The sequence below is a fragment of the Hemiscyllium ocellatum genome, chromosome 24 (genome assembly GCF_020745735.1).
Source record: "Hemiscyllium ocellatum isolate sHemOce1 chromosome 24, sHemOce1.pat.X.cur, whole genome shotgun sequence".
In the NCBI taxonomy this organism is placed as follows: Eukaryota; Metazoa; Chordata; class Chondrichthyes; order Orectolobiformes; family Hemiscylliidae; genus Hemiscyllium; species Hemiscyllium ocellatum.
In genome coordinates, this window is record NC_083424.1 from 44,325,747 (window position 1) to 44,397,835 (window position 72,089).

At 44.2% G+C, this 72,089-nt stretch overlaps 1 protein-coding gene across 1 annotated transcript; it reads right to left on the reverse strand.

Annotated features, from left to right (window-relative positions):
* Positions 1–9,368: 9,368 nt before the first annotated feature.
* cabp1a (calcium binding protein 1a) lies at positions 9,369–58,679 on the reverse strand. Its single transcript, XM_060844043.1, has 7 exons — positions 58,635–58,679; positions 57,867–58,061; positions 32,161–32,191; positions 27,366–27,509; positions 20,333–20,442; positions 17,600–17,747; positions 9,369–10,058 (listed from the first exon to the last, which is right to left on the reverse strand). Exons 1-7 carry the CDS (start codon positions 58,677–58,679, stop codon positions 10,033–10,035), a joined length of 699 nt encoding a protein of 232 aa, XP_060700026.1. The 3' UTR covers positions 9,369–10,032.
* Between the last annotated feature and the right edge of the window lie 13,410 nt (positions 58,680–72,089).

A 72,089-nucleotide genomic window follows, 5' to 3' on the forward strand; every position in this document is an offset into this window, starting at 1 on the left:
CTATAAATGTGTAAATGCAAAGAGTTATGAGAGGTGAACTGGCCACATTATGAACTTCCAAAATCTCCACCATATGGGGGACTAATAGTTAGATAAGAAACTCCCCTGAAGTTCTCTTCATCACCTGCAGTTCCTTTGGAGGGATTCAGGACAAATCATTGAATCCCTACAGTGTGGAAGTTGACCATTTGGCCCATCAAGTCCACACTGACCCTCCAAACAGCATCCCACCCAGATCTACCCCCCCTCCTCCCCGCTATCCTTGGAACCCTGTATTTCCCATGGCTAATCCACCTAACCTGCACATCTTTCGACTGTGGGAGGGCACCGGAGCACTCGGAGGAAATTCCACTTGAAGGTGGAATCGAACCCGGGTCCCTGGTGCTGAGAGACAGCAGTGCTAACTACTGAGCCACTATGCCACCCAGACACCCCAGAGATACAAAAGCACAAGATACAAAAGTAGACCATTCAGCCCATTGAATCTGTTCTACCTTACTATACAATACACAGCCAACCTTGAACCTTGGCTTTATTTTCCTGCTTATTCCCCTATCCCTCAAGTCCCTGAGAGACCAAACGTCCATCCCAGCCTTAAATATACTCAATGACGAAGCATCATTCTTCATCGCTGTGCTGTGGAGAATTCCAAACTTCACACCTCTTTGAGGAAATTTCTCACCTCACCTCAATTGTCTTCCCCTCACCCTGTTATTTTCATCTTGCTTCCCACTTCCAACAAGATTCCGTCCTACCTGGAGACTGGAAAACCACTCTGTCCAAGTTCACCATTACCCTCAGGCATTTACAGTCTAAGCTGTGGGGTTGGGACTCCTTGTGGCTGATAATGAGGCCTCATTGTGTGGTGTGTCAGGCATACAGTAATGCCCCCAGAGGCCTGAATAATGGGCAATTTGGACATGCTCCCCCGAAGGATCTCCAAGCCATTGCATGGTGACTAATGGTATTCTGTGGAAATGAGGCAGGTACGCACAGGGAAGGCAGCTCTGCTTTTAGGGAGCTGGGGTCATTTCAGGGACCCTTTGCTTCAAACTTCCTTCAAACTCCTTCCCTGCCCTCGGGTACCCTTCCAATCAAAAACTCTCTGCCAACTTGCACCCCACACTAAGGTTTGCTTTTGGTTTGGTCTGCTGTTCATCTCTCCTATAAAAGCACCTGAGGTACAGCAGCCACACCACAGCGATGTCTGAGTATAATTTGTTATCAGTGGTCTTCACGAAGAATAGGGGAAATGCTATCAAGCAATCCATGCTGTGATTAAACAAGGGCCAGTTCATGTGCTGTACTGTTGTAGGCTCTACCTTGGCTCCACTTTTCTCAGACCCAATCATTGCCACAATTTGCCAGCAGGGAAGTTGCAATGGCCACATTCCAAACAGTTTCTGCAGACAAACGCAATAACTGCTCCCTTGCACAAGTTTGAAAGAAGAGATGAACCCAGGATGATTTTTTTTTTCTTCTGTTGGGGAGCCATTTCTGGCCCTCACATCATGAACAAAAATGAAAAGCAGACTCAGGTGTTTACACTGGGCAGTGAATGTTCCACAGATTCCGATGGGTTTCCTGTAGGATTGCAAACCAGGACACATTTCCCTGTTAAAGGCAACTGATGCTTGAATTGGGCGGATGGTCCTGATGTGAGGGGGCTTTTCCAGTACAGATTATGTCCCAAAATTGCCCCCCCCTCCCCTCACATGCTAATTGTTTACTAGAAACAACAAGAAGTGACAGGGACGAAATTCTCCTCAAATTTATTACTGGATGGAGTCAGGCCATTTGGCCCATTAAGCACTACCCTTCACATCAATCACTTGCTTTAGCCCCACTCTGCTCCTGGCTCCCTATGACCGTCATCTTTTAGAATTATACAGCACAGAAACAGACCCTTTGATCCATCCAGTCCATGCCGACCATAATCCCACCTGCCTGCTCCTGGCCCACATATCTTCAAATCTTTCCTATTCATGGACTTATCCAAATGTCTTTTAAATGTAACCGTACCCACATCCGCCACTTCCTCAGGGAGTTCACTGCACACATGAACCACACTCTGTGTAAAAATGCTGCACATCCTGCCCTATTAAAATCTTTCTCCTCTCACCTTAAAAATTTGCCACCTAGTTTTGAGATCCCCCTCCCAAGGGAAAAGACACCTGCCATTCAACTTTTCTATACCCCTCATGATTTTATAAACCTCTATAAGGTCACCCCTCAACTTCCTGTGAAAGAATCCCCAGCCTATCCAGCCTCTCCTTCTAACTCAAACCCTCCATTCCCAGCAACATCCTGATAAATCTCTTCTGAACCCTCTCCAGCTTGATGATATCCTTCCTATAACTGGGCGACCAGAACTGGACACAGTATTCCAGAAGAGGCCTCACCAACATCCTGGACACCCTCAACATGACGTCTTAACTTCTTTAAAACCAAACTGGTCTGGACATAACTTTGAATCCAAGCAATCGTAAACCATGCCTTTGAAAGTCTAAACTTGTTGCTGTCTCACTAACCAGTGGATAACCCACCACATTTCCTTTACCTTTCATTGGTAAGGTTGAAAATCTCTCTCAGATCTACTGAAAATGTTCTAATCTTCCAGGCTCTTGTTGAAACTGTAGCCCCCCCCTCATCCCTGGTAATATCCTGGTGAGAAGGAACCATAGCGTCACATTGGTTAACTTTCCCTTCTGCAGTTTCCAAAGCTGTACACAAATCTGTGAGCGCCCATCGATTTCAGGCCAGGTACAATTTCCACATTGAGAAAGCACCTTTCAATGTACCCACAATGGTTCAAAGTGCTCACGTAGCCAGTGGATTATCGTAGAAGTGCAGTTGTTCTTTTAAACGCAGATGGAAAAGTGTTCGCTCATTCCATCTCATCATAATGTGGAGGTGCCGGTGTTGGACTGGGGTGGTCAAAGTTAAAAATCACACCACACCAGGTTATAGTCCAACAGGTTTATTTGGAAGTACAAGCTTTCGGAGTGCTGCTCCTTCAACAGGTAGTTAGTGGGGCTGGATGATTTGACACAGAATTTACAGTAAAAGATCAAAGTGTCTTACAACTGATACAATGTATTGAACAAACCTAGGTTGCTGTTAAGGCTTTAATCACTTAGAATGGGGATGCAGATTTCAATTCATTAATATGTAAATCCCAGAACTTCTTTCAAGTCACATTCCTGAGATAGCTTAAGTTATATAAAAAGAAGTGACATCTCAGCTCAGACAATGTGTTAAAGGTGTGAGGTCAGAGTCTGTCTGTATCCCAACCTTGAGTCAAACTGATTCTATTTCCAATGTAGGAATTTATAAATGTCACATGGACTGACTGCCTACTGATTGTCTGCTCGTTGAACAAAATAGAATGTACCAACAAATACAAATCTGCAAATGCAAATTTACCCCATGGACTTCTCTGTGAGTGTGTGTGTGTGGGCAAGTGTGAATGACAGGGTGAAGAGTGCGTCTGTGCATGAGGCAGTGGGGGGGGGGGGGGGGGGGGAGAGTGTGCGTGTGCTGGTGAGAGGGGGAGAGTGGTGTGCACGCACGAGAGAGTGAGTGTGTGCATGAGTGTATATACTTGATAGTGTGAGTGTTCAGGTGTGACGGAATATATATCTGTGACAGGGTATGCGCATGTGTGTGTGTGTCTGAGAGACAGCATGTGTGAGAGAGGACGTGTCTGTGTACGTGTGTGTGTGTCTGTCTTTGTGTATGTATCACACAGTGGGGTCACCTGTAGTGTGACATGAACCCAAGGTCCCGGTTGAGGCCATCCCCATGGGTACTTGAACATTGCTATCACCTTCTGCTCAGCCACTCTGCATTGTTACTTGTCCCGAAGTCCACCTTGGAGGAGGGTCACCTGAAGATCCGAGGCCAAATGACCCTGACCGCTGAAGTGTTCTCCAACTGGGAGGGAACATCCCTGTCTGGCAATTGTTGCGTGATGTCCATTCATCTGTTGCTGTAGCCTCTGTTTGGTCTCGCCAATGTACCATGCCTCAGGGCATCCTTGCCTGCAGCGTATGAGATAGACAACATTGGCCGGGTCACATGAGTACCTGCTGTGTACATGGTGGGAGGTGTCCCCATGTGTAATGGTGGTATCTGTGTCGACACTCTGACACGTCTTGCAGTGGTTGCCACGACAGGGTTGTACGGTGTTGTGGTCGATGTTGCCCTGAAGGCTGGGCAGTTTGCTGCGAACAATGATCTGTTTAAGATTTGGCGGTTATTTAAAGGTGAGAAATAGAGGCGTAGGGAAGGCCTTGGCGAGGTGCTCATCCTCATCAATAACGTGTTGCAGGCCACGAAGAACATGGCGCAGCTTCTCCGCTCCCAGGGAGTACTGGACAATGAAGGATACCCTATCAGTTACATCCTGTGCTGGTCTCCTGAGGAGGTCATTCCGGTTTCTCACTGTGGCACTTCAGAACCGGCAGTCAATGAGTTGAGTGTCATTCCCTGTTCTTATGAGGCGTCCTTCAGCACCTTCAGGTCTCCATCATGTTCCTCCTCACCTGAACAGATCCTGTGCATGCGTAGCTAGAAGTTCTGGGATTTACTTATTAATCAATCAAAATCTGCAATTTCATTCTAAATGATGAAAGACTTAACAGCGATCCAGGTTTGTTCAATACATCGCATCAGTTGTATGACACTTAGATCTTTTACCATAAGTTCTGTGCCCTATTATCTTGCCTCACTAGCTACCTGAAGGAGCAGCGGTCTGAAAGCTTATACTTCCAAACAAACCTGTTGGACTAGAATCTGTTTTCACTACTGGGTCCTTTACTTTTCATCATTTATATAAATGATTTGGATGTGAACTTACAAGGTATACTTAGTAAGTTTGCTGATGACATCAAAATTGGAGGTGTAGTGGACAGTGAAGAAGGTTACCTTAGATTACAACGGGATCTTGATCAGATGGGCCAATGGGCTGAGAGGTGGCATATGGAGTTTAATTTAGAGAAATGCGAAGTGCTGCATTTTCAGAAAGCTAATCTTAGCAGGACTTATACACTTAATGGTAAGGTCCTAGGGAGTGTTGCTGAACAAAGAGACCTTGGAGTGCAGGTTCATAACTCCTTGAAAGTAGAGTTGCAGGTAGATAGGATAGTGAAGAATGCTTTCCTTTATTGGTCAAAGTATTGAGTACAAGAGTTGGGAGGTCATGTTGCGGCTGTACAGGACATTGGTTAGGCCACTGTTAGAATATTGCTGGCAACTCTGGTCTCCTTCCTATCGGAAAGATGTTGTGAAACTTGGAAGAGTTCAGAAAAGATTTACAAGGACGTTGCCAGAATTGGAGGATTTGACTAGAGGGAGAGGTCGAACAGGCTGGAGCTGTTTTCCCTGGAGCGTCGGAGGCTGAGGGGTGACCTTGTAGAGGTTGATTAAATCATGAGGGGCATGGATAGGATAAATAGAAAAGGTGTTTTCCCTGGGCTGGAGGAGTCCAGACCTAGAGGGCATAGGTTCAGGGTGAGAGGGGCAAGATATAAAAGAGACCTAAGGGGCAACTTTTTCACGCAGAGGGTGGTACGTGTATGGAATGAGCTGCCAGAAGAAGTGGTGGAGCTTGGTACAATTGCTACATTTAAAAGGCATCTGGATGGGTATATGAATAGGAAGGGTTTGGAGGGATGTGGGATGGGTGCTGGCAGGTGGGACTAGATTGGGTTGGGATAGCTGGTCGGCATGGACGGGTTGGACTGAAGGGTCTGTTTCCGTGCTGTACATTTCTATGACTCTATGGTGTTGTGTGATATTTAATGTAATCACCATAGGGACCGTAGCTCCTATAGAGTGGGGCCCACTCCAAAGTCCTGGGAAATTGGAAAGGTGCCAGGCACACCAAATCTGGATGATCACTGGGGAGTTTGCTTCTTTTAATTGCAAAGGACACAGGTTAGCATCTTATACGGTTTGGCCCCAGCTGTGCTTGTCACTGCCCTGAGTATCTCTGCAGGTTTTCTGGTGGAACCTACAGACAGGGGCACATCAGGTGGAACCCTGGGCCAGAGTAACACACAAACTCCCTCTGCCAGGATCTCCTGATGTGGAGACATAGTGAGGGAGAAGTACAGATGACCCTCTACCCCATCTTCTCTTTGGGAGGTGGAACCCCAGCCCACAGAACAGGCCCCTGTGATCACCTAACAATCCGAATGAGAATAACTGATCTATCATTTCCTGACCTCTGCCTGATAAATCAAAGTCTTTGATCCATGTAATTATGGCTCCGGCTACAAAAACAACAAGGAACGTCGCAATGGAAATGTTTGCAAACAGGAATCGAGGGTCAGAGGGACAAAAGCAGTAGAGTTGAGGACTGTTATATCTGCCACGATCTCACTAAGTGGCAGAGCAGACTCGATGGGCTGAATGGTCCATTTCTGCCTCTAGGTCTTATGATCCAACTCTATCCCATCATGCTCCGCTGCAGTGATATGGCAAGTGCTCAGCCAGAGGAGATGCACTGAAAACAACAAATGTTGGAGATCACAACAGGTCAGACAGCATCCATGCAGAGAGAGCAAACTAATGTATACCTAACAATATAGCACAGGTCTAGCGAATCACATGCAAGCAACTGCAGATATTTATTTACAAATAAACTTGTTAAATCTCCAATTAATTATTCCACAATCTGGTCCCAGTGGAGAATAATTACACCAAATAAATACTTAAAAGTCCTTTGGAAATGACATTGAGCATTATCTCCATACAATCTGATAGTCTTTGAGGCATACAGGATGAAACTGAATTGCTCACTGCACTTATTCCATTATGTCATGATACCATTTTAGGGTGACTCAGTGGTTAGCATTGCAGCCTCACATCACCAGGGACCCAGGTTCAATTCCTGCCTTGGGCGACTGTGTGGAGTTTGCACATTGCGTGGGTTTCCTCCCACAATCCAAAGATGTACAGATTAGGTGCACTGGCCAGGGGTAAATGTAGAGTAATAGGGTAGGACTCTTTAGAGTTGGTGTGGAGTTGTTGGGCCAAATGGCCTGTTTCCACACAGTAGGAACTCTACAAGATACTCATTGCTATTTGACAGAACGTCTTTCAAATTTCTTCTCTTGTGGCTGTTCCCTGGTTGGTTATCTCAGGTGATTTGAACCTGACTATCCAGAGAGAAGGTGCTATGATGGTGTTGGTTTCCTCCTCAGTTACTTGTCCTGGAGCCAGTTTCTCTTTTTCTCATCCCCAGCAGCAGCTTTGGTTACAGTCTCCAGTAACCAGTCATTTTGAGATTGCCTCTGAAGTGGCAGCATTCGAGGCCATTTTACCTTGAACTGCCTTGTGCAGTGTTGAGTAATATGGCCTGGGAAGATTGCAGTTGCATCTTTGGTCAGTGCTGATGACAGTCTGAGCTGGGGAAAGAGAGGGCAAGGTATTCCAGACCTGATTACTCTTCTCTAGCTGAAACAGTGCAATCTGTAAGAGATGCTTTCATTAATCAGTCAACTGGATCTCAAGGGGATGTCTATCAATGGAACACCCTACATTCCCAAACAAGGAGAGAAGCTTGAATGTGGGATAAGCTTGGTTCTAAGGGTCAGCCTTTCAGAATCAAAGGACTCCCTGGAATTCCTAAAGCCTCAGAGGTCTCCATCCAGGTCATGGTATCTGTGATTCCCAAGTTGTAGAACATGGTATGGCTTCATTACAAACTCAGCGTATTCCTTCTCCAATACATGTTCAAGGGAGACCACACAATTCATTTCAAAGGACATAAGGTCAATCTAATGGCCAGTTGATATTTATGGAGGGTGGAGTGAATCTGTGGCCAGGGATTTGCAGAGCGTTGGGTTCTTTGGTACCATCTCCCCTCTCCAGCCCACCTCACCAAACATCTGCTGGGGGGGCTCCCACAGCCACTCATCATTCGACAGACACTCAATGGTTTGGGGGGGGGGGGGGTGAAGACATCTGTTACCCCCGCCTCCAACCGCCACTATCTGAGGAGGAAGGCTTGAATTAGTGAGACCTTCTTAACAATCTGATTGGTTGGTAGAGCTGTAGTGCCAACAGGACTGGTTTTGATCAGTGGACTGCAGCAACACCCCTCAGGAAGCAGGATCTGGTGAAAGAGGGGTGAGTGGTCGGGGCCATGAGGTCAGATGCCCCGGTTAATGACCTTGTAGGTCCCAGCAGTGACCATGCCAGAGTATCATTCCCTCCTCAAACCTCATGCCTGACCCCAACCTGCCCAGTAAAGTATTAACCACGTGGCCTGTGTCTCCGATTCCCTCACCTCGAGTCTAAAACAGTGTTGTGGCGAAGGGAGGGGGGGGGGTCAGAATGGGACATGCCAGAGGAGGGAGGTCAATTCCTGCCCTACGTTCAATAGTCAACAGCACAGTCCCATCAGTCTGAAGAGAGTTGCTGTGTCTAACTCCCCCAACCTGTGCAGTCAACCTTTAGGACGGACAAGCCCCAGAGTAACTAACACCTGGGGCAGGGGGAGGGAGCGGCAAAAGGTATTCCGGAACATTCCAATTCCTATGCAGTACCTAGCCAGAGAGTGGGTTGATGTTAACACTAAATGGCTGAAATAGTGCAAATTAGTTCCAGTACTAATGTTTCTCACCCTAATGAGTATAAAAGAAAACAAAAATCAAGACATCATTGAGGAAATGAGGCCTTTCTGCCCATAATAGCAGTGTTGGATCTCCAAACTACTATCCAATCCTCAAGTTTGCTCACTCTCTTGCTCCTTCTCTGTAGCTGTAAACATTATATACTGCATTCTGTTCTATTACCCTGATGCACTTATGTAAGGTACGATTTGTCTGAATAGCACACAAAACAATACTTTTCACTGTATCTTGGTACACATGACAATCATAAATCAAATCAAATCACTGCCCTGCAAAGGTTCCACCTTCATCTTTATCCAATTCCCTTCCGGAATTAGAAATGAGTGCGCTACAAAGGACATTGGGAACGGAGAAACGGCAGAGACTGGCATGACTCATATTTCACCTCCCAGCCATGTCAGAGTGATGGCTGGCTGGGAATTAACCAAAGAAAGCCTGGCATTGAAAGTGGCCTTTTAAGAGTGGGACATCTCCTGGGCTGCAGCCAAAGAGATTGCGAAGGATTGGGGCTGGTGATGGAGTCTTGCTGCCCACTGCCCTGCACAAGCCTAGAGGAACTACGGTTTTGAAATCTACTACCGAATCTGCTCCCACCGCCCCTTCAGGCATTGCCTTCCAGATTACAACACGTTGCAGAGAGTTCAATCAAATTCAAGAAAGGGAGCAAGTCAGCTTATCCTCTATGACCGAAGATCGTTCAAACGCAGTGGAACGACTCTGCTGTGCTGAGGTACGGAATCCTGGATAAACTGAGGAAAATTGGGACGTTTCTGTTTCTTCTGTGAAGCGAGTAAAGCAGGCTCACACAAGAACGCATTACACTCCAGTTTCTGCCGAACGCATTACACTCCAGTTTCTGCCATTTCAATTCAATTGACAACCCATTCATTATAACGCTTTAATCAAAGTAGTGCAGAGGCAAATTTAATGTAAATCTGTCAGTCAGTGTGGGCAGTGCAGCCACACAGTAATGCTTCTCCCTGATATTCCAAATAATTGCTGAAGGCTATATCCTCCAAAGCCAGGTAAAAGACAGAGGACCTATAAACAGCTTGGTATGATGTTAAATTTCATCTGTTAATTACATTGGCGATTTGACTTTGAGCAATGCACACTGAAAGAGAGGCCACCTCACCACTGAGTGGGTATGGACAGTCCTTGGTGAGGATCAGCCCCTGAGCTGTGTAACTCAGGCAGCAGAGGAATATAAAGAGTTTCTGTTTCAGTTCGTTGCTCCAACGTGGAGGACTGGAAGCTTGGACAGAAGAGGTTTCGCTCCGTAACTCGGAGGAGCTGCTCAATACAGCCTCTAGAGCAGCATTAAGATATTGCGACGGTCTCTGTGAAGTTGGTGGCTCTTCATTCAGGGAGGGCCTGCTCTCCATCCTCAGCGTGACATCATCCGGACAAATTCTGCCAAGGGAACAGCAATGGTCAACACAGAGACCAACTACAGTCAAGGGCTCTGAAAGATTGTTAAAAACAATTCTTATACAACACAAAGCTTGGCAAATAAACCAGCCAGAATTCACTCTCTCTCCCTGACAGCCCAGGGTCAGAGCGCTCTCTCTCTCTTCCCACCCCCTCACCCCCAACAGCCCAGAGTCAGGGCTAGCTCTTTCTCCCCACACACCCCCACCCCTGACATCCCAGAGTCAGGGGTCTCTGTCTCTCTCCCTGGTATGGGTGAGTTATATAGTCAGAGATGTACCGCATGGAAACAGGCCCTTCAGTCCACCTTATCCATGCTGACCAGATATCCCAACCCAATCTAGTCCCACCTGCCAGCACCCGCCCCATATCCTTCCTAATCATATACCTATCCAGATGCCTTTTAAATGTTGCAATTGTACCAGCCTCCACCACTTCCTGCAGTCCATACACGTACCACCCTCTATGTGAAAATGTTGCCCCTTAGGTCTCTTTTATAAAAATATCACCCCTCTCACCCTGAACCTATGCCTTCTAGTTCTGGACTCCCCCACCTCAGGGAAGAGACTGTCTATTTATTCTATCCATGCCCCTCATGATTTTATAAACCTCTAAGGTCACTCCTCATCCTCCAATGCGCCATGGAAAACAGCCCCAGCCTATTCAACCTCTCCCTATAGTTCAAAACCTCCAACCCTGGCAATATCCTTTTAAATCTTTTCTGAACCCTTTCAAGTTTCACAACATCTTTCCAATAGGAAGGAGACCAAAATTGCACGCAATATTCCAACAGTGGCCTAACCAATGTCCTGTATGGCCACAACATGACCTCCCAACTCCTGTACTCAATACTCTGACCAATAAAGGAAAGCATACCAAACGCCTTCTTCACTACCCTATCTACCTGTGACTCCACTTTCAAGGAGCTATGAACCTGCACTCCAAGGTCTCTTTGTTCAGCAACACTCCCGAGGACCTTTCCATTAAGTATATAAGTCCTGCTAAGATTTGCTTTCCCAAAATGCAGCCCCTCGCATTTAGTGGAATTAAACTCCATCTGCCACTTCCCAGCCCATTGGCCCATCTCATCCAGATCCCATTGTATTCTGAGGTAATCTTCTTTGCTGACAACAACTGTCTGTTTCCGTGCTATGCATCACTATGACTATTACTCTATGTTCTTTTTCCTCCTAGATTGGAGAACTGCATATGAGAATCTGTGTCTGAATTTGCCTTTGTGCCAAGGGGTGTATTTATGGAATGTTACTATATTGGAACAGTTAATGAGTAATAGGTACTGTATCTATTATTCAGTTAAGTTTTCTAATAGTTAAGCCACTTTAAATGCCTTTTTCTTTTATTTGTATTTTAACCATAGTGTTTAAATAAATTGTGTTCTGTTTAATGTTGAGTAGTTTGACCAGTCATATTTCATTTGGAAAACAGACTTCCACATCTCCCAGTATCTTTAAAACAAGAAACAGTTAGGGTCTAGGCTACCTTCTTAAAGTATATTGAGGGTCCATAACAGCATTTCAGACTGCACCTACCCACATTACTCTGAGACTAGAGTCATAAGTCAGCCAGAACAGTGGAGAATGAGAGTTCATTTCCTGAAAGGACACCAGTGAACCAGATGGGTTTTACAACAATCAACGATGGGATGATAGTTACCCTCCCAATCTTTATGAATTGAGTTTAAATTCCTCCAGTTGCACGGTGGGAATTAAACCCATGGCCCAGAGCCTGGGTCTCTCTGTCTCTCTCAGGATTACCAGCACCAGTGACATCAGCATGAGGCCATATCGCCCACCTGAGGGGGCAGCTTCCTGGAAGCTACCGTTTCCTAATCTATCCATTCAGAGGTGATAGTACCCACCGCTGCAGCAGGTGGGACATGAATCCTGACCTCCTGGCTCAGGAGGTAGAGGCACTGCCACTGTACCCTACCAAAAGAAGGCTCTCTAGAGATCTGAAATCAGATTAGCTGGCTTCAGAGTCCAGAGTGCTTACCATCGCTCCCAGGTTAGAGCTGCTTCATCGAGATCGGTTTCTGTCGAGTTGAAAGGCAAGTCAGTCCTAGAACGATGGAACAGTTTGAGGGGCTGAATGGCCTACCCCTGCTGCTAGCTTAATGGAAGCTCAACAAAAACTTTACAATCCATCTAATTCACCTTCTACCTTCTAGTAGCCTCTTGATTGGAACAGAGTTATTGGCTGATCAATAGGAACAAATCCCTGTCAACAGGTCTAAGACAGATCCACGCACCTCCCAGTGACGGAGAACTTTGGGAATTTTGGCTGCGCCCATATCTCAGACTAAAGGTGTGGTTCCAGAAACAAAAATGGCGTCAACGATAGGCCCACCTTCCTGGAGCTGGTCGCAGCTTATTGGCTGAAGAGATTGGTAGAGATGTAGGGAGCATGTCCCAAACGTGTGCGGAAAAGGCCATGCCAGTCAGTGCACAACACTGACCTGAATGCAGCGCGGAAACAGACCCTTTGGTCCAACTAGTCCATGCTAACCATACTGGGAGAAAGGGAGGACTGAAGAGAACATTTCAGAGAACATCTCTGGGGCACATGCATTAAACAACCCCATCGCCCACTGACCGAACATTCCAACTCCCTCTCCCACTCTGCCAAGGACATACAAGTCCTGGACCTCCTCCATCGCCAACCCATGCTTGGAGGAAGAACACCTCATCTTCCACCTAGGGACCCTCCAAGTACACGGAATCATTGTGTATTTCACCAGTTTTCTCATTTCCCCTCCCCCCACCCTATTCCAGATCCAACCCTCCAACTCGGCACTACCTTCTTGACCTGTTCCTATCTGCCCATCTTCCTACCTGTCCATCTTCCTTCCCAGCTATTCGCTCCACCCTCCTCTCCGACCTATCACCATCACACCCCCACTCCCATTTTCATCTACCTATTGTATTCCCAGCTACCATCCCCCTAACCCTAGCCCCCTCGGGCCACTCCCTCATTCCTGGTGAAGGCCTTATGCTCAAAACGTTGACTCTCCTGCTCCTTGGATGCTGCCTGACTCACTGTGCTTTTCCAGTGGCACATGTTTTGATGTCAACCATAGTTCCAAACTAAGCTAGTTCCACCTGCCTGCTCTTGGCCCATATCCGTCCAAACATTTCTTATTCATGGAATTATCAAAACATCTTTTAAACATTATAACTGTACCCACATCCAACACTTCCTCTGGAAGTTCATTCTACACACCAACCATCCTCTTTTCAAAAAGGTTCCCCCTCATGTCCATTTTAAATTTTTCTCCTCTGACATTAAAGATGAACACCCTGGTTTTGAACTCCCCCAGCCTAAGGAAAAGACCTTTTCCTCATTTATTTTATCTATGCTCCTCATGATTTTATAAACCTCGGCAAGGTCACCCCTCAACATCAGAAGCTCCAGTGAAAAAAACACCTGGTCTTTTTAGCTTATTTTCGTATCTCAAGCCCTCCATTCCCGGCAACACCGTCAGTATGCCCGGTCTCAGCCTGAGGAAACTGCAGCAACATTCAGCAACAGGAGGGCTCCCTGTCAGAGTCACTTAATGGAACAGAAATGCAGAAACTGCACAGGGCGGACCCTTTGAACCCACTCTTCATGATCATGCCTGATCCTCCATCTCAGCACCTGCTCTCTTCACATACACCATGACACTGAAAATCACGGAGGCTGTGGGGTAAAGCAGAAGATAGGATTGTGCACCAATAATGGAGCTGGTAGTTACCAGTCAATGAAAGGAAGAGACGGAGTGCGTAAATGTCATATTGTATCAAGGAACCATGAAAGTGCAGGGACATTCAATAACAAAATAAGCTTAAAGGCTTTGTATCTTAATGCATGATGCATTTGGAACAATCATTGAATCACCACAGTACGGAAAGAGGCCATTTGGCCTATCGAGTATGCACCAGCTCTCCAAAGAGCATCCCACCTAAACCCAGCCGTCTACCCTATCCCCATAACCCAGTATTTCCCATGGCTAATCCACTTATCCACTTAGCCTGCACATCCCTGGAGTGTATGAACAGTTTATCATGGCCAATCTAGTTAATCTAGCATGTCTTCGGACTGGGTAGACAAATAAGGAGTGAATTGATAATGAGATTGAATGTAATCTTGTAGCTATTTTGAAAGCATGGCTCACAAGGAGATCAAAACTGAGAACTGAACATTCTGGAAGATTTGATTTTTCAGAAAAACTGGAGGGGTAGATAGTAGAGTCGCACTGTTAAGAAGAAATGAAATGAGAACAGTTGAGAGATAATGACCCAGGATCAGATGATGTCTACCTCCACCCAGTTGGATGCTACAATAGCAAGGGAAGGAATACGTTAGTAGGAGGAGTGTACAGACCCTCAGACTCCAGTAGCCATGCTGTGGGAAAGGCTATAAATTAATAAATAATTGGAACATGTAAAAAAAAGGAAATAATTATGGGTGACTTTCATCTTCATGTTCATGTTGATTAGATGAATCGAATTGGAAAGGGCAGCTACAACGACAAATTTAAAGTGAGTTAAAAGTTCAGTGTTGGAGGTGATATATTTGCATGGATAGAGAATGGGTTAATGGGCAGGAAACAGCGACTGGGGATAAAAGGGGTTATTTTTCAGGTAGACGACCTGTCACCAGTGGGGTGCCACAGAGACCAATACTCACCTGTTGACTTGGAGGAAGGCAGCAAGTGTACCGCAACCAAATTCACAGACACTACAACAGGGGGAAAGGCAGGTTATGGCAGGGATACTGACAGTTTAAGTAAATGGGCAAAAAGTTTGCAAATGGAGAACAAATGTGGAAAAATGTGTAGTTGTTCGTTTTGGAAGGGAGCACAACAGAACTAAGTATTAAAGGGAAAAAGAAACCTGCAGAAAGCTGTAGCACAAAGGGACGCAGGGACACTCATGGACGAAATATAGGTGCAGCAGGTAATCAGGAAGGCTAATGGAATGTTGGTCCTTATTCTCACAGAGGGATGGGAGTATAAGAGTAGGGAAGTCTTACTGCAACTGTATAAGGGGCTGGGGAGACCACATTTGGGATACAGTGAGCGGTTTTGGTTCCCTCACTTAAGGAAAATGATCATTTCATTGGAGGCAGTTCAGAGAAGGCTCACTAGGATGATCCCTGCTGTGGAGAGATTGTCTTATGACCAGAGGCTAAAGAGGTTGGGAGTCTACTCACTGGAGTTTAGAAGAATGAGAGGTGATCTCATGTGGAACAAACTGGATTCTTAATGGACTTGAGAGAGTAAATGCTGAGAGGGTGTTTGTTTCCCTTCAAGGGACAGTCTAGGACCAGAGGGCATAGTCTCAGAATAAAGGGGTGCCAATTAAGAGGGAGATGAGGAGGAATTTCTTCTCTCGGTGGTTGAGAGTCATTGAACATCCTTGCCTTATGTACATTTAGACAGACAGATTCTTGATCAGTTGGGAACCAAGTGTCTGAGTGGGTTTCCTCTGGGGTGCTCCGGTTTCCTCCCACAATCCAAAGATGTGCAGGTTAGATAAACTGGCCATGCTAAACTGCCCCATAGTGTTCAGGAAAGTTTAGGTTAGGTGCATTAGTCAGGGGTAAATGTAGAGTAGGGAAATGGGTCTGGGTAGGTTACTCTTTGGAGGGTCAGTGTGCACTTGTTGGGCCGAAGGGCCTGTTTCCACACTGTAGGGATTCTACGATTCTAAGGAGAACAAAACTGTACACAACTTTCTAGGGTCTCACCAAGCACGCGCACAGCTGCAGTCAGGTTCCCTTCTTCCTGTACTATTGCAATGAAAGGCTTTGGACCATTTGCCTTCTTAACTGCACCTGCATGCTTACTCCTGATGGACAAGGAACCTAGATCCCTTTGTACATCCACCTTTCCCAATCTATCACTATTTCCATAACACTCTGTCATTCTGGCTTTCCTAACAACATGGACAACTTCACATTTATCCACATTTGGAGTCTTTTTCAGGTTGGCAGCCAGTGACTAATGGAGTCCTGCAAGGTTCAGAATTGGGACCCCAACTATTCACATTATACAACAAGAATCTGGACAAAGGAGTGAGGGCATTGACGCTAAGTTAGCAGATGACATCAAGATAAGTGGAGGGACAGGTCATATTAAAGGAAGCAGGAAGGCTGTAGGAGGATTTGGAAAAGCTAGGAGAATGGGCAAAGAGGTGACAGATGGAATACATCATGGAAAGTGTGAGGTTATACACTCTGGTAGGAAGAATGGAGGCCTGGACCATTTTCTAAATGAGGAAATGCTCTGGAAATCTAAACGCAATGGATCATGCAGGTTAAGAAGGCAAATGCAATCTTAGTATTCATTTCAAGAGGGCATGAATGTAAGAGTAGGAAGTATTGCTGAGGCTGTGTAAGACTCTGGTCAAACCGCCTTTGGAATATTGTGAGCAGTTTCGTGCCCCGTAACTAAGGAAGAGCATGCTGGTGTTGGACTGCATCTAGAGGTGGTTCACAAGAATGATCCTGGGAATGAAGGGCTTGTCGTATGAAGAGCAGTTGAGGACCAAGTCTGTACTCGCTGGAGTTTCGAAAGAGGATGGTGGGATCCAATTGAAACTTACAGAATTCAGAGAGGATAGGGTAGAGAGGATAGAGTGAACACAGAGAAGATGTTTCCACTAGCAGGACAGACTGGGACCCAAGGGGTCAGCCTCAGGGGGAAGGGACAACTCATTAGAATGGAGTTACGGAGGAATTTCGTCAGGCAGAGGGTGGTTAATCTGTAGAACGCGTTGCCACAGAGGGTGGTGGATGCCAAGTCATTGAATGTATTCAAGATAGAGATGGATAGGTTCTTGATTAGGAGGGTCAAGGGTTACAGGGAGAAAGCAGGAGAATGGGGTTGAAAAACATATCAGCTGTGATCGAATGGAGGAGCAGATTCAATGGGCCAAATGGCCTAATTCTGCTTCGATATCTATGATCTTATGGTTACAGAGCATCTGCCAGGTATTTTCCCACTCATGACTTGCCTAAATTGTCTCGATGCCTCTTCATGTCCCTTCCCTACTCATACTTCCACCGAGAGTTGTATTGGCAACAAGCTTACAAACATTATGCTCACCAATGACTTTCAGGTGAGTGATGTTTTCCCTGTGTTAGCAAAAGGTTTTGATAGTTTGAACAGTTATTGAGGATCTTGGTTCTGACTTCAGGGGCTATGCTCTGATCAGTTATGTTGTCCAGATCCATGAGAATATTTATAGATCCATGGAGTTTGCAAGCTGCTGCTTCCAAACATACACAGGATTCACACATTGCTATCCTGGTTTCCGTTACAGAGGACTATCCAATTTTACCCTAGTCACCTGTCCTCTCAAACCTGTTATGTTTTGTTTTTGACCCCATTTCCACCCCTTTCTCTTCTGTACACTAACTGTGCTGGCCTTTGGACACAGGGCTGGACCTGTGAATATACTATAAAACCTTAGCTAATGAAACATGAACAAAGCTAATCCAACAATGTCAGCTCTTACCTTCAAAGTCAACACGCCCATCCCCATTCAGATCAACATCTTTCAGGATTTCCTCAATATCTCTGTGTCCAATTTGCTGGCCCAGTAATTTCTTCATAGCTTCACGCAGTTCAGTTGTGCTAATCTCTCCATCTCCGTTTGTGTCAAACTGTGTTTAATGAATACCGTGGTGTCTGAGTTTAGAACATCTATTAACAGGATTTGGCTGTTGCAAGTACTCCAACACATCAAGTCATTTTGAAATTCCCCATGCATATTCCCTTCAACTTTTAATTTTTATCTGACCAATCAGAAGCTGTAGTAGAAGGGGCAGCACCCTGACCAATCAGAAGCTGTGGTAGAAGGGGCAGCACCCAGACCAATCAGAAACTGTGGCGTAAAGGGGCAGCACCCTGACCAGTCAGAAGCTGTGGTAGAAGGGGCAGCACCCTGACCAATCAGAAACTGTGGCGCAAAGGGGCAGCACCCTGACCAATCACAACCTGTGGTACAAAGGGCAGCACCCTGACCAATCAGAAGCCGTGGCACAAAGGGGCAGCACCCTGACCAATCAGAAGCTGTGGTACAAGGGGCAGCACACTGACCAATCAGAAGATTATTGGATCTGGTCTCAGTCCCAGGACTTGAGTATATAATCTATAGCAGGTTAATACCTGTAATGAATACAGAGGCAGAAAGCACTGACAGAGCTCTGATCTTTCAGAGACCTTAATCTGAGCTGCAGTCTGCTCTCTCACCTGGATATCAAATATCCCACAAGGTGAATTTTATTGGTGATGGATTTCCTGCTCTGCCACCTAAAGAGTGAGTGCTGAATATTAAACACACTCCGAGGCATGATCATTGTCTGGGAGGCATTGCTTCTGTCCCTGATCCAGGAGGACACCCCACCTCAGAGAGAGCGAGCTGGCACGCTGGCTGAGCTCCCTGGGAGCAATGGCCGCTGCCGAAGCTGACATAGGAAGCTGGGGGGTGGTCAGTACTGGAGTACTCCTCGTCCTCTTACCATCTGAAGGGGATAATCTGCCAGCCCTTCCTCTTCCTGAATTCCTTCTACTAGTTGGAAAGTTGTGGCCATGTGGGGTGAAAGCTCCCTTTAGGGCTTTCATTGAAGTGGCAGTGGGCATTTGAGGAACCAGGAATGCCATCCCATTGCATTATTTCAAACAACAACGGGGGGGGGGGGGGGGGGGGGGGTGCACCCAGGGCCTGGCTAATATATTTATTCCTCAACTTGTGATGGAGGATCTGAACAAGCTGTGCGTGGGAGTTTCCTGTGCACACACTGGTATCTGCTTTTTCTCCTTTGTAATAGTTGACACACATCAAAAAATACTTTGCGGATTGTAACACACTTTTGGACATTCCAAAGGACACCATATAAATGCAGACCCCTCTTCTCTTCCTTTCCAGCTGTCGCTCGTGTTCTGGAGATGTGGCTCATTTCCAAGAAAAAGGGACAATTTTCTGTGAGTTGACCCTCACTTTGCAAGGGATGCTTAATCCCCAACTCAGCACCTCAAACCACAGCAGGACTTCACATGAAGTTGAAAGAGAAGCAGTCCCTGTATCAGAATCTGAGGAAACCCCACACTGCTTGTGATCTTTAAAGAGCAAGAATCCATTAGGTCCAAACCTCATTGTCACCCTCCATTGTTCCAGGTACCAGGAGGACTGGCAACATGGAATTAACAAACTGCAGAGTCTGACAGTACAAGACAGTGAGGGAGAGTTCAATCTCTCAAACTGAGAAGCTTTCACCGTGAAGTCATTGTTTTGTTTTGACCTCACTCCCAAGATGCAGTGAAGGCTGCACCAATAGCTACAGTTGGGGCAGCACAGTGGTTAGCACTGCTGCCTCACAGCGTGTTTGATTCCAGCCTTGGGCAACTGAATGTGGAGTTTGCACATTCTCCCCGTGTCTGCTCCGGGTTTCCTCCCACAGTCTAAAGCTGTGCAGGTTAGGTGGATTGGCCATGCTATATTGCCCATAGTGTTCAAGGATGCGCAGGTGAAGGGTGGAATAGTTGGAGGAAATAAGGGTGGAGGATTGGTGCAGACTCGAGGGGCTGAATGGCCTCTTTCAGCACTGTAGAGATTCAACGTCTCCAGGATGTTATCATTATTTGGACCTCTCGTGTGGAGGAACTGTAAACTCATCCCTGGAATAGCAAGAAGCAACCGTGTTAAAGTAGTTAGGCCCGTGAGAATGCTGGCACCTTACAGAAATTAGAGGAATGACTGATCCTATGCTTACCCATCTGCATGTACTTAATGGCGACCAGGAATGGGAGCGCTGACTGACCTTTCTCCTCCTGAACAGAAACAAACTCAACGGATGAATGTGGCGCTATCCTGTGCCAGTCTGTGTGACCGTCTTCCACACTTAGAAGTACACCTGCCCACTGGTGACACAACACTATGGTCCCAGAGATCCCCTCTGTGTAATACTCCCTCTTGGACTAAACAGAATGGGAGGGAGATGAGAAAAGGCCATATGGCCCTCTGAAATACAGGCACATCCAGTGTTTTCCACTGGCTTTCACATTCGAGAATGGCCTCAATTAATATAAACCCAAACCAATGCCTGAGTTTCTGCTGGTGACTTGTCCAATGAGCTTAATGGAAACAATGGAGAAATTGTATGAACGGACTTTGCCCTAAATTCTAAGGTAAGGAAGGAAGTTGGGCAAGTCCCAGTTCTGGCTATGGTATAATCTTTGAAACAGTCACCTCTTTGAAAGCGTCTCGAAGCTCTTTCACTCCAATCATGTCAGCCGTCTCCGCCAAAAGCTTCGGTCCCATCAGTTCCAAAAAGTCGTCAAAATCAACATGGCCGCCCACTGAAAATCAAGCACAAGGAAGCAAGAAGCCCAGTAAGCTCAGATTGCAACAACAGATTCAATACATTCATTATTGAAGAAACACCAGCACCACACTCCAGGAATGCTTGCTGCTGACTGTAGAGGACAAGGGCTCAGTAGCTCGGCATTGAATGACTTCAATGGAGGCTGTGTGCTGTTTAAATTAAACAGGATAGCAAACATGGTCAAAGAACAGACAAAGACACTGACTCCCCAACACCCCTGTCTGCAACACCCTCAGGTACTGGATTCTAACAGGGTATTGATCACCATGATGTACCATTGCACTGGTCTGTAATTGCGCATGACAAGCTGCTGCAGATGTTTGCTGTTGCCTTCTGGAAGTTGGCTGACCAGAAATCTCTCCTGCTCTTACTGCCGGCCATCGGGAAGGTGGGACAGATTTACAGGCTGAGACTGAACCTCATCGAACTCGTTACAAAGCATCCCGTGTGGCCATCCAGACCTGCAATGGGATTTGAACCTGGGGCTTCTGGCCCTGAGGTATTGACATTCCCACTCCACCACAAGAACCTCCCCTCCTCGAACGTCGCTCAGGGTAATTTCGAGGCAAGAGACGATTCTTCTTTTCATTCTCTTCACACTCAGAAAGACCCTCTGAAAATATTTCAATTGTTGTGGCAGGCTCTTGAGAGATCTTGTACCTTCAAACCCAGGCAAATCAGCACGGTGGTCATTTCATTGCCAATCCCTAACTGCTGTGATATGATGGTGCTGGTGAGGGGGTCGACCTCATCCTCTATAATGCTGGTGAGGATGGGTTAGGGGCAGCATGGGGGCAATCCCAGCACAGTGGCTTAACGTTGTAAATGAAGAGGTTGGAGAGCCCCTTGTGAAGGATGAGTTGTGTAAGGATCTCCAGTCCTAATGAAAAATGGTGCTATTTGTTTCAGTCAGTGGGTCAATCTTGTGTTTGTACGATTACATCAGATGGATTATAGTGAAGTACCGACCTGTTTTGCAGCCTCTCAATCTGATTATCGATCAAAATGAAAACTGGGATTGATGTATAGCAGGTTGCTGCCTCATTATCATGGTATCAGACTCAAGTACATCACACTCTAACTCTTAGTCGTAGACAGCATCAGACTTCATGGACTAATATCCAAGAGTTTACCGAATTCGCCTTTGTCTGTGCATCATACTGACAAAGCCCTAAATACCCTGTATGCGCCTCACCACACTCTGTCCACACATCACCTCCAGCCTGCAGACCCCAGCTGCTTGGCGTTTTAATCACCTCCTTCCTCTTTAAATCTTTCTCCCTAAACAGAACAAATTGCATCAGTGATCGTCATCCTGTTACTATTACGTATGTGCTTTGGTTAATTTAAGCTTTTTGGCTTTGTGTTAAAGAACTTCACGTTAACATCAACATCGAAAACGATTTCTGAACCTTGCTCTATCATTCTGGCAGCTTGCATCAGCATGATGTAAATTTACGTCAAATGCTTCATAGTGTTGCTAAAATGTCACTGCCCCTCTCTTCCCAAGATGGCCATTTGCTTTTACATGGGGTATTTTGATAAAAATTTGCCTTGTCACAATACAAGACTCTTGTGTGTCACAGTAAGTCTCTGCAATAAGTCAAACACATCACAAAAAGTCTGCAAAAGATCTTAAAAAGGTTCTTCATTAAAAATGATAATAAAAGGTGCTTTCGTGATTGAGAAGGTTGTAGGCCAGGGATCACACTCAGCCCTCCTGAAAGGGTATTTTCTTACTTCACTATCTACAAACCAGATTCACAATGAGTGTGATGAAACTCTATCTAGCTGTAGAGCCAGCAGAGATTCAATGAGGAATAGTGTGTCTGAAAGAGTCATTCATTGCACAGTTTCCTCAATTCTCAGAGCAGTCGATATAAAACTCTCCCCCCTTTCAATTTGTGCCACTCGCTACCTCTCTCCCTTGAGGGACTACTTCTTCCAGACACTCAATGTTTCAGATGAGTTTTGTCAACCCTATTTATGGAAGAGGTCTTTGTAACGCAGTGGTAGCATCCCTTGCTCTAAGCCAGGATGTTCAAGTCTCACCTGCTCCGGAGGTGTTTAATTATCATAAAATCCCTACAGTGTGGAAGTAGGCCATTCAGCCCATAAAGTACACTGACCCTCCAAACAGCATCCAACCCAGACTTACCACCACCTACCCTATCCCTGCATTTCCCATGGCTAACACACCTAGCCTGCACATTCCTGGGCAACATGGGCAATTTAACATGGCCAATCCACCTAACCTGCACATCTTTGGATTGTTGGAAGAAACTGGAGCACACGGAGGGAACCCACACAGACACAGGGGGAATGTGCAAACTCCACAAAGACATCTGTCAGTGGGTGGATTGAACCTGGATCCCTGGCACTGTGAGGCAGCAGTGCTAACCACTGAGCCACCGTGCCACCCATTGTTATCTCTGAGCAGGTTGATTCTGAAAATATTATTTTCAGGGCCAGGAGATTTGGTTTGACCATTTTCAGCTAGAGTGCAGCACTCACATAAACCACACAGACAGAGGGACCAATGACCCAGAGGCACCTTGCATCGAACAGTTCTGTAGACAAGTCGTATCGGGCTCAAAAATGTTAACTTTGTTTCTCTCTCCATGGATCTGCTGAGATCCTTCAGAACTTCTTGGGTTTGTTTCAGATTTCCAGCACTCACGTGTTTTATTTTGCTTTTATGTGAATTCTGTTTGCCTACTCAGACAGACTCCAGGTACAAGTGGCAGAGATAGGGAGTCCTGCTCAGCAGGAAGCCCACTGGTTCCTTCAAAGGCATCTCAATCACAGTGCGCTATGATTTGTCAGCGAACATCGAGACCTGGGTGAGTTGACATACAGCACGGTGGCCCAGTGGTTAGCACTGCTGCCTCACAGCGCCCGGGACCTGGGTTCGATTCCACCCTTGGGTGACTGTCTGCGTGGAGGTTGCACATTCTCCTTGTGTCTGTGAGGTTTCCTCCCACAGTCCAAAGATGTGCAGGTTAGGTGGATTGGCCATGTTGAATTGCCCATAGTGTCCAGGGTTATGTAAGCTAGGTGGGTTTGCCATGGGAAACTGAGTCTGGGTTGGATGCTCTTCAAAGGGTTGGTGTGCACTTGATGGGCCAAATGGCCTGTTTCTACACTGTAGGGATTCTATGTGCTGCCAATTCAAACTGGACACATTTCTAAAATAATGTCAATTAACTATCAAACAAAGGAAGAGGAAGATTCATTTTAAAAGAGGTTGCAAATTTCTCTGGAGCTCCTCTGGATTAGCACCCTGAAGCTTTTTCTTAATTCATCATGGGATGTGGGCATCACTGGCTCAGCCAGCATTCATTGGTCAGGCCTAACTGCCGAGAGTCAACCACGTTGCTGTGGGTCTGGAGTCACATGTAGTAGGCCAATGCAGCATCCTGCTGTAAAGGACACTAGTAAACCAGATGGGTTTTTGGACAATTGACGGTAGATTCATTGTTGGGATCTTAATTCCAGACTTTTTTTAAAAATGAATTCAAATTCCACCATCTGCCATGGCAGGATTGGAACCCTGATGCCAAAACATCATTTGGGTCTCTGGATTAATAGTCCTGTGATATAAGCACCATCCCTTGAGGCAGAGTGAGGAAATGAGTTTCTGCCGAGATTACGACAAGCCACGAGGAAAAGCACAGGAGTTTGGGTTAAAAACCCGTTTTTAATGACTGCCCAGTTGCCACAGAGCCTGCAGGAGAGTAATAATTACCCTGTTACTCTGGAGGCAGCTGGTTTCAAAATATAGAATACTCTGCCATTGGAACACAGCTGCCCATTTCATTCCAAACAGCAGCATCCTCGCACACTGATCCTGAGCTTTTCACAATGAAAGATCACAGTGGCATTGTACTAACCTAGTGCTGTTCGTAGGCCTCACGGTATAATTTCTTCCTCACAATTAACTGTTTATTTGCAGCAAACCCCTGTTCCTAAGCGTAGGAGGTTGAGAGGTGACCTTATAGAGATTTATATATTCAATGAGGAGTATAGATAAGGTGAATGGTAGGTGTCTCTTCCATCGGTGGGGATTTCAAGACACAGGCGGTATATTTTTAAAGTGAGAAATGAAAAATTTAAATAAAAACATGGTCTTTTTTTAAAAAAAAGAATGGTTGTGTGTGGAATGAACTTCCAGAGCAAGTGGTGGATGTGGGTAACATTTAAAAGACATTAAGATGAGTACATAAATAGGAAAAGTTTGGAGGGATTTGGGCCAAGCACAGGCAGGTGGGACTAGTTTAGTTTGGAATTATGGTCTGGTTGGACGTAAGGGTCTGTTTCCGTGCTGTATGACTCTACGGGATCCCCTGTGAGATTGTGGGATCTGTAATGCTAGGTATCAGCTTAATGAGACAAGTCACATATTAAACACCCACATAATAACTAGGCTGCTATGGAAGGACACTGTGTGTTCCCTGATGTAGTGGATTGAAATCTGAGACCTGTATCTTTAACAAAGTCCCAAATGCACTGTTTAATCAAATGTGATCTAACCTTTAAAAACAGAGCATTTAATCATTGGCTGGGATTACATCAATGAAACAGATCAATAACAAACTTTCCAGGGGGCAGCAGACTTAACAGTGAAATATCTGAACTGCAAAGGATTGTTTGAGGTGTCAGTTGTTAAGCTGAGTTAGTGCTGAATAAACTGTATGTGTCAGGGGTGACCTGGAATTGAAGTAACCTGCTCAACTGCAGTAGTCTTCTGCGTCTGGAAGAACACAGGCTGTAAGACCCAACACTTGATTCCGCTTAGCTGCAATGTTTATTTTCAGTCGTCATTTCATTAGAAATATTAAAAAAACAGAAAGATGGAAAACAGAAGCAGTCAGCCCTTCCAGCCAGCTCCTCCATTCAACATGACCATGGCCAATCATCCAACTAAGAACTTTATCCAATTCCTTCTATGTTTTGGCCCCAAAACATTTTCTGTGACAGAGAATTCCACAGGCTCCCATCTCTGTGGGCGAAGATATTTCTCACCTCAATCCTGAATGGCCCTCCCCCATATGTCATGATTCCTGGTTCTGGAGCATCAGAAACATCCTTGCTGTCTAATCCTGTTAGAATTTTATAGGTTTTTCTGAGACTTCCCCACTCCCCCACCAATTCTTCTAAACTCCAGTGAATACAGTCCTAAGCAATCCAATCTTTCTTCGTATGTTAGTTTGGCCACTCCATGGATCAATCTGGTAAACTTTCATTGAAATCCCCCCCATAGCCAGATCATCCTTCCTTGGTAAAACTGCGCTCAATTATTCCAGGTATTAAACTTCCCACTACATTCAGTGTAAATGTTCCTGCTTGAGGAGACTGGGGGACAGGCATATGGTGTTGTGCCGAACAACTTCCCACCCTCGGCCATTCAGTACAATCAGCTTGTACCTGTGCCATGATGTTAGAGGGCACCAGGACTTGGCATCATCGAGATATGTCAGATTAGGCGATGCCAGCCATGGAGAGAATACAATGTCAGTTGAAATCACTCTATGCTTACTGAGTCTTAAGTAGACAGGCAGGAGGCTGGAAGAACACAACAAGCCAGGCAGCACCAGGAGTTGGAGAAGTCAATGTTTCGGGTGTGACCCTTACAGGATGCTGCCTGGCTTGCTGTGTTCTTCCAGCCTCCTGCCTTTTGACTTTAGACGCTAGTAACTGCAGTTTTGTTTTTGTCTCTACTGAGTCTTAAGCGGGAATCGAACGGTTTTTGGTTTGCTCGTTCACAGGTTGGGGCTTGACAGGATTTGATGAGGCCTTGCTGCCTGTTATGCTATGTGATTCTCGGGTGTTGGAAACAGTCACGCTTTAGGCTCAGAAAGGTTAAGGTTCAAATGCCTTTAATCCAAATTCCCATGCTACCTGGTAGGAAGACTGCCTTAGAACACACATCCTGACTCCCCTGTGCAGCCATGAACATGATCCCCTGGAACACTTATGCATACAACTGGTTTGTGACTGCAGATATCCCCCCACTATCCAAAGGTAGAGTGTTCCCAGGAAACCTTTTGTAAGCTGCAAATGACGTAAAGCGAAGATGCATGACTTTTATGGCAAAAAATTTATTGATTATCATAAAAGCAAAAATCCTCTTTGGATTCGCGAAAATAAGTACCGATATGGGGACTTTTGTAAAAACGAAGTGGCGTTCAAAAAGTTGGGGGACACCTGTAATCAGTTCCTAGCTCTTTAAAGACAATCCATCAAAATATAACAGTAACCCAGTAATGCTTGATGTCCAATCTCTCACATTAAGTGATGGGGAGGATACCTTAGGGAGGCTGTTGAGAGGGAAAGACTGGACACAGTTCAGAAAAGCTGGTTTATGTTTAGAAGCATCTAACCATGGCATTGTTGGCATGGACAGGAAGTCCCCAGGTTACAAATGGGTTCCATTTTTTCTGCTGCTTGTAAGTTGTGTGTGTAAGTCGGAACAGATTCGGGCAAATTAGTCCAACCGTTCGTTAGGACAAAACATTGCAGGCAACTGAGATTCTTAAAAATAATTTTTAAAAATGAAAAGCCGGAGGTCGGTTCCCAAGGATGGAACATTGGTAATTCGGGCACTTCCTGTACCACAGTCACTTGTGTGACATGGATCTGTTCTCTAGCATGGCCAATACAGTGGACCAGAATCCCACAGCATTGCTCCATTACCAACATTAATGCCAAAAGCACTTCCCTTTGCTTTGTACCTGATCTACACAGATGCTGTTTCAACTCCATTACATTCATCTGGCCTTCAGATGGGATGAAATTTTCTCAAGTTGTACATCTGCTGTGCTTCAGATTTCAATGTTCGAAAGATAGCATAATTGCAACTAAGTCTACTTAGATCATCACAAAGTCTCAACTTACAGTTCATGTTGATTTGTTGGGAGAGTTCGATCAGCTCCATTTCTGTTGGCATGTAGCCCATCGTCCGCATACAGTTACCCAGGTCTTTACAGCCAATGAATCCATCCTTGTCCTTATCAAACTCTTTGAATGCGTCTCTCAGCTCTGCCAACAGACAGCAATTTGACCATAAAGAAATGTCCTTTGATAAAACAAATCAGGTCTCCCATGAGTATTAGATTAATGAGACCAACAACAACTTGCATTCAAATACCACCCACACTGTAGGATAATATCTCCAGGCACTTCACACTTAATCAGACAAGATCTACAATGAACCAAGGATCTAAAAGGTTAGTCCCATTGGTGGGAGTTGAGAACAGGAGGGTGGTGGAGATATTGAGCGAGAGAATTCCAGGTATTAGGGTCTGGAGATCTGTGGCTACAGTCATTGAGCTAACAGAGAGGGGGGAGTTACACAACAATCTTCTGCATTCCTGACACGCTGGGTCTGTTCTGTGAAGTTGGACCGTACAAATTAGGTTCAGCCCCCCCTCACTGAGGTTCTGCATATCCCAACACTTACACTGTACTGACAAGCCCCAGCTTATATATGTGCTCCCATATTCGAACGTTAGGTAGCCCATTGTTGAGGCATGTGCTCTTAGAACTGAAGAACTATTGAGCAAAGAGTCAGGGCAACGTACCAGGAGTTTGTGCAACTTTTGAAGGTGGGACTTGCATTGTGAACCATGTAGCTACATTCCAATTCATCCAGTGTGTCATATACACACCTGTAACAGACAGATTCAGTCAGGCGACAGGGAGTGTAACAGACAGGTGACAGGGACTGGAAGGTGTGAAAATGAGAAGCAGGACCCTGGAACACATGAATGAGCAGGAAAGCGAAATAAACAGATTACAGAAGGTATCTGACAATTATTTGTGGATCCTAGAACTCTGTGGGAAGCTAGAGAAGTGATTGCTGGGCCTCTTGCTGAGACATTTGTATGATCGATAGTCACAAGTGAGGTGCTGGAAGACTGGAGGTTGGCTAACATGGTGCCACTGTTTAAGAAGGGTGGTAAGGACAAGCCAGGGAACTATAGACCAGTGAGTCTGACCTCAGTGGTGGGCAAGTTGTTGGAGGGAATCCTGAGGGACAGGATGTACCTGTATTTGGAAAGGCAAGGACTGATTAGAGATAGTCAACATGGCTTTGTGCATGGGAAATCATGTCTCACAAACTTGATTGAGTTTTTTGAAGAAGTAATAAAGAGGATTGATGAGGTCAGAGTTGTAGATGTGATCTATATGGACATCAGTAAGACGTTCGACAGTCTCCCATGGGGAACCTTGATCAGCAAGGTTAGATCTCACAGAATACAGAGAGAACTAGCCATTTGGATACAGAACTGGCTCAAAGGTAGAAGACAGAGGGTGGTGGTGGAGGGTCGTTTTTCAGACTGGAGGCCTGTGACCAGTGGAGTGCCACAAGGATCGTTGCTGGGTCCACTACTTTTTGTCATTTATGTAACTTATTTGGATGTGAGCATAAGAGGTATCGTTAGTAAGTTTGTAGATGACACCAAAATTGGAGGTGTAGTGGACAGCTAAAAGGATTACCTCAGATTATAACAGGATCTTGATCAGATAGGCCAATGGACTGAGAAGTGGCAGAGGGAGTTTAATTCAGATAAATGAGAGGTGCTGCACTTTGGGAAAGCAAATCATAGCAGGACTTATACACAGGGAGTATTGCTGAACAAAGAGACCTTGGAGTGCAGGTTCATAGCTCCTTGAAAGTGAAGTCACAGGTAGATAGGATAGTGAAGAAGGCATTTAGACAAAGTCTTTTCCCTGGGGTGATGGAGTCCAGAACTAGAAGGCATAGATTTAGGGTGAGAGGGGAAAGGTATAAAGAAGACCTAAGGGGCAACTTTTTCACACAGAGAGTGGTACATGTTTGGAATGAGCTGCCAGAGGAAGTGGTGGAGTCTAATACAATTTCAACATTGAAGAGGCATTTGGATGTGTATATGAATAGGAAGGGTTTGGAGGGATATGGGCTGGGTGCTGGCAGGTGGGTCTAGATTGTGTTAGGATATCTGGTCGGCATGGACAGGTTGGACCGAAGGGCCTGTTTCCATGCTGTACATCTCTATGACTTTATTTAGAAAAGGGAGGTAGACAGAAAACTGAATCATAGACTGGGTTAGCCTGATAACAGCAGTGTGGAAAGTGCTAGAGGCCACCATCAACTTTTAATAACAGCACTGGAAAACACTGGCAGCTTAAGACTGAGTCCCCATGGATTTACGAAAATTAAACCGCGGAGGGTGCAGAAAAAGATTTACTGGGATGCTGCTGGGAATGGAGAGTTTGAGATAGAAAAATAGATTGAGACTTTTTTACACTGCAGCACTGGAGGCTGAGAGGTGATCTTGTCAAAGTTTATAAAATCATGAGGGATGTAGATAAGATGAATGACAAGGGTCTTCTCTCTAGGGTGGGAGATGGCTCAAAACTAGGGGCATATTTTAAGGTGAGAGGAGAAAGATTTAAAAAGGATATGAAGGGCAACATTTTTATTTAAAGAGAGTTGTGTGTGTGTGTGTGTGTGTGTGTGTGTGTGTGGGGTAGATGCAGGTACAGTTATAATGTTGAAAAGACATTTGGATAAGTTCACCAATAGCAAAGGTTTGGAAGGATAGGGGCCAGGCATAGGCAGGTGAGACTAGTTCAGTTTGGGAACATGGCTAGCATGGACTGGTTGGACCAAAGGGTCTGTTTTCACGCTGTATGACTATGAAAATGAAATCATGCTGGCCAAATCTACTGGACATTTTCGAAGAAGTAATTAGTAGAGTTGATCGGGGGAGCCAGTGGATGTGGTTTACTTGGACTTTAGGAAGACATATGATAAAAGTCCCACATACGAGATTAACATGTAAAATTAAAGTGCATGGGATTGGGAATGATGGACTGTCACGGCCAGAGAATTGGATGTCAGGAAACAAACAGTAGAAATAAACAGGTCTTTGTCTGATTGGCAACCAGCTGCTGTGAACTCTCACTATTCACAATATATATTAATGATTTCGCTGAGGGAATTAAATGTAATATCTCCAAGTCTGCAGTCTATACCAGGCTGGGTGGGAGGGTGAACTATACGGAGGATGCAGACTTGATGTGCAGATAAATGGGAGGCTATCCACTTTAGTAGCAAAAACAGGAAGGCAGATTATTATTCGAGTGTTGATATATTGGGTAAAGGCTAGGTGCAGTGAGACCTGGGTGTCCTTGTACAGCAGTCACATAAATTGAGCATTGCAGGTGCAGCAGGTGGTGAAGGCAGTAAATGGTGGGGTGGTCTTCATAGTGAGAGCCTTAATGTACAGGAACAGGGATATCTTGTTGCAATTGTACAGGGCCTTGACGAGGCCACACCTGAAATATTGTGTACAATTTTGAAAACAATAATTTACACCCACCCACTCAACCTGTCTATCTTCCCATGTAGATTCTTTGTACCATCCTTATTACTTGCCTTCCCAATTATTGTTATGTCATCTTCAAACTTGTCTATAGTTTGAAGACACCCAAGTTACTAATATATATTTAAGTAATGTGGCCCCAGCTCTGATCCCAGTGGAACTCCACTAGTTACAGTGCCAGCCTGAAAATGGCCCCTTTATCTCTGTCTTCTATTAGTTAGCCAATCCTCTGTCCAGGCTAATATACTAGCCCCAATACCATGTGCTCTTATTTGGGGAACATTATCAAATGTCTTTTGGAAAACCAAATGTATGACACCTACTGGGTCCCTTTTATCTATCCTGTTTATTGTCTCCTCAAAAAGACTCTAATACATTTGTCAGGCATGATTTCCACTTCAAGAAGCCACACTGATTCTGCTTGAATGTATTATATATTTCTAAATGCTCTGCTATTACATTCTTTATAATGAACATTAATATCACCACAATAACAGATGTAAAGCTAACAGGCCTATACAATTATAGAATCCCTACAGTGTGACAGAAGGCCATTTGGCCCTTTGAGACTTCACTGACCCTCTGAAGAGCACCCAATTTTCAAAAGGGAATCAACTAAACTCAAGAAATGGGAAACACTGCAGGGCAATGAGTGGAGAGCAGAGGGAGTAAGGATAGTGAAACAAATTATTTTAAGGAGACAGAATGGGCTGAATGGCCTCAATCAGTCATGTAAGGTTCTATGATATCAATTAGTAAATTTTAAAAAACGTGTTAAAATTATGCAGACAGTAACAATTTCTCCTCATAATGAAATATTGGAACAGTTAGCCAAAAGTGGGAGTGGTTCATACCACACTGCCATTTCCAGGTGCAGGTGTTCTGAACACTTTTCATAAAATCATACAGTACAGAAGAGGCCCTTCGGGAGAAAGTAAGGACTGCAGACGATGGAGATCAGAGTCGAAATGTGTGGCGCTGGAAAAATACAGCAAGTCAGGCAGCATCCAAGGAGCAGGAGCAAGAGGCCCTTCAGCCCATCAAATCTATACTGTCAAACTTGTTAGGCATGATTTCTAGTTTAACATCATTCCCTCACATGAAAACAGCTAATTCAGGGATATATGGTATCTGGGTTATAAAAACCACACCTTGTCCATGTGAAAGCTGAAAGATACCCTGTAAAGGGAAACCACCAAATATATCTGTGATGATCTGCAAAACACTTTCATTGTCTTTGGTTGTTAATGAAATATATAGTTTCCTGGAGAAAGATTCTTAGTCACGGCATAAGTTAATAAAAAAACTGAAATGTTTACCTTCAATTTCCTCTGCTCCCAGCTCTCTGTCCTATTGATAAAACAGTTTAGCATTAGATATCTCCCATGTACTTTAATGTGGGTTACACATTTACAATCGAAATATAATTAGTTCAAATAGCATTCAGTTATCTTCAATGAGAAGGTAATGTCACTGGCTCAATCCTGTTCATACTGGAACCTGTATTGTTTACTTTTTAGTTGAAATGTTAAAGAGACACTGAGTTACCCAGTGACATCAAACTGTCAAACGTGACCCCTTTTCAAAAAGACCATAAATGGTTGAAACCCAGATGAATGATGTTTTCGAATTAAATAATGTTCTTGGTAGCGCTCTGCACTATAGTCCCACCATCACAAAATTACCTCCTCACCGAATCAGTACATTTAAAAAAAACATGCTTCCATATAACATGCAGAATTCCCGACTGCTATCCAATGCTCCCAGTAGGGAGCAGCACTGGCAGGGAGCACGGCTCGAAAAACTGCCTGTGTTCCCTGGGACGTGTGGAGGAATGCTACTCCCTCCCTGCGAGAGCTGGATACTGGGATTCACTGTAAACAAACAGCAAGCCAAGGCCAACCACAAAGACTGGGGGTAATGAGAGGGTGGAAATTGCAACCAACTGAAGTATAGGGTCAGAGTGTAGAGTGCAGTTGGCAGCAGGGAACATTGTCAAAAACTACACAGGACACTGATAATGCTCAGCAATTCATGCAGCAGCTGCAGGGAATGAAAGAGTCAATATTTCAGGTCACTCGCTTATGTCTCCCTCCATAGCTAAGTAACCTCAGCATTCTCAGTCTGTACTGAAAATGTGTTGCTGGAAAAGCGCAGCAGGTCAGGCAGCATCCATGGAACAGGAGCTGTTTCTTGGATGCTGCCTGACCTGCTGCACTTTTCCAGCAACACATTTTCAGTTCTGATCTCCAGCATCTGCAGTCCTCACTTTCTCCTCCATTCTCAGTCTGTAAGTTTCTACAATATACCCTGTGGAGTGTGACATGAAATTTCAACTCTTTCTCTCTGTAAGGCCTTACCTGCTGCATATGTCCAGCATTTGCTGATTTCTGTATTTTGTGACAAACTTTATACCTTATGGGTTACATTTGTATTTGTGGGTGGAGAAGGGTGTGGGACTTCTATGAATGCAGACCTTTAAGTAAGGTTACCTAATACAAGGGGAAGTGGTCAAACCTGTGTGCAGATCCATACAATGGCCTTAGGTGTGGGGGAATGTGATTATGAGTGCATTTCTGTTCCCATGAAATGCAAGAATAATATAACTTTGAGGTTACAGAGACTCCTAAGACCTGAGGCTGTACAAGACTGTGTCTCCATTAGGGGTCACTGTTTTGTAGGTGCAGATGACTGCTGTCCAATTCAAAATAGTACAAAGAATATTGTCAGAATGACAGTGACCCTCACGTGAGGACAATGAAGCAGTTTGCATGGTCACTACTAAGATATAGGAAGCATAAACCAATTTGTGTCCGGCAGGGTCCCACAGTCAGCATTGAGAAAGTAGCCAGATATTCTTGGATTTAGTAATGAAGATTGAGGGATAACTATTTGCTGAGACACCAGAGAAAACTTCATTGCTGTTTTTCATAATACTGCCAAGGGATCCTCTGCATCCACCTTGATATGACACAGAGGCCAAAACGTGGCACCTCTGACAGTGCAGAGCTGCCTCCATACTGCCCTGGCCTGAAGGTGCACAAACTCAGCACACAAACATTAAGGCTACTAGACAGACAAAGAAAACACAGTCAAGGGAATGGCTTTGCCAAACACCTTGTAGGAACAACTTCCAAATGAAGCAAGGCTTCCCGTTCTCATTTCAATTGAGCATGCTGATAACAGGAGGCTGTTAAAACCTGCTACTGAAGATTACTTTCCCCCTCCTTTGCCAGCTGTCTATCCAGTAATATTGTCGCTTTTATGCATCAATGTTAGTCTAAGTGCAGAATAAATAGTTGCCTCTAGGTACACTGCTGTGTTTCCCACTTCTTGCAAAATGTGTCTGGAGAACAGGAGGGAATTACACACTGAGATGGCAAATTCTTCAATATTTAAAACCTCTGTGATAATTTTCTGTAAATGTGATGCAGTGCTAAGCCACTACAATTAAATGTGACCACTGGAAGTAGGGCCAGCAATGCAAGAAGAAACAATCGCTTTGTTTTCGAGGATTATTCATTAAGATCTATTAGCCACAAGAGAGCACTGCACTTTCACTCTCAGCTCATTCATTAAATTCAACTGACAACCACCAAGTAATGGACCTTAACATTTAGATCATTCATAACGTTCTGCTGACAACTGTTAAGAATGAGTGTTGCACTGGAATTAGGTTAGATTAGATTCGATTCTCTACAGTGTGGAAACAGGCCCTTCGGCCCAACAAGTCCACACCGACCCTCGAAGAGCAACCCACCCAGACCCATTCTCCTACATTTACCCCTTCATCTAACACTACGGGCAATCTAGCATGGCCAATTCATCTGACCTGCACATCTTTGGACTGTGGGAGGAAACCGGAGGAAACGAGGAGAAGTGCAAACTCTACACAGACAGTTGCCCGAGGCGGGAATTGAACCCGGGTCACTGGCGCTGTGAGGCAGCAGTGCTAACCACTGAGTCACCGTTGTGAGAAATCATTAAATCAGTATCTTTGTAGTTGAATTTGTACCTTCACTCTCCTTTCCTACCCCAGAACGCTATTGATTAAAGCCCAGATACATCTGTCTCCAGATACACAACTTCCCTGCAAATTCTCCCCTTCCATTTATAACTCCTCTTCTATCCTGAGTCTCTGTAGCTAACAGGAGGGGATTCAAGACAATTGATAATGGGTAAATGATTGCCGTTAGGCTAGCTTTTAACCCCATCATTTTTAAAAAATTGATTTCAAATTCCACCATCTGGCCAAGTGTTCTTGTAGTGCAGTGGTAATGTCCCTACCTTCTGGCCAGGAGATACATGTTCAAGTCCCACCTGTGCCTGACATCTCTAAACAGGTTAGTTAAAATATCTTCACCATTAAGCCATGCTGGGATTTTGAACCCACATACTCGGGGCTAACTGAGATTACTAAGCCAGTGACATTACCACCAGCTCACTGGAGTGAAGATACTGGTCAATCAACTGGGACAGAGTCACACTGAGAGACAGTTGTGCTATCAATGGATTAATAAACCAGGCCTTAAGGACATGGGCTCAAATCCAGGCATGTTTTAAATTAAATTAACAAGTCTGGATTTGAACTCCAAAATCTGCTCTGAGTGGTGTTCACTGGTGGGAAAGTTGGGAAAAATCAAATGAGATAGCCAGCAATGAACTTCTCAACATGGAACGCTACAGGCCCTTCGACCCACGATGTCGAGCAGAGCATTTATCTTCATCTAAGATCAATCTAATCTACACACTCCTCAATTTACTGCCTTCATGTTCTTAGCGTGCAGTCACTTAAATGCCCCTCATGTCTCTGACTCTATTACCACTGCTGGCAGTGCATTTCATGCAGGCACCACACTGTATAAAGAACCTGCCTCTATCATCTCCCCATTACCTTCCTCCAATCACCTTAAAATTATGACCCCCTTGTGACAGCCATTTCTGCCCTGGGGAAAAGTCTCTGGCTATCTACTCTATCTATGCCTCTCATTACCTTATACACCTCTATCAAGTCACCTCTCTTCCTTCTTCTCTCCCGTGTGAAAAGCCCAAGATCACTCAACCTCAGTTCATAAGACAAGCCGTCCAATCCAGGCAGCATCCTGTAAATCTCCTCTGCACCCTCTCTAAAGCATCTACATCCTTCCTTTAATGAGACGACCAGAACGGGACACACTATTTCAAAGGTGGTCTAACCAGGGTGTTACAGAACTGCAGCATAATCTCGTGTTTCTTAAACTCAATCCCAATGTTAATGAAAGCCAACATACCATGCGCCTTCTTAACAACTCTATCAAATTGGATGGCAACTTTGAGGGATCTATGTATGTGTACCCCAAGATCCTACTGTTCCTCCACACTGCCAAGAATCCCGACTTTAACCCTGTATTCAGCATTCAAATTCACCCAGTCAAAATGAATCACATTGCATTATCCAGGTTGAACTCTATTTACCAATTCTCAGCCCAGCTCTGCATCCTGTCAATACCTTGTGGCCTACAACAGCCCTCGACACGATCTACAACACCACTGACATTTGTCATTGATAAACTTACTGACCCACCCTTCCACTTCTTCATCCAAGTCATTTATAAAAATTATAGAGAGCAGAGACCCAAGAACAGATCCCTGCAGGAGACCTCTGGTCACCACCCTCTAGACAGAATACTTTCCATTCACTACCATTCACTGTCTTCTTTCAGCCAGCCATTTCCGTATCCAGACAGCCAAATTTCCCTCCTAATTTCCTGAACATCAAGGACAGAAATTCCATTTTCCAACCCGATCAGAGAAAATTTTCACTATTGAGCAGCAAGAAGCCAATTTGCATCAATTAGCTTGCATTAACATCTCCTTAACTCACCTGCTTAATATGCATCAATCCCAGCCTGCAAAGAAACTAGACAGCAATTCCCAACATGAAAGTCGATGCAATTATCCGGGGAATTCCAGCTCGCCGCTTGCTCTTCCCAACCATCATGGGCACCAAAACCAATATCTCAGGGCACACATCATGAACAGTAACTACTCACACCCTTATACATAGACCTTGGCATCCAAAACACTTCATGGCACACCCCCAAGGCAGTACGGTTCTCCATTTCAATGCTGCACCTTGGGGCACACTGGCACCTCTAACACCGCTGCCAGGGCATTCTGTCCTCAGGGGCAAGACAGCTACCTCATGGGTCAGACCAGACCAGACCACATCTCAGGAGTGCTCACTTTCTCTCTTAGAGCTCACTCACTTTGTGCTTATTACAAAACCTGGGTACACAGTGTACTATATATCCAGATCACTGTGCCCAAAACATTGATGTTTCTCTCTACAGATGCTGTCAGACCTGCTGAGTTTCTCCAGCAGTTCCTGTTTTTATTTTTGTTCACAATACCCTTGCCTTGCCTTTAGCCCAAATAGAAGGCCAGGCAGCTTGTTGTGTTTACCATCAGGTGATGTTACCTCACAGTGCCACTCTCACACCCACGCCATGTGCTTATGCAGCAAACACACTGTGTGCGCCTCAACCAAATGGCCAGGTTTCAAAGCCGGACGGTAGGTGTTTTCAGGCAGGTGAAGGGGTAACAGCCTGTGGGGATCCCACACAGTACATCAAGGACATCGTCTGATACCAGTCCAGGGACTTGGACACAACCACTCAATCATGTGGGCAGTCAGATTAAGGGGGTCCATCTCACTACCATCCGGGGAGTTGGCTACACTCAGTCCTGCGAGCTCAGTGCAGCCAGTCTGAGGAGTGACTGGAAGGTAGTCAGGTATCTACACAGAGGCTCACCTGAGTCTCATCTGTCAGCGTTCGGGGCTGGCTGTATCAGTCAGTCAGGGTGGCTGTATCAGCAACAGTCAGTTCTGGGGATCTTTCCACTAAAAGTTGAGGGGGGGGAGGGGGGGGGGGTGGGGGTTAGCAGGGGCCATTACTGTGAAAGAGGAACTGGGGGACACAATTGTGGGGATTGGAGGCAGAGTGCTTGGGTGGGAAGTGGCCAATGGATAGCGTGAATAGCCAAGGTCTTTTCCCTAAGTTAGGGGAATCCAAATCTAGAGGATATAGGTTTAGGATGAGAGGGGAAAGATGTAAAAGGGACCTAAGGGGCATCTGTTTCATGCAAGGGTGGTGCGTGTATGGAATGAGCTGTCAAAGGAAGTGGTGGAGGCTGGTACAATAACAGCATTTAAAAGGCATCTGGATGGGTATATGAATAGGTAGGGTTTAAAGGGATATGGGCCAAGTGCTACAAATGGGACTAGATTAGTTTAAGATATCTGGTCAGGATCGATGGGTTGGACTGAAAAGGTAAAAACAAGGACTGCAGATGCTGGAAACCAGAATCTAGAATAGAGTGGTGCTGGAAAAGCACAGCAGGTCAGGCAGCATCCGAGAAGCAGGAAAATCGACGTTTCGGGCAAAAGCCCTTCATCAGGAATGGAGGCAGGGTGCCTGCAGAGCTGTATGCTACTTTCTCCCCACCCCCACCCCCACCCCACTCCCATTTATCTCGCCACTCTGCAGGCACCCTGCCTCTATTCCTGATGAATGGCTTTTACCCGAAACGCGATTTTCCTACTCCTCGGATGCTGCCTGACCTGCTGTGCTTTTCCAGCATCACTCTAATCCAGGGTTGGGCTGAAAGGTCTGTTTCCGTGCTATACAGCTGTATGTCTCTAAGTTCAAAGCCAATGGAGTTGATTGGGAGAGCTCCTGAGACGGGAGTGTGTCAATTTGAGGCTTCACGGAGGGTAAGAGACTGAGACAGAGGCCCACTGTGTGAGGGGCGAAGGTTGTTTGCTTCCATCGTGCTGGAAGTGACAAGTGTGTGATGAGGCTGAAAATGGCCACCTGTGTTCCCAGGAGCAGGGACGGTATTTGCTTCGCTCTGTCAGGCAGAGGGCTGCATCTCTGGAGCGATGAGAGGCCCTTTAAAGGCCCTGAGGATTACCTGACAGCCAGACAGCCCAACTGAAGGCCACTGGCGGATACAAAATGCTGCCTGAACCTGCGGATATGGAGCACAAATCCAGGCCCCATTTCCTCACCACGTCATGCAGCAGGGATCACAGGTTGCTCTGATGCAGGAGCAATGTTGCTGCAGTCTTGGTTCTAACAAATTTGTTAGAATCTTCTTTGAGGTGTGTGGACGAGGGAAGTTCAGCTGACGTCACTTATATGGATTTTAGCAAAATGTTTGACAAAGTCCCAAATGGGAGACTGACTGAGAAGGTTAAAGCAGATGGAACTGAGGGAAACTTGGCGAGATAGATCAGCAGCTGGCTGAGAAAAAAGGTCATGGGAGAAGGTTGTTTGAGTGACTGGAGGTGCCTGTCCAGGGCTGTACCACAAGGATCAGTACTGGGACCTTTATTGTTTGTTATATACAGAACAGATTTAGATGAAATTCTGGAGGCAATGCTAAGCAAGTTTGTAAGCAACACCGAGATTGATAGATGGATTATTAGTGAAGAAGATGGTTGTACGCTTTAGGAAGATATAGATAGATTGGTCTGACCAGCAGACCAGTGGCAGATGGTATTTAACCCTAATAAGGGCGAGGTGATGCACTTTGGAAGAAGAATCAGGTGAGGGAGTATTCAATGAACGGTAGGACACTGGGCAGCTTCAAGGACAGAGGGTCCTTGGGGTAATTATTCACAGATCCCTGAAGTCAGCAGAGTATGTGAATAGGATAGGTAAGGCAGCATATAGGACACCTACTTTCATCATTCATGGCATAGAGAGAAAGGAGGTGATATTAGAGTTATACAGAGCTTTGGCCTGACCACAACTGGAGTAGTGTGTGCAGTTCTGGTCTCCTCTCTACAGGAAGGATGTGACAGCCCCGGAGGGAATACAGAGGATGTTCACCAGGACGTTGCCTGGGATGGAGAAACTGAGCTATAAGGAGAGACTAGGTAGGCTTGGATTGTTTTCTTTCGAACAGAGGGGGCTAAGGGGGGACACGATTGAGATGAATAAGATTATGAAGGGTATGGACAGGGTGAATAGCCAGCAGCTGTTGCCCTTTGTTGAGGGGTCAGTCACGAGAGGGCGCAACTTTAGGGTAAGGGCAGGAGATTCTGCGGATTTGGGAAATGGTGAGAAGTGATGGCAGATGGTGAGAATCTGGAATACACTGCCTGGGGAGGTAGTGGAGGCTAGAATACACTGCCTGGGGAGGTAGTGGAGGCTAGAATACACTGCCTGGGGAGGTAGTGGAGGCTAGAATACACTGCCTGGGGAGGTAGTGGAGGCTAGAATACACTGCCTGGGGAGGTAGTGGAGGCTAGAATACACTGCCTGGGGAGGTAGTGGAGGCTAGAATACACTGCCTGGGGAGGTAGTGGAAGGTAGAAACCTTACAACCTTTCAACAATATTTGGATGAACGCTTCAAACATTGAAGGATATGGGAGATGTGCAGGAAATTGGGATTAGTGCTAATGGTAGTTGCAGTAGTTTCAATGGTAGTTAAGTCGGTGCAGATTCAATGGGCTGAAGGGCCTCTGACCTGTTTGACTCTATAAGAGGGAAGAGCACTTACAGCAGCAGAAAACTGTGAAAGAAGGGATAATTCAGCAAATATTGGCAATGTCACAGCACACTTGTCACAAAAGCTCACTGTGTAGAAGTTTGAAAAGAGCAAGTAGCAGGCTTTACCTTGGTCTGAGTTCGTGTCAATTCCTTACAAGTGGTTCCGGCACATTTATACCTGAATAACCTTGAACCACACCCACTAAATGCCTTATAAATTACCAACTCGCATTTATATGGCAGCACAGTGCCAGGGCATCATGGGACAATGACGGAAATTTACAGCCACTGTCAGAATGCAATGGAGCTACTGCTCCTGTTCAGCTGCGATTGCATAGCAACCAGGAACGTCCTGGATAGCACAATGTTCTGGGACAAATACCACGTGTGTGCAGCCACATGATGAACTTCAAAAGGGATCACTAAATTTTCAAAGAGAGCACTGACTGCCAATTGGTGCAGAGTAAGCTCCCAAAATAAGCGTTGAGGTTCAGGACCAGCTAATGTGTTTGATCAATGTTGCCTGAAGGGTAAGTCCAGGCCAAGCCAACAGGACGAGCGTTTCTTTACAGTGCCTTATCAGGTTTGCTGATGCCCTTCTGAGAGAGCAAATGGCTCAATTTAACATCTCAGCCAGAAGGTGAGACCTCTGACACAGCAGCACATCCCTCAATGCTGCACTGGAGAGTCAGCCTGGACTATGCGCTCAGGTCTTCCGACTCAGATGTTAAGAGTGTCGTCTGCTAAGTCAAGACTGGGAACTGAAATGGCACCAAATGAGGGTCAAATTGTCCAGTCCCCAGCACGGTTTCATACCGTTGTACGAGCACACACCATGCAGAATGCTGAAAGCTGCTAGCAGTAACTGCAAACAAATCAATCAATGAAAATGACAAAGACTGCAAGCCCTTGATTGTACAATCCTTCCTCCTGTCTTTATAACCGCACCATTCCCGTCACAGATCACTGGAGTTAATTCTGTTTTCTGTCTGTAATTTAGTGCAGTGTTCACAAAGTACATTCTATATCACTGCACCCACATTTATTGGGTTATGTTACGTTTAGATGAATTGGTTTGTTCAGACAGACAATAAAAATCAAAATACTATAACTGATGTCCAGAAGAGATCAGAAGGGAATAAATTACAGAGAGAGGTCAAGATGACTTAATAAACACGAAGAACAAAGCCAGTTGACATCCATTGTATGAATTACCAGAGAACAGAATAGCCCTGAGGTTTCTGCATTGCATTTGTTTCTTTAACACAACTTTCACAGTGTTTTTCCTCAGGCTGCACTCCATGCCCCTGGGGATACATAGCAGGAGAAAATTACTTGGAGAGTGGAAAACTTCACCTCAATGGCTATTCTTTATCTGTGACCACTTGACAGCAAGTGTCAACAGGCTGTGGAGCATGACCTTCCCTCCAAAAGGGTCCACTTTACAATGCAGTTCACCCCTCAGCAATCAGTTCAGCACCCCATCCCTGTCACCTTGCCCGGATTCAGGTTTCTGTTTCTTGGTACTTAGGGCCATCAAAGCACTAACAATCTGAGCCGGGACCAACTTGCTCAGCACAGCACTGACACCGAAACCCTTCAGACCATTTGCCTTTCACACCAGGCTACCAATTTCCTCACTGACCCATCAGAAGAGTGGCCGAGAGAATGGCTTTGCTGTTTAGAGTCGGGGTATTCACAAAGAGAGGATGCAGTTCACAGTCCATATGTACACTAGTGTGGGCTAGCCTTCATAAAGGAGTACAATTCTGACACAGTCACCATAAGACACAGGAGCAGAATGAGGCCATTCTGCCCATCGAGTCTGTTCCGCCATTCAAACATGGCTAATATGTTTCTCAGCACCATTCTCCTGCCTGCTCCCCAATATCCTTGATCCCCTATCCATCTTCATCATAAACATGCCAATGAGTTCCACAGATTCACCACCCTCTGGCTGAAGAAATTCCTCCTCATCTCAGTTCTAAAGGGTTGTCCCTTCACTGAGGCTGTGCCCAAGGATCTCAGTCTCTCTGACTTGTGGAAACATCTTCTCTACATCCACAACCTCTGTCAGACTCAGAATACTCAACTGGTCCTCAAATAATAAGCCTTTCATCCCCAGGATCATTCTTGCAAACCTCCTCTGGACCCCCTCCAAGATCAGCACATCCTTCCTCAGATGCTAGGCCCAAAACTGCTCACAATATTCCCCAAATGCAGTCTGAGCAGAGCCTTACATTTCCTCAGCAGTCCATCTTTGCTGTTGCATTCTAGCCCTTTTGAAATGAATGTTAACATTGCATTTGCCTTCACATTACAAGTGAACTTCCATTTCAGCCTTAACAGAATTCTGAACTAGGACTCCCAAGCCCCTTTACACTTCAGATTTCTGAAACTTTTCCCCATTTAGAAAATAGTCAGTGCCTCTTACTCTTCCAAGCAAAGTGCATAACCTCACAATTTCCACATTGTATTGCATCAGCCACTTCTCTGCCCACTTTCCCACCCTGTCCAATTTCTTCTGCGTACTCCCTGCTTCCACAACACTGCCTGCCCCTCCACCTGTGTGTCATCTGCAAACGTAGGAACTGAGGGCATTGCTGCTTCATCCAGTTCATTCACATATCACATGGATGCACGGTCCTCTGTGGAACCTGACTCATCACCAGTTACCATCCTCAAAAAGACCCTCTTATCCCCACTCTCTGGCTTCTGCCAGTCAGCCAATCCTCCATCTACGCTAGTACCTTTCCCCCAACCCTATGAGCTCTTATCTTATTTAGCATCCTCCTGTGCAACACTTTGTCTTCTGGAAAACCCAATAAGTCACATCAACTGGCTCTCCTTTGTCTAACCTGCTCATTACCTCCTCAAAAAATTCTAATAGGTGTTCAGGCTTGACCTTCCTTTTTCAAGGTCATGTTGACTTAGCCCTACCTTACAATGCACTTCTAAGTACTCTGCAATCTCATTCTTAAAAAAGGACTCTGAAATCTTATCAACAGCATATATTTTCCTGTCTTCTACTTTCCTTTCTTCTTAAATGTGGGTGTTACATTAGCCATTCCCCAGTCCTTTTCCCCTAATGTTCACAGCTCTAGTTATGGTTGGACCCAACCAGAACTCTATCAACAAACACGTCAACTTGGATCCCATTTACCACCCGCTGAGAAAAAAAGGAAATGACATCATCATAGGACATGGCACCACCACAGGAAATGACATCACCAGCCCAAGGAAACCCAAACACATAAATACACCACCAACACTTCATCTGGAGACTCACTGAAGATGTTAACTAGCATGGTGACGAAATGTCTGAAAATGAACCTTCCAGCTCAGTGAGCAAACCAGCATCTGGAACCTCAACCTGAGCTACAAATCTCAAAACTTGGGTTAATATCAAAAGGATCCTTTACGTTAAGGATACTTTTTCCCAGTCCAACTGTATTTACATTTTTAAAGGAGCCAAATTAACTAGGGCTTCTTAATGTTAATAAAAAGGGTGAGCTTATGGAGTACAAAGTTAAAAATCACACTACACCAGGTTATAGTCAAACAGGTTTATTTGGAAGTAGAAACTTTCAGAGTACTGTTCCTTTATCAGGTAGCTAGTGGGGCAGGATCACAGGACACAAGAGTCTATAGTAAAAGAACAAAATGTCATACAACTGATACGATGTGTTGAACAAACCTGGATCGCTGTAAACCTGCTCCCCCATTCTAAGTGATTAAAGACACCAGCAATCTAGGTTTGTTCAATACATCACGTCAGTTGTATGACAGTTTGATTTTTTTCTATAGACACTGTGTCCTGTGAACCTGCCCCACTAAATACCTGATGAAGGAGCAGCGCTCCGAAAGTCTGTACTTCCAAATAAACCTGTTGGCGTGTGATTTTTAACTTTGTCCATCCCAGCCCAACACTGGCTCCTCCACATTATTGAGTACAAAACATGAGAAAAGATAATGAAACACCACAGAGTAAAAATGTGAATTGAGTAAAAAGATAACAGTTAAAAAGGCATACGAATGAGTCTGGGTTCAGTGAAGGGTGGATAATGGAACATTGCATCCACTAAGTTGGATACTAATAATGCTGGCACTGGCAGTGAAGCAGCTGATTTCAAGATTCTTGTCTCTGCAAGTTCATGACAGGTTACTGTCCTGCTCTCTTTTCAATGGTGACTTTGTGGCTGCTCTGATTTCCAGCACTCTGAGTTTGTGAGCATTTTTCTTTACCTGCAACACAGGATTGTCTAATGGTTGTCCTCAAACTGTGACCTTCACAGCCCCTGAGTCCACACTAGTACATCAATCCTCTTATACATTGAGACTAGGGCTACAGGGTGTTTTAATCCCAGACCTTGTGTGTTCCTGAAAAGGTAAAACACAAATATGCCTTTTACTCATATCCAAAGTCTGGGATATAACCCAGAGAATGACTTTCCTGTTGAGGGATAATCAGGTTTTGCGCTGCATCTTTTCATTTTAGCTCTCGGTTTACATTTCCCTGATGCTCAGCAGATGTGACATTTGTGGGTTCATATATGAACCTTTCCTCTATTTCGTTGCCTTTGTATCAATTTAGTATCAATAGCTCCTCTATTGTTCCTTAATTCTAACAAAGTAGACTTTATGACTTTAAAATAGACTCGATTAACTTTTGGGCAGAACTGCTGCCTCACAGCGCCCGGGATCCAGGTTCAATTCCACTCTTAGGCAACTGTCTGTGGAGTTTGCACATTCTCCCCGTGTCTGCATTGGTTTCCTCCCATAATCAAAAGATGTGCAGATTTGGTGAATTGGCCATGGGAAATTGACTGTAGTGTTCAGGGATGTGTAGGTCAGGTGCATTAATCAGGGGTAAATGTACAGTAACAGGAATGGATCTGGGTGGATTAATCTTCGGAGGGTCAGTGTGGACTTGTTGAGCTGAAGGTCCTGTTTCCATACTGTAGGAATTCTATAAAGTATATAATCCCTCTGCAATGCTACAATAGCTTTTTTAGTCAATACTGCAACTGGCCAACCTATTTGCCTTCCCTACCTTTCCTAAGAGCCTTGTAACCAGGAATATTAAGCTACCAATTGTCTACATCTTTATGCTAGGTCTTTGTTGTTGCTGTTAAATCATTTTAACATGTGTTGTTTCACCTTAAGTACCAAAAGATGCATGAATTCATCTAAGCTTCAAATCCAGAGAGAACTGCCTGACATTTACCAACCAACTAAGCGCTCCCATTTCTGAATTATTCTTCACTTTTGTACAATGACTGTCCAGTAGTCAGTGTACCTCGTTTGTCTTCAAATATGTTTCATCCTGGTGTCCATACTGCCAGTAAATTAGTTGACGCCCCACCTTCATCACTATGGTAGCTAACCTTCCCTGAGCAAGTCCCTTCCTACTGATTCAATACCTACCTGAACATCCACTGGATTAAAACAATTCTGACATTTAACAGATATAAGATCATTAACTGTTGTATTGAAATAGGTGCAGGGCAGACAGCACAGCATTTCAAATGCTCTGTATCAATAACAACTGGGGCAAAGTTCAATTGTGTATTAACACTCTCCATGGACAGTGCAGTGATACCAACCCAGAGGTGATAGCAAACTTCCCTAGAAGAGAAAGTGGTTGAAAGATATTTCAAGTAAAGCAGTGGTAGCTGTTTGGACTGCAAACTGAGCTTCAGATTCTTGCGTTTATGGTTGCAAGCTTGACTTATACAGTCTGGCAGCATCTGAGGACAGAAATCAGAGAGAACGTTTTGGGTCCAGTCAGGAAAGGTCACTCAACCCAAAATGTTAACTGATTTCTCTCCGCTGATGCTGCCAGACTTACTGAACTTTTCCAGCAATTTCCAGTTTTGTCTCGGATTTACAGCATCTGCAGTCTTTCAGCTCTGACTTATACACTCAGACATTTTGCACGGTCCAACCAGTCCATGCTAAATAGAATCCCAAACTAAACCAGTCCCAGCTGCCTGCTCCTGACCCATATCCCTCCAAACCTTTCCTACTCATGTACTTAGTTACGTGTCCCAAATCCATCACTTCCTCTAGAAGTTAATTCTACATGCGAACAACCATCTGTGTAAAATATTTGCCCCTCATGTCTTTTTTAAATCTTTCTCCTCTCACCTTAAAAATATGCATTGCAATCCTCAACCCTATGGAAAAAAAACACCTACCATTAACCCTATGTATATCTGTGGTGATTTTATAAACCTGATGATTCCTGATGAAGGGCTTATGCCCGAAACGTCGAATATCCTATTCCTTGGATGCTGCCTAACCTGCTGTGCTTTAACCAGCAACACATTTTCAGCTCACCAATGTCTTGGACAACCTCAACATGACTTTGCAATTCCTATACTCAAAGAACTGTGCAGTGAAGAGTCATAGAATCATATTAGATTAGACTAGATTAGACTTACAGTGTGGAAACAGGCCCTTCGGCCCAACAAGTCCACACCGACCCGCCGAAGCGCAACCCACCCATACCCCTACATTTACCCCTTACCTAACACCATGGGCAATTTAGCTTGGCCAATTCACCTGACCAGCACATCTTTGTGACTGTGGGAGGAAACCGGAGCACCCGGAGGAAACCCACGCAGACACAGGGAGAACGTGCAAACTCCACACAGTCAGTCGCCTGAGTCGGGAATTGAACCCGGGTCTACAGGCGCTGTTCATTCTTTGCTCAGATCCAAAGAGTAGACTTCCCACATTAACTAAATCAATGCACAATGCAGTGAGGAGGCTGCGAACAAACATTGCACCGATATTTTGACTAGTGCCTCTGACTTGTGTGTCATAAGCACTAATTTGATAAATCTATTCCACAGTGGCCAGGAGCTGTGCTGGGAGTCCAGAAGCAGAGGTTTAAGGTGAGAGGGAAAAGATGTAAAAGGGACCTAAGGGGCAATCTTTTCCACACAGAGGGTGGTGCATGTATGGAATGAGCTGCCAGAGGAAGTGGTGGAGGCTGGTACAATTACAACATTTAAAAGACATCTGGATGAGTATATGAATAGGAAGGGTTTAGAGGGATATGGGCCAAGTGCTGGGAAATGAGACTAGACAACTGGTCGGCATGGACTAGTTGGACTGAAGGGTCTGTTTTCATGCTGGTCATCTCTATGACTCTATGAACGGATGTTCTGAATCAATCAGGTTCAGCATCCTTTTGCAAACCCTGCATATATTATTACAAAGTTAAAAATCACACAACACTAGGTTATAGTCCAACAGGTTTATTTGGAAGCACTAGCTTTTGGAGTGCTGCTCCTTCATCAGGTAGCTGTGGGACATCATCATAAGACAAAACATGAAGCAAAAGATCACAGTATCATGCAACTTTATGATCATGTCCCACGGCTAACTGATTAAGGAGCAGCGCTCCAAAAACTCGTGCTTCCAAATAGAGTCATAGAGATGTACAGCATGGAAACAGACTCTTCAGTCCAACCCGTCCATGCCGACCAGATATCCCAACCAAATCTAGTCCCAGCTGCCAGCACCACCCAGCCCATATCCTCCAAACCCTTCCTATTCAGATACCCATCCAAGTGCCGCTTAAATGTTGCAATTGTACCAGCCTCCACCACATCCTCTGGCAGCTCACTGCATACACACACTACCCTCTGCGTGAAAGAGTTGCCCCTTAGGTCTCTTTTATATCTTTCCCCTCTCACCCTAAACCTATGCCCTCTAGTTCTGGACTCCCCGACACCAGGGAAAAGACTTTGCCTATTTATCCTATCCATGCCCCACATAATTTTGTAAACCTCTATAACATCACCCCTCAGCCTCCAACACTCCAGGAAAACAGCCCCAGCCTGTTCAGCCTCTCCCTGCAGCTCAGATGCTCCAACCTTGGCAACATCCTTGTAAATCTTTTCTGAACCCTTTCAAGTTTCACAACATCTTTCCGATAGGAAGGAGACCAGAGTTGTAAGCAATATTTCAACAGTGGCCTAACCAATGTCCTGTACAGCCGCAACATGACCTCCCAACTCCTGTACTCAATACTTTGACCAATAAATGAAAGCATACCAAACGCCTTCTTCACTATCCTATCTACCTGCGACTCCACTTTCAAGGAGCTATGAACCTGCACTCCAAGGTCTCTTTGTTCAACAAAGGTCTCTAGGACCTTACCATTAAGTGTATAAGTCTTGCTAAGTTATTCCATGAAATCTAACCTTGCTAACCAGTCTCCCAAGGGGAACCTTGTCGAATGCCTTACTGAAGTCCATATAGATCACATCTACCGTGCTGCCCTCTTCAATCCTCTTTGTTACTTGTTCAAAAAACTCAATCAAGTTTGTGAGACATGATTTCCCACGCACAAAGCCATGCTGACAATCCCTAATCAGTCCTTGCCTTTCCAAATACATGTACATCCCGTCCCTCAGGATTCCCTCCAACAACTTGCCCACCACCGACGTCAGGCCCGCTGGTCTATAGTTCCCTGGCTTGTCCTTACTACCCTTCTGAAACAGTGGAACCACGTTAGCCAACCTCCAGTCTTCCGGCACCTCACCTGTGAGTATCGATGATACAAATATCTCAGCAAGAGACCCAGCAATCACTTCTCTAGCTTCCCACAGAGTTCCAGGGTACACCTGATCAGGTGCTGGGGATTTATCCACCTTTATGCATTTCAAGACATCCAGCACTTCCTCCTGTGAAATATGGACATCTTACAAGGTGTCACCATCTATTTTCCCACATTCTATATCTTCCATATCCTTTACCACAGTAAATACTGATACAAAATACTCATTAGCATCTCCCCCATTTTATGCGGCTCCACACAAAGGCCGCCTTGCGGATCTTTGAGGGGCCCTATTCTCTCCCTAGTTACCCTTTTGTCCTTAATGTATTTGTAAGAACCCTTTGGATTCTCCTTAATTCTATAAACCTGGTGTTGTGTGATTTTTAACTTTGTCCACCCCAGTCCAACACCAGCATCTCAACATCAGATACTATTACAGTCTGTACACTTATATCCTTGCTCTGACTCAGTGGTGCTCAGACAACAAAACGATCTGCATCTATTGTTGACTTAAACATTTAGTCTGAAAATGTGCTCTTGAAAAAAGAAATTTTGATCAACTGAGGTCTTAATTCCCTCGTGGCCAAACAGTTACACCTCCCAGCATGGGGTTAAACAAAAATTATAAAACAGCAAACTCAGTACAACAGGGCAGTGTGAGAATCAGTTAAGGCTGCACTGGAAGCAGATTACAGCTCAAGACAGCTCAGGCGGACAGAAGGCAGAACAGAGAGACTGGTGAATGCTCCGAGCAGTACTTCAGCTGACCTGTTATTCCCCGTTTTCAGATTCAGGACATCACCAACTTGCACTGATAAAGCATCTTTAATGTGGTGAAACACCCCAAAGGCATCTTCAGGGGATGCTTGTCAAAGAAAATGTGGCAACAAGCCAAGTACTTAGCTATTAGCACGGTTGAGCAAAACGCTTGGTCAAAGAGTTCTGTTTTAAAGAGTACTTTAAAGAAATAAAGCAGTAGGCCATTCAGCCCCTCAAACTTGCTGCACTACTCATGAAGATCATGGCTGATCTTTTATCTCAATGCTATTTTCCTGCACTACCCCTTGATTGTTACTATCCATCAATCTCTCTTGTAAATATTCAATGACAGAGTTTCCACAGCCTTCTGGGGTAGAGAATTCCAAAGATTCAGCCTCATCTCCATCCTAAATCTCTTAATCTGACTGCTAGATCTTGGACTCCAGTCTTCCTTCCTGTATCTAGTCTATCAAGACCAGTAAAGGTTTTCTATGCTGTTGTAAGCAGATGAGGTAGGTGGACAGAGCGATTGAGAATGGAATTCCAGAGCTTACCTAGACAGCTTAAGTACTAACTGCTGAACACATCCTGGTTTCAATAATAAAGTCCTCTTTTCAATTTGCTTGACCCCTGACCAAGGGGATATTTTAGATACAATGCAGGTTTGGGAAGGGGCAGGCTGCTAGAGAGGAGGAGAAGGCAGGTCAGAACATTGCCTCCTTCTGACAAATGTGCCCAGATGGATGTCAGTCCAGTCTTCAGAAGGTACACAGACACAATCTTCTGTTCAATGGGTCAACACTGACCCGGAGACATTCAGCTCCCATCCTCACTTTCTTGTCAAAATAAAATAGGAAATGTTCTGTTTCCTGCATGTGTAAGCTTTAGATGCAAGTATTGCAGATAGCTTGTGTTATAAAAGGCTTGTATGCCACTTACTGACAGGGCCCCAAAATTGACTCAGCCCTGAATTCAAACCTCAGAAGTGATGCAGATGAAAGTTAACAAAATGATTTTGTCCAGACTAGATTCTCATAAACCACGGTGACTGGCAAATGGTGAACCAGATTGGTTCAATAAATGTTCACATGAACATACACACACAGACATTCGCAGGCAAATTGGTATCTTTGTTTGACCAAGATTTCTTTAAATTCAGGATCAGTTACCATTCCATTAAAGAATGCCACAAGGTAAAGACTTTACTCTGGGAGAAGCTTCATTAAGCTACTCATGTGCAACAACAATCTTAGGAAACAATCCATATGACAAAACCTGAACGTTGAGATGTTATAATACACTGCCATTTGTGTGAAATCTATAATGTGAATGGAAAATTAATGGAAATACACAGGAAGCCCTCACTTGACTACTAGTTGCCTGTGCCACACAGATTCTAATGTTATGGACGAGACCAAACGTCTCAAAGTGTATTAAAAAGATAGCCTCGGGGGATCTAAGATGGCGGCGATCTGAGAAGGTCACTCTGCAGAGCTTCGCAGCGCAGCAGGAGCAGGACGGTCCTTTAACCCGCCCAACCCAGGTCATCAGGATTTCTTGGGACATTGGAAAGATTGTGGAGCACCAAGAAACATTTAAAAATTGACTTACCTGTGTTTTCAGCTGTCCAGAAATGCCTAAAAATGGAGGAGGAGCATCTGAGGCCGGGCCTGCAGCTCAGCCTGCAGCAGCCTCAGAGCAGAATACTCTCCAGGACCTGGTGAACCAGCTCTCAAAATCTTGCGAGATGGTGGGGAAACAGATTGAAGAGAAGCTGGCTCCAGTCTCTCTCATGCTGCAGAAGCATGAGCAGCAGCCGGGAGACCTGGAGAAGAGGACGGATGAGGTGGAGCACAGGGTCACAGTGGTGGAATGTGATGCCAGTCATTCAAGGAAGAGATCCAAGCCCTGTAGACAAGAGAAGACTGAAGGAGCTTGGGATTCAGAACTCCCTGAGATATCCAGCAGTGCTTCGGATCACCTTAGATGGATCCATGCATCTCTTTGATACATCGGAGAAGGCAAAAGACTTTGTGGACAAACTAACCTAATTTAAACAATTGTAGTATGTATAAGTATCATTGCTTGGGTATGCGTTTATCATTCTGTAAAGGAAATGGAGGAAATATGGTTGGAGCTTTGTTTTTCCCCTTTTTTTTCCTCTATTGATAATAATTTGGTTCAAACTATGTCTGGCGGTGGTTAAGATGTACATTTTAAATTTCTAAGCTAGGACATATCAAAGGATGGGTGGGGTATTTATTCCCTTTTTTTAATAAAAGAATTTTTTTATTCATATTGATATTCTATGGGGTGTTTATTCTTTTTAGCTTGTGCTTGTGATGCGGCTCTAGCTGGGAGAAGTGAAGGTGGTTGAGATGGTTAGATACCTATTTATGGGCAGTTCGGGATGGGTAGTTGCCCCTCCGGGCAGGGGGTGAGTTCCCCTACTCAGCACTATTGGGGCTTTATATTGGGGTTTGTTTTCTGGTTTTTGTTGTTTTTATTTTTAATAGTTTTGTATGTTTGTTAAATGTAGTGGTTTTAGTTTATGTAGTTTTTATATTTGGTGGACCATGTGACACTAAGGCTCAGCAATTTGTGGTTCGGGTTCCTCCTCTCTAGAATTTAAATGTAATTTTAGAAGATTATGGCTAATGATTTGATTAAATGGTGTACCTGGAATATCAAGGGACTTCACTCACCAATTAAGAGGAAGAAGGTGCTTTTGAGTCTTAGAAATGAGAAGGTGGATATTGCTTTGTTACAGGAGACACATTTGGATGACAAGGAGCATCTGAAATTACAGCAGAATGGCTTTGACCGAGTTTATTTTTCATCATTTAATATCAGAAGTAGGGGAGTGGCTATATTGGTTAGGAAAAATCTCTCATTTAAATTTTTGGAATGTGTTAAAGATACATACAGGAGGTTTGTAATTCTTAAAGCCTTGATAAATGGGGGAGAATATGGCATTTTAAATGTTTATTGTCCCCCCAGCTCATCCTCTTAAATTCTTGGTAGATGCTTTTTTAAACTGATAAGTCTCAAGTCTCAGCACATCATTATAGGGGGAGATTTTAACTGCCTCATGGACCCCACGTAGACAGGTTGCCTAAAGGTTCCTCTATACTCTCTGCACAAACTAAATAGTTATTGGGTTTGTGTGGGGAATTAGGGCTGGTGGACGTCTGGAGGTGTCTCCACCCTACAGGTAGGGATTTCATGTTTTTCTCCAATCCGCATAGATGTCACACGATGATTGATTTTTGATTTTTTTCTGACCCCTGCGGCAACCCTGAATCTGGTGGCATCCTGTACGCTAGGTAATATTGCCATCTCTGATCATGCTCCAGTGTACCTCATGGTTAAGATTAAGGATGTTACAGTGGATTCATGGTACTGGCGAACGGACCCCTTTATTCTCATGGACAGTAAGTTTGTGGAGTATTTCTCTAGGGAATTTCGAGTATTCCTAGAAATCAACATAGGCTCAGTTGATAGCTCATCTCTTCTCTAGGAAACTTCCAAAGCTTATGCCGGGGGTTAGTTATTTCATATTCCACCAGTAGGAAGCGGCAGAAGAGTGAGCAGCAACATCTCCTTGAAGCACGGTTGAAGGCAGCCGAGAAGGGCTATTTTGACAGACCATCGTTGGTCAAATTACAGAGGATTACAGCACTGCGGTCTGCACTAAATTCCCTGTTCACGCAGACGGCAAAGAAAGAGCTGGCTTTTGCAAAGCATAAGTTATATGAGCATGGTGACAAGCCAGGCAAATACTTAGCATACCTTGCCAGAAAGAGAAGTGCCCCACAAACCATTACAGCAATTAGGGAAGGGTCTGGGAACCTAACATGTGATTCTAAAAAGATTAATGTGGCGTCCCAGAGATTCTACTCTAAGTTATATCAGTCTGAGAATTGTGAGGAGGGGCAGGCCAAAATGGAATCCTTTTTTAGAGATCGGAAGCTCCCGGGTGTGACTCCTGAACAACAGTCCTTTCTCAATGCCCCATTATCAGAGCAAGAAATGCAGGAAGCTGTGAGGCAGCTTCAGAGTGGAAAAGCGCCCGGTCCTGATGGACTTCCCAGTGAATTCTATCAGGAATTTATAAGTATACTGTCAGGCCCGATGCTGAATATGTTTAATGATTCATACAGTCATGTTTGTCTCCCACCATCTCTGAGAGAGGCCAATATTTCACTTATCCTTAAAAAAGGGAAGGATCCGGAAGACTGTGCTTCATACAGGCCCATCTTGCTCTTAAATGTGGACTTTAAGATCCTCTCTAAGGCTCTTGCATTAAGGCTGGAGACTGTGTTACCCTCTATGATTAAAGAGGATCAGACGGGCTTCATAAAGGGTCGCAGATCCTCCAATAATGTTAGGAGGCTGCTTATTGTAATTCAAGCATTCCAACAGCAGTCAGTACAGGGATTGGTGATTTCTTAGATGCAGAAAAGGCATTTGACCAAGTTGAGTGGCCGTACCTTTTCTATACTCTAGACCGGTTTGGTCTGGGTGAAGTTTTCATAAGATGGGTAAAGGTTCTCTACAGTGTACCTCTCGCTGCGGTCATTACCAATGGGATACGATCAAGCAATTTTAATATTTCTCGGGGCAGCCGGCAGGGCTGTCCCCTTTCACCATTACTTTTTACGTTGGTGATTGAACCGTTGGCAGAGGCCATTCTTGGGGATCTCAATTTATCAGCTCCAGAAGTGGGGTCAAAATTACATAAGATCTCGCTGTTTGCAGATGATGTTCTAATTTTCTTGACAAATCCAGCAGTCTCAGTGCCTTGCCTGATACAATGCATTCACGCGTTTGGCGCTTTTTCAAGGTATAAGATGAATTTTGCTAAATCAGAGGCTATGCCTATGGGTGGTCTTACTAAAGAGTTGGCCCTTGAGAGTGACTATAGATTCCCATTTAGGTGGTCACAGGGGGGTTTTGTGTATTTGGGCATATTCATTACCCCAGTTCTGGATTGGCTGTTCAAAGCCAATTTTACTTAATTATTTGAAAAAATTAAACAAGATCTCCAAAGATGGGAGGCACTTCCAGTCTCATGGTTTGGTCGGATAGTGCTAATTAAGATGAATATTCTCCCTTGTTTGCTATACCCTGTACGGATGCTCCCCCTGATTTTTAATAAACACACACTCAGGAGACTGAACAGTTGGTTCAGCTCCTTTATCTGGCACCGTAAACGGCCCCTCATTAAATTCGCCAAACCGCAGTTGCCTCACAGATTGGGGGGAGTAGACCTTCCAGACAATTAAGCTCGTTTTTGACCTACGTGAGTGATTGGGTTTGTGGGGATCCTCTTTCAATATGGCTAGATATCGAAGCCTCCCAGGCAAGGTGCCCCCTTACCAGTTTGCTGTTTTTGGACTAGGTGAGGACAGTTAGGGAATATTGCCATAACCCAATAGTCATCAATACTATTAAAGCATGGAGCGCAATTCGGCAGAGGGAAGGTAATATTGTTTACGCCTTTAGTGGGTATGCTGGGTTTTCAACTGGGTATGATAGATTCAGGATTTAAACGTTGGGCAGCTAGGGATATATCTTGCATGGGTGATTTATTTGAGGGAAATGTAATGATGTCCTTCGATCAGTTAGTATGGAAGTACGAGTTACCTAATAGAGTCATCTTTTGTTTTTTTCAAGTTAGAGATTTTATTCAAAAAAAACCACACTTTTGACTGATCCCTATAAATCTGACATAGAAAGAGGGATACTAAGGGCTAAGAGTATACTCTCTGTCAGTACTTTATATCACCAATTGGGGGGTGCCACCTCAGATGAGTCTGATCGACTCTGCAAGATGTGGGAAAGAGAGCTGGGTGTTGAAGTTTCTTCAGAGGCATGGGAGGATGTTTGGGAGAATGCAAGGAACATATCAATTTGCAATAGGACCCATGCTTTACAGTTGAAGATTCTCTACAGGGTCCACTTAGCCCCAGACCATTTGTCAAAATTTAAACCAGGGGTATCTTCAGCATGTCCCAAGTGTAAGGTCAGCACAGGTACTTTTACCCATTGGCTTTGGTCTTGTGACAGGCTTCAAACATATTGGAGCGGTGTGGTGGGTGCATTGGAGAGGATTTTAGGTGTAGGGGTGGAGAAGGACCTATTTTGCTCCTTTTGGGCCTACCCATTGTATTTCCTGTAGACTTGCATAAGAAAAAACTCTTCAATATTCTTATGTTCTGTGCAAGGAAGAATATCTTGCTAGGTTGGATATCAGAAAAACCCCCCAGGCCTGTCGGGTTGGCGGAAGATTGTTATGGAGCATATTCCCCTGGATTTTCTCACAAATATGGTACACCACAAAACTGAGAATTTTTACAAAACATGGCAACCCTTGTTGAAATACCTGGACACAGATTTATCTGCCACACTAACAAGGGCTTTTATATAGCCATAACGATTGTGTTTCGTGAGTCCAATATCCAGGGAAGAGGAACTGTGAATGTATGAGTGTTTTGTTTGGCTGAGCTGAGTTATTGCTATTTATTTGTTTGTTGTTCAGTATTTATTTATTTGGTTAAATAGCTAGTTTAGGTTTTTAAAAAATTTTATACTTCTCTATATATGTTTATACATTCATATAGGAGGGTGGGTTGGGGAATATTTTTATTATTTGGGTTTAGTTTTGTACTATTTTGAATTGCATTGTTTTGTATTTGTTGTAATATTTAAAAATCTATTTTTTCTTAATAAAAATATATTATTAAAAAAGATAGCCTTGACTCTAACTTTTTTTCATTTTAAAGATAAGTGTAAGGTGTACATTTCAAATGCCACTCCATTAGTTAAACTACTTGACTTTAAGCAAAACACATTTTAATTTTACACAACAGTTAAAATACAAAGAAATAAAAGAATGGCTTAACTCCAGTTGAAATGTTTAACAAAATTACATATATTAACTACTGCTAGTTAACTGTCCCAATATAGTAACATCCCCTAAACACACCCTTGGCAAAGGCAAATTCAGTAAAATAGATTGTCTCATAGCAATTCTAGCAGCAGGAAGAGAATCCCAAGAGAGGGAAATAAAATATTCTACATCCAGCTTTAAGACCCCAGCGATTGCTGAAAGCTCAAACTAAAAATCCTGGTTTTGAGAGTTTGGCCTCACCCACTCAGGCTGCTTCTATTGTTTAAACTTTATTGTTCACAAACTGTTCACTTTATTGGCTTTGAACACAATACTCTGCCTCTGTCTCTACCTCTTCATGTATTAAAAAAATGAGGACAAAATACACCTCTTAAAGCCATAATATCGTCACACTAAGGAATCTTTACCTCCCTCAACAAAATGAACCTGGATTTACTTTTAAAGATGCAGAAGATTTAGAGAAGGGCTAAAGTTCTCAAAGGATCAGTGAAGATTAAGCCTGAGCCAGTATTAGTAAATTAAAGCTCCCTGTGAGTGCTCTGAGCTGGGAGCTGCACCTCAATGAGATAGCAGATTGGAAGGTTGGCTAGTTGAACAAACAGGAACTTTGAGAGGGATACAATTGCCTGTTGACACAGTGTGTGAGTGTGTGTCTGTGGGGCGGGGGGAGGTGCCGTTGCAAAGCCAGCAGTTATGGCACTGAAATGGTATTGCATTTTTGCTGAGGTTCAGATTCAACATACTGAGAATGTTATTTCAGTCTGACTTGTTAATGACAATCATATGTTGCTTAATTTTCTTTTCGAACATTTGCTTAAAATTATAGTTTTGGTTAACAAGTCTCCTTAAATTGGAAATAGTGCATTTAAAACAAGTACAGGTTGTTTACAACAAATCAACCGGGACAGATGAGAATGAAGGCGAATTAAACAGAAGGAGACTTTAAGCTAAATCTGTAATACAAAAGAGAGAACTTGAATCATGTCAGTGTTTCTGCTTTTATTTATATAGAGTTGGTGTACAACTGTCTCACTTACAAACATGGGGTGAAAGGTGTGAGTTCCACCTACAAATACAGTATAACCACCATCGACAGACACAGTCCCAGACTGCTGATGAAGAGGAGGGGAGAGGGAATGACAGGGAGGGCGGCGGGGGGACGGAATGAGGTGGTGGGGAGACACACCTCCCGGTGGACGCGCACACAGTTTGCAGTCAAAGACTTACTTACAGCCTGCCTCTCTGCCAGTCCCTTCCTGAGGAAGATGCAGGCTGGCCCCAGGAGATTGTGCAGGAGTGCGCGGCTGTGAGCATGAAGGACCAAAGGCTCCTGGTTCTCACTCCCTCCAGAGGACGCTGCAGCCGCTCCCACGGCATCCTCGCACGTCCTGACTACTTTGTAGCTGTTTCTGTCTTCCTGTCGAATCTTTTACCCCAGTCGCCAGCACACACAAAACAGATTAGAGCCCAGCCGGCGGAGATATTCACTTAAATTTTCCTTTTAAAAACTCGCATGCTTTTTAAAATTTAAACTTCGAGTTAAATTCTACTTAAAAACTTCCCAACTTGCAATTCCCTTCCATCCTCAATGCATTTTTATTTGAACTAGTGCATGCAATGCAGGTCCTATATTTAAAACGCCGCAACGTTTAATCTTCAAAATGTATCTATTTGCAGGAACATGGATAGAAACTCGGCACATGCATTGCACAGAACCGATGAGTTATTCTATAAAGCAATACTTTCTCGGACCCAGTCACGATTTTTAAAAAAAAATACATGTATGTTGCAGAAAACGCGTACACTCCAATATTCCAACTCCAGATAGTTATCTTAAATCCGAGGGCAGTCTCTCTCAGCTCAATAGACTGGTTTCCAACATGCATGCTAATATTTGTCTTGTGTGCATTAGGAGAAACCTTTCGCCACTTGCTCCGTATTTTTTTTCCCAAAAAAAAGTAAAACAAAACGAAGGAAATTGCTTCAAATTGTACACTACCTTTTCAGAGAGATTTCGAAGCGGTGACTTAACACAGTTGCCCATGTTTACTCACAGGTGGTTTACACAACGCTGGATGCTTTATACAAACAAACACAGTCTGATCAAATACATTTCCTTCCCAGGAACCGTGCCATCCAGTCCACAGTGGGCTCGCTGTTGGGATGTGGATTCAGATCAGGGTTGACTGCCTCAGGAAAAGGCAGACTCATGAATTATTGTGGTGACGAAGATGGGAGTTTGAAGTGAGATTTAGAAACTGGACCTCCTCTTCCCCTCTTCCTGTGATTATAAGAGGTACTTAAAGCCATACCAGCGACCTTTCCAAGATCTAACTGGGCGTCAGTGACGATGCAGTACTTGATGCGAGGCGACCTGTGCTGTTTACTAATTCAATGTGAAACTTTCCAGCACCCTCTGCCTGGGCTCTACTCGCCCCTGCCATTCCCCCTCCCCAGGCAAACCTCACACCCACCCCCTGCCCGCTATGACTGGCTCCTGTTCTATATTCCGAGCCAGCCTTCAGCCTTGAGAGGAATTCAAAACTGCAACACATGCCTGACACCCCCCCCCCCCAGGTTGAGAGAATTACCTCCAGCACCAGGGCTAGCTTTTCAGACGTGCATTGGGAGCACCAGGTGAAGTCACTATCTCCCCTTTTCTTCAATGATTCAGAATTGCACCAATCAGCAAGTGACTGACTATCACAAATAACATGCAAGATGAGGATTTAGTGCTAAATGTGTGAATTATTTGAAATGTGGTTTTGAATTAAAGGGGGATAGATTATGCAATTCCAAAATCTGTTGGCACTTGCAAAATGCCCATTACCCACACATACTCAGGACCGAACCGTCCCTTTGATATTAAAAGGTAAAGCTGATCAGAATGTTTTGGTGCTGGGAATCCAGCTTCCTTCCCCTTACCATAAGCAAAACTATAGAAGCAATGCAGTATCTGTCCCTGATATAGTACAGTAACAAAGTGTAGTAGGTGTAGAACACAGTTTATACTGGGTGAACAATGCCATTGCAATGTCTTATAGATCAGGATTCTCCTAGTGAATTTGCTCTGTTACATACAACAAAGGCAACCTTGTAGTAAACAAGACATCCACAGTACTCACTGAGCATTACTGACATTTTAAACAGAGTGGGTGAACAGGGCAGACCTTCAAAACTCCTAGGATGTAAATATCTGTCAGTTGTTCCGTATAAACAATCCTCACCCCTTGTTGAAGACAACTTAATGCAGGCAATCCCAATATTTAAGCTGGGGAGTTGCATGCGTCCTTCCCAATTACCATTTCTGCCACTCCATTTCAGAGAGATGGAATTGGGAACATGCAGATGCCCCAAGGCAGCCATTTGGATGTGTGGTCGCTGCTCTAGTGTTTAAATGCACAGCTGGATCCCACAAATAGCAATGTGATAAATGGTCATACTGTCCCTTTACAATGCTGTTGATTTGTGAATACAGATTGGTCAGAGCACGGGGAAACTACGCCAAAAAAAATTTCCAGTGATCATATACATCCAGCCAAGTTAGCAAACAGAACTTTGGTTGACCAGCTCATTCAAGAGATGGCATCACCGACTGTGGCATGTCCCCAGTTGGTAGCTCTACAATACATGCCCAGAATGTCACAGCACCTCTGCTTTTGAAATAATCTACCCGCAGGTCAAAGAAATATTCTGAGTTTCAGTTACTTCCAGTAATGAATGTGTTACTATTTTGTTGTACATGGTTACTGGGTACATACCTAGAAATTCATCGTTGCACATTGATCACAGCTGGTCGATCACTTGAAAATATATTGTATGTGAGGTATTTCATATTGTACATATAGTCATGGAGTCATACAGCCCAGAAACAGGCCCTTGAGCCCAACTCACCTGTGCTGGCCAGGTTTCCTAAACTACATTTCCCATTTGTCTGCATTTGGCCCATAATCCCTCGAAACCTTGCCTCTCTATGTAGCTGTCCAAGTGTCTTTTAAATGTAGTAAGTGTGTACCTGCTTCAATGGTCATAGAGTCACAGAGATGTACAGCATGGAAGCAGACCCTTCAGTCCAACTCGTCCATGTTGAACAGATATCCCAACCAATCTAGTCCCACCTGCCAGGACCTGGTCCATGTCCCTCCAAACCCTTCCTATTCATATACCCATCCAGATGACTCTTAAATGTTGTAACTGTACCAACCTCCACCACTTCCTCTGGTAGCCCATTCCACACATCCTCTGTGTGAAAAGGTTGCCCCTTAGGTTTCTTTTATGTCTTTCCCCTCTCACCCTAAACCTATGCCCTCTACTTCTGGAGTCCCCAACCCCAGGGAAGAGACTTTGTCTGTTTATCTTTTCCATATCGAATGGTTAGCACTGTTGTCTCACAGTGTTCGATTCCAGCCTCGGGCAACTGTCTGTGTGGAGTTTGCACATTCTCCACGTGTCTGCGTGGGTTTCTTCTGGGTGATCTGATTTCTTCCCACAATCCAAAGATGTGCAGGTCAGGTGAATTGGCCATGCTAAATTGTCCACAGTGTTCAGGGATGTGTAGGTTGGGTGCATTAGTCAGGAATTAAATGTAGAGGAATGGGTCTGGGTGGGCTATTCTTCGCAGGGTCGGTGAGGTCTTGTTGGGCCGAAGATCCTGTTTCCACACTGTAGGAATTCTAATTCTAATTCTAATTCACCCCTCAGCCTCTGATGCTCCAGGGAACACAGTCCCAGCCTACTCAACCTCTCCCTATAGCTCAAATCCTCCAACACTGGCAACATCCTTGTAAATCTTTTCTGAACCCTTTCAAGTTTCACAACATCTTTCTGATAGGAAGGAGACCAGAATTGCACACAATATTCCAACAGTGGCCTAACCAATGTCCTGTACAGCCGCAACATGACCTCCCAACTCCTATACTCAATACTCTGACAAATAAAAGAAAGCATACCAAACGCCATCTTCACTATCCTCTCTACCTGTGACTCTACTTTAAAGGAGCTATGAACCTGCACTCCAAGGTGTCTTTGTTCAGCAACACTCCCTAGGATCATTAAGTGTATAAGTCCTGCTAAGATTTGCTTTCCCAAAATGCAGCACCTCGCATTTATCTAAATTAAACTCCATCTGCCATTCCTCAGCCCTTTGACCCATCTGGTCAAGATCCCATTGTAATCTTCTTTGCTGTCCACAACACCTCCAATTTTGGTGTCATCTGCAAATTTACTAATGATACCTCTTATGCTCACATCCAAATCATTTATATAAATGATAAAAAGTAGTGGACCCAGTACTGATCCTTGTGGCACTCCACTGGTCACAGGCCTCCAGTCTGAAAAACAACCCTCTACCACCACCCTCTGTCTTCTACCATTGAGCCAGTTCTGTATCCAAATGGCTAGTTCTCCCTGTATTCCATGAGATCTAACCTTGCTCACCAGTCTCCCATGGGGAACATTGTTGAAGTCCATATAGATCACCCTACGGTTCTGCCCTCTTCAATTCTCTTTGTTACTTCTTCAAAAAACTCAATCAAGTTTGTGAGACATGATTTCCCACACACAAAGCCTTTGTTGACTATCCCTAATCAGCCCTTGCCTTTCCAAATGCATGTACATACCGGTCTATAGTTCCCTGGCTTATCCTTACCACCTTTCTTAAACAGTGGCACCACGTTAGCCAACCTCCAGTCTTCCGGCACCTCACCTGTGACTATCGATGATACAAATATCTCAACAAGAGGCCTAGCGATCACTTCCCTAGCTTCCCATAGAGCTCTAGTGTACACCTGATCAGGTCCTGGGGATTTATCCATCTTTATGTGTTTCAAGACATCCTACACTTCCTCCTCTGTCATATGGACATTTTTCAAGATGTCACCATCTATATCTTGCTTTCCTTTTCCACAGTAAACACCGATGCTCAAAATACTCATTTAACCTCAATTTCTTTAGTCATCCAGTATTCCCTATATCTACCAGCCTTTCCTTTCACCCTAACAGGAATATACTGTCTCATTTCTGAAGGCTTCCCATTTTCCAGCCATCCCTTTACCTGCGAACATCTGCCCCGAACCAGCTTTTGAAAGTTCTTCCCAATACGTCAAAATTGGCTTTTCTTTAATTTAGAACTTCAACTTTTAGATCTGGTCTATCCTTTTCCGTCACTATTTTAAAACTAAAAGAATTTGATAGCTGGCCCCAAAGTGCTCCCCCACTGACACTTCAGTTATCTGGGTAAAAACAATGACTGCAGATGCTGGAAACCAGAGTCTAGATCAGAGTGGTGCTGGAAAAGCACAGCAGATCGGGCAGCATCCAAGAAGCAGTAAAATCGACGTTTCAGGCAAAAGCTCTTCATATTTCTGATGAAAGGCTTTTGCCCGAAACATCGATTTTCCTGCTCCTCAGATGCTGCCTGAACTGCTGTGCTTTTCCAGCACCACTCTAATCCAGACCTCAGTAACCTGCCCTGCCTTATTTTCCAAGTGTAGGTTAAGTTTTCAATGTCACTTTCTGCACAGTCTTTCACCTAAGGTCCTGTGACTGCCACATGTTGGTGAAATGTGATGCTGAAAACATATTCTTGTTCCTACATCTACCCATTTGTTGGGTTATGGTGCAATATCTTTCCCTTCTTTCTCCACTTTCAAACACTCTCCTTGGATATGGATCCATGGCTACCCAGTACCTGATCATTCATTTAGGGAGGCTGAAAGATGGACTGGGAGAGGTGCGGGGATGGCAAGAGATATAATGAGCTTTCTTACTCCTTGGGATTATATGACAGAACTGAAGTGACTACTATAAGCCCATCATTCCTCTTATCTCTGCACCATTCCATAAGATCACGAGTGATCTGTTTGCAGTCTCAATTCCACTTTTCCTTTGGTTTGCTTGGCAATCAAAAATCTATCCACCTCAGCCTTAAAATTATTCAATATCCCCATCTTTGCTGCTCTTTGGGAAACTGGGTTCCACAGATCATAGAATTTACAGCACATCATAGGAGTACCTTTATCCCTTGTTTCATCCTGACTTAATGACCCAGTCGCAAAATGTGTCAATCTTATAAAACCTCGCATTTGTAACACATTATTTACACTGGGATACCGCGAGTGTGTTAGTATGTGCAAGAGTGGGAAGTAATAAAGCAATACCTCTCAAAGTCAAGAGGATTGTGTGTAGTTCAGAGTCCTTCTCTGAAATAAATTGGAGTCCTAACTTTCAAATGCAATTGTCCTTTTCTCAATTTTGTCCATCTTCAGAGCTTGTTTCACCACATGAATGGACCATAGCTCACTAGATCGTCGCACGACTTCAAGAATTAAAACACAGGGTGCAGATTTTGTATTCACTGGCAAAGTGATAGTGTTCAAAGCCGACCCCAAGAAAAGCTGCCTTGAAATATCTCACAATCATTGGTCTGCACCTTTCCCACTGGTACTTTATTTCTGGCGTCAGCAATAAGGGATCTCTGACACCCATCAAGAGTGGAGTCAACAAAAAGACTAAACAGCCAACCAGACTGAAGAGTTCTCACATCAGGAGTTCAGGAAGTCAAACACACTACAGTTTAGGTGTTAATCATTTTATAGTGCAAGAAATAAAAATTGGGTTATACTCATGGAAGTACTATAGAAACTGAAATATCATAAACTATCAATTTTGTTACTTTATAAACCAATGGATTTTTTTTAAACCTCTATATGATATTCCATCAATATAACAGGGAAATTGTTTGACAGTAAACATGACCTGGTACACTGCCAAGAGTCCAGTTACTCTTCATTCAACAAAGTATTTTAAGACTCTTTATAGTGAAAACAATTGTATAAATAATGTATGCTCATGTCAAGTTAAGCAACTTCCAAGATTTCCAAATGCATGTGTGTCAACAGTAAGAGGTACGGTCAATCAATGAACGAGGAATTAAGAGGGCTAAAAGGGGTCATGAAATGTCTTTAGCAAACACGATTAAGGAAAATCTCAAGGCCTTTTACTCATATATAAGGAGCAAGAGTGTAACTCGAGAAAAAGTTGGCCCACTCAAGGGCAAAGGAGGAAAGTTATCTGTGGAGTCAGAGAAAATGGGTGAGAATTTTAATGAGTACTTTACATCAGTATTCACTGAGGAGAGGGACATGACGGATAGATGTTTGATTATTCTAGGGTAAGTCGGCATAAGGAGGGAGAAAGTGTTGGGTATTCTAAAAAGCATCAAGGTGGACAAGTCCCCAGGTCCAAATGGGATCTATCCCAGCTTATTGACGGAAACAAGAGAGGAAATAGCTGGAGTTTTAACAGATATTTTACAGCATCCTTGAACATGGGTGAGGTCCCAGAGGACTGGAGAATTGCTAAAGTTGTCCCCTTGTTTAAGAAAGGTAGCAGGGATCATTCAGGCAATTACAGACCGGTGAACCTGACATCAGTGGTAGGGAAGCTGCTGGAGAAGATACTGAGGGATAGGATCTATCTACATTTGGAAGAAAATGGACTTATCAGTGATAGGCAGCATGGTTTTGTGCGGGGAAGGTCACATAATAGAATTCTTTGAGGAAGGGACAAAGTTGATTGATGAGGGAAGGGCTGTTGATGTTATATACATGGACTTCAGTAAGGCATTTGATATGGTTCTCCATGATAGGCTGTTGGAAAAGGTGAAGTTGCATAGGGTCCAGGGTGTACTCGCTAGATGGATAGAGAACCAGCTGGGCAACTGGAGACAGAGAGTAGTAGTGGAAGGGAGTATCTCAAAATGGTGAACAGTGACCAGTGGTGTTCCACAGTGATCCGTGCTGTGTGATTAGCAAGTTTGCAGATGACTCTAAGTCTGGAGATTGAGGGGGGATCTGATTGAGGTCTACAAAATCATGATAAGCATAGACAGGGTGGATAGCAAGGAGCTTTTTCCCAGAGTGAGGGAACTCAATTACTAGGGGTCACGAGTTCAAGGTGAGAGGGGAAAAGTTTAAGGGAAATATGCATGGAAATTATGCAGAAGGTGATGGGTCCCTGGAACGCGTTGCTGGCAGAGGTGGTAGAGGCAGGCATGATAGTGTCATTTAAGATATAGCTAGACAGATACCTGAATGGGCAGGGAGCAGAAGGATACAGATCCTTAGAAAATAGGTGACAGGTTTAGATAGAGGATCTGGACTGGCGCAGGCTTGGAGGGCCGAAGGGCCTATTCCTTCTTTGTTCTTTGACAGCAACCTCTTGCTTCCTAGTCTAACTGTGTAAGCGAAGTTGCTGTAAACTTCACAACATATTGACTGTGCACACTGTTAATTTCATGGCCATTTCAACTGAAACATTCAGGGCATAATGACACAGGCTGCAGCAGAATCTCATTGAGTCTGATCTAACATTCAAAATGTGGCTTCAGTTTTGATTGATAAAAGACTAAATACATTACTCTAGTCTCATATCTTTTTTATTGCAGTGCTAATGGGTTTTCTTATGCCATTTTTATTATCGGCTGCTGTCTTTAGCTGACTGACACTTCAATTTAAATAAACAGTGTGTATGTAGTACCTGAGCTCTTGCTCTCCTTAATCACAGAAGCACAATATGTACCTTAAAACAGAAAGCCTCACTGCCAATATTCTCACCATCAGACTCTCTTTAAGAGCAGGCTGACCAACAGTGCACTGTGCCAGCACATGAGGTACAGGCAGATCCTGATTTCCCCCAAGAAATGCAGTCGGCGCGAAATACAAAATGTGTAAAAATTGAGTTGTTTAACCATCCATTGTTAAACTGGTCTCTGCTCTCGGCAAAGCCCATACAGAAACATAGAGAGCAGGAGTAGGCCTTTCGGGTCTTTGAGGCTGCTTCCCTATTGAAGGTGATCATGGCTGATCATCCAATTCAATACCCTGTTCTAATTTCCTCTCTGTACCCTTTGATCCTGCTAACCCTAAAATTATTCTGTAGTTTACTGGCCCAGTGATATTATAGCACCTCAGCTCCAATATAAAAGATTCTTAGCCCTGTTTGAAGAAAAACAGTCAACTAATGTGGTGAATATTTCTCCCCCTGATTATTTACATAAACAGAAACTGCTGGAGAAACTCAGCAGGTCTGGCAGCATCTGAGGAGAGAAAGCAGAGTTAATGTTTCGGGTCCAGTAACACTTCCCCTGATGATTTATCGCACTGCTCTTTATGAGTCCTTGCTGTGCACAAATGAGTCACAACATTGACTCTCCTTGCAATGTACTTCATTGGGTTTGAAACGTCCTGACATAAAAAGTGCTTTATAAATGCTCGGTCTCTATTCTTTTACGCACACTTAACTGACTAAAATCAAAACATTTTAACAATAGCTTCATTGAAATTGCACCTTCAAAGCAATGAACAATCCCAAAATGCTTCGCAGGAGCATTATGAAATAAAGTGTGGCACATAACCAGATAAAGAGAAATATTAGAACAGATGACCAAAAGTATGGCCAGGGGCATATCTTAAGGAGGAAAGTGAGGGGAGGGGTGTAGGGAGCATAGCCCGGAATTTTAGCTATTGGCAACTGAATACCTGGTCACCATTGGTGGAGCAATTAAAATTGAAGATGTTTAATGGGCTACAGTTTGTGAAATTGCAAGGGGATTACAAAGATACAAAAGGATTTGAAAATAAGAGATTTTCAAAATCGTGCTGCTTCACCAGGCAGGAAACTGGATGAGTGGGTACAGGGCTGATCGAGGAATGAGACCAACTGCACATTAATCCCCACAAAGGAGAATATCAGATGGTCTAATGTTTACATACTGTAGAATGTGAGACAGGCTAGCCAGAACTGCACTAGAGTGGTCAATACGGAAGGGAGCAAAAGCATGAATGAGGGTTTCTGCGATAGATGAACAGGGAAAGCATTGGGTGAGGATTTGGAGGCGAAAATAGTTGATTTTTGTCAGGTCAGAAACCCCTCTCGGGATCAAATGTGACACCGTGAGCAGACTGACCTAATCTGAAGATGATAGAACTGAAAACTAGGGAATGGAGTTTGGAGCAGGGACTGAAAACGATGGTTTCAGTCTTTCCCATAGTTAGTTGAAGGGAACTCTTGCTCATCCAGTACTGGATATCAGAGTCACAGTTTGATAATTTAGCAACAGTGGAGGGATCGAGAGAGGTGTTGGTGAGGCAAAGCCTGGTTTTATTCACGTAGCCATGGAATCTAATGCTGTGTCCTATGGACGGCAAGGGACAGCCTGGAGATGTGAAACAAGAGGGGGAAGGGAGGCAAGGATTGATCTGTGTGGGGAAGTGGGGTGGGGGTGGGGGGTGACATCAATGTTAAAAGTGGGGAAGCAAGAAGGGAAGCCATTGTAAGTGATTCCCTGGTTACAATGAGAAAATAGGGAAGGATTCAGAGGAGAGCAGTTCCACCAGCTGGACGACAGTGATGGAGGATAATGGTATTGTCACTGCGTCAAAAGCCATGTGAAAAAGCCACAGACTGAGAGAAGGTACCAGAGATCCAGGCATTAAACTTTCAGAATGTTAATATATTTTGTGTCTCAATCTCATGAAATTTACACTATCTCAGAATTTCTGGTTTTACAATAATTTGTTCAGTCATACAGCCAAGTAGCCTGGAGGTGCACTCCAGTACATGGTCCCCTTATTTATAATAGATTCCTACTGATGTGTATTTTCAGTGAACATTATAAAGCCAATTATCGTGTGAAGCTCGCCTCGTTTCTCCTGTAAAATCTTCAATTTTTGATTTTATTGTAAATATGTATCCTTTTACTAGTGAAGGTTGGAAAAATATAATAGCCTTTTCCTGCAAATCATTTCCTCTTCTGAGGATTTTGTGGTTGACTTGCTGCATCCAGACTTCCATAAATTAAAATTCATGAGCCATTGCTTGTAATATTGAGGGCAGTTCTTCCCTGCTATTCTACCATAATTGTTAAAGTCACAGATACAAATGTGTTAACGTACTTATCACTATTGTCCCCAAAACTTTGATGTATTGTATTCAAATCTTGCATCAATGAATTTTTTAACATAGTGTCTCCTCTATCCAATGTTATTTATAAATAGCAAGCAAACTCCTCAGGCTCTGTTCCCTCACCACAGACACCCTCTTCCCTCTGTTGCAGTTTGGTTTTGCTCTTTCTGCATAGATAATCCTCCCAGTTAATTTAATGTTAATCCCTGAGCCGGATTAATTCCAATAGAAGATGGTACATGAAAAATATTAACCTGCAAATGATCCATCAACTAATTCATGAAAGTCACATGATTCCAGTCATGACTGATTCACTGATGATCTTGTCTTCAGCATTGCTTAGCCCTCTCTTGCACACTTTGGCAAATCATCTATAATTGCCTCGGACATCTTCAGTTTTTGACCTGAGAAAGTGCTGTTCACTTCCGAACAAATTACCATCACACAGCCTCTTATTCCAGCTCGGTCATTTCCTTTCAAGTTATTCAGTTTGGGCTGTAAGTGATTTTCTTTGCACATTTCCTTAGGAACATTGGACCCAGAGAGGGTCATCCAACCCCACGGGCTTGCTCAGCCATTCAATAACTGGTGTTTTATTCCTCAACTCTAAATCCTGCCCATTTCATAGAATCATAAAATCCCCATACTGTGGAAGCTGGCCATTCAGCCCATTGAGTCCACACCAACCACTGAAGAGCATCCCACCAGATCAAAAAACCCCACCCCTTACCCTATCCTATCCCTGTAACCCTACATTTCCCACAGCTAACCCACATACCCTGGACACTATGGGCAATTTAGTATGGCCAATCCTCTTAACCTGCACAACTTTGGACTGTGTGAGAAAACATGAACATCTGAAGGAAACCCATGCAGACACGGGGAGAATGTGCAAACTCCACACAGACAGTCGCCTGAGGCTGGAATCGAACCTGGGTCTCTGGTGCAGTTAGGCAGCAGTGCTAACCACTGAGCCACTAAGGGAAACAAGGCTTCCCTGTCCATTTTATCCAAACTCTTCATCATTGTGTACACTCCAATTAAACCATCCCTCAGCCTCCTCTGTTCAAAGGTAAGTAACCCCAGTCTATGTTATCATTCCTCACAAGCCCTAGCAACATCCTTGTAGATCTCCTCTGTGTTCTCTCTAGAGAAATTATGTCATTCCTCTGGATGAACATACATGCAGCTGTCCATGACACAGTGTCAGTAGGAGTGACTTGTTACAGAGAATAAGTCCCACCTTCACGGTGAGGATACCCTCTAATCATGTTCTGTGCAGAGTTCAGTGATAACAACACAAGGTACAATATTCATAACCATTTGCAAACCTTTATTTACTGAAGCGGTCCATTTATAAATGCAGCACAGTCTGGACTGACAAGGAGCAAGTAACAATTGCACCCCACAAATGCCAAGCAATGACCATCTCCAACAAGAGAGAATCGAACCATCACACTTTGACATTCAATGGCATTAGCATCACTGAATCCCCTATTATCACCCTGAAGCTTAGCATTGATTAGAAACTGAACTGTATTTGCCATACAAATGCAATAGCTAAAAGAACACGTCAAGAGGCTAGGAATTCTGCAGTAAGACATTCACCTCCTGACTCTTCAAGGCACAAGTTGGGAGTGTGATGGAGTACTCCCGACTTGCCTGGATGGGTGCAGCTCCAACAACACTCAAGAAGCTTGACATAATTCAAGACAAAGCAGTGCGCTTGAGAGATTCCACAAACATAAACATCCACCACCAACAGTCAGTGGCAGCCCAGGTGCTATCTATAAGATGCACTGCAGAAATTCAGCAAGGTTCCTTAGACAATACCTTCCAAACCCATGACCTACCACCTTGAAGAACAGGAGCAACAGGTAAATGGGAACACCAACACTTGTAAGTTCCCCTCTAAGCGACTCACCATCCTGACTTGGAAATTTATCACATACCTCCACTGCCACTGGGTCAAGATCCTCAAACTCTCTTGCTAACAGCATTGTTGCTGTGCCTACACCAAATAGACGACAGCAATTCAAGATGGCAGCTCATCACTACTTTCTCAAGGGCAACTAGGGACGGGCAATAGATATTGGTCCAGACAGTGATTCCTACATCCCATGACTGAATAAAATAAGTGACCAGAACTGTACACAAAACTTCAGTTATAGTAACCAGTGACTTAGAGTTCCAGCATTGTGTTCGGAGTTCTGCAATCAATATCACACCCAATGATGGAAAGCACCCACGCTTGTCTTCTTTACCACCTTCTCTACCTGCCCTGCCACTTCCATGGTCCTCTTGTCATGCACCCCATGGCTTTATACTTCTTCTATCCCTCTCAATGTTGTGGATTCCCTAACTCTGTTTGCTCTCCCCATACATAACCACATGTCTTTGAGCTGAATTCCATTAGCCCCCTTCTGCCAAAATAACCAAATCCTGCAATCAACAGCCACCATCTTCACTGTCAACTACCTGCCCAATCTTTTTGATGTCTGCCAATTTTCTGATTATATCTCCCACATTTAAGTCCAAATTGTTAATCCACACCAAAAACAGCAAGGGACCAGATACTGAACTCTGTGGAATCCGCTTTCCAGTTGCAAAAACACCTTTTGACCATTATTCTTTGTTCCCTGTCACTGAGCCAGTATTGGATCCAACTCACCACATTCCCCTGTACTACTAGAACTTTAATTTTTCTGACCAGTCTTCCTTGTGCAACCTCATCAAATGCCTTACCACATCCATGTATACACCATCCACTGTGCTACCTTATCAATTCTTCTGTTATTTCCTCAAAAATTCAATCAAGTCAATAAGCTGTGATCCTTGATTTATTCCAGGCAGTATTGGAGGTTGGTGAGCTTAGTTGGCTGGACGGCTGAGGTGCCACTGACTCTACTTAGTCATAGAAATATACAGTATGGAAACAGGCCCTTTGGTTCAACTAGTCCATGTTGACCAGATACCCTAACCTAATCTAATCCCATTTGCCAGCCCTTGGTCCATATCCCTCGAAACCCTTGCTATTCATTTACCCCTCCAGATGCCTTTTAAATGTTGTAATTGTACCAGCCTCCACCACTTCCTCTGACAGCTCATTCCACACACATACCACCCTCTGTGTGAAAACATTGCCCCTTAGGTCTCTTTTATATCTTTCCCCTCTCACTCTAAACCTATGCCCTCTAGTTCTGGACTTCCCCACCCTGAGGAAAAGACCTTGTCGATTTCTTATATCCATGCCCTTCATGATTTTATAAATCTCTATAAGGTCACTCCTCCAATGCTCCAGGGAAAACAGCTCCAGCCTATTCAGCATCTCCCTACAGCTCAAATCCTCCAACTCTGGCAACATTCTTGTAAATCTTTTCTGAACCCTTTCAAGGTTTACAACATCCTTCGATAGGAAGGAGACCAGAATTGCACATAATATTTCACCAACTTCCTGCACAGTTGTAACACAACCTCCTAACTCTTATTC

Bases quoted from the DNA above. Each gene is read 5' to 3' on its own strand.
- cabp1a (XM_060844043.1), bottom strand. From the start codon at position 58,679: ATGGGCAACTGTGTTAAGTCACCGCTTCGAAATCTCTCTGAAAAG. The intron at 20,443-27,365 runs GTAAGTTGAGAC...CTTGATTTTCAG, and splicing joins CCAACAAATCAACATGAACT to TGGGCGGCCATGTTGATTTT. The intron at 17,748-20,332 runs GTGACTGTTTCA...CATTAAACACAG, and splicing joins TTCGAGACGCTTTCAAAGAG to TTTGACACAAACGGAGATGG.